Below are 72,089 nucleotides of genomic sequence, written 5' to 3'. Positions count from 1 at the left end.
ATACTGTACTTGGGGTGGTCACAGCACAGTTTTTTTATTTAGCTCTTTTGAGTTTTACTGTTTGAGCACTGGTGTCTTAAAGTCTCTATAGGCTAAGTGTTTTTCATCTGCAAAAATTTCCTTTTAGTGATTTGGGAATCAAATCTAGAAAGGAGCCTCCTGCATTCTGATCTCTGTTCTCAGGACTGTTTTTGAACACTATCCAGCAAAATGTAAATGTACATTTCATAGAATTACAGAATAGTTTGACTTAGAAGGGACCCTAAAGACAATCTACTTACAACCCTCCTGCCATGGGAAGGCATGCCACCCACTAGATCAGGTTGCCCATGATCCCGTCCTACTTGTCCTTAAACAATTCCAGGGATGGAGCATCCACAACTTCTCTGGGCAACCTGTACCAGTGCCTCATCACCCTCTTAGTAAAGATTTTCTTCTTTTTACCTAATCTAAATCACACCTCTTTTAGTTTAAAGTTGTTCCCACTTGTCCTATTACTATCAGCCTGTGTAAGAAGTTATACTCCATCTATGTTGTAAGCCCCCCTTAAATACTGGCCACAGTATTTAAGGCCACAATGAGGTCTCCCCAGAGCCTTCTCTTCTCTAGGCTGAACATCCCCAGTCCTCTCAGCATGTTTTATAGGAGAGGTGCTCCAGCTCTCTGATCATCCTCATGGCCTTCCTCTGGACCTGCTCTAACAGGTCCTTGTCCTTCTTGTGTTGGAGCCCCAGACCTGGGTGCAGTGCTCCAGATGGGGCTTCACAAGAGCAGACTAAAGGTGGACAGTCATCTCCCTCAACCTGGTGGCCACTCCTCTGTTGATGCAGCCCAGGATGCAGTTGACCTTCTGAGTTGCAAGCACGCACTGCTGGCTCATGTTGAGCTTTTCATACACCAGAACCCCCAAGTCCTTCTCTTCAGGGCTGCACTCATTGAGTTCTCCCAGTCTGTACTTATTTAGGGATTAGAATCTAATTAGAATTAAAATTATTGCAACGGATTTTCAATAACACACATCTGATATTCAAACATATCTAGAAGTAGCTGATCAGGTTATTCGATTTTGTCAGCCCTTCACCTCTTTCTTACATCTTAGTCTAATTTTTGCACTTTGTTTCTACCCTAACAGTCATAACCACCACCTGTGATTAAAAGAAGCAGCAGATTAATAAAAAAATGCATGATCAATACTTTGCAATTTTTTCTTTTGAGACAAATATTCAGCAAACATGCAGACTGTACTGTTTGGTTTATATTACTGAAATTAGTTATTTATGTAGTCCATTACCAAGTTACATATTTATTCAACTTTACGGCAGTGTGCTGCATAAGCACATAGGTTTATAGCTGGCATAAATGTCTTGAACAAAAATTTGAAAGAATCAGAAAATGCACTAAAAAGAGAACAAAAATATTTTACTTGTGATACTAAAATATTATTTTATAATTATTTTAAATGAAATTCACCCATTAACAGACAGTTTTCACAAGGTGTCTGTTTAATATCCTGGTCATACTTTCTTTAAAGGAGTGCAAAGGAATGTGCAAAGATCTGTGGTTCACCAGTCCTGGTTGCTTAGCACCTGGGTGAAGTTCTCTAACGGCACCAACTGGTGACCTCAACAGCTTTTTTGGAAGCCAATCAGCACAATTTTACTGAAACATCATGTTTCGGTAATGTAGTTGCTGTTGACGGCAGCAGTTTGTTTCTAACATATCTCTAGCAACTCTTACAGTTGTAATATATTGATTCTGTGAGGTTTATTTTTATATTATTTTGTGCTAATATTTACTGTCATGTTCATAGCACAGCAAAATAGAAGCAAGATGTCACAAAGATATCAAATTTTTGAAGGCTCATGTTTCTTAAATAAATTACAAATTCTCGTATTACTAGCATGCATCTGTCTGTTGAAAAAATTGGTTTTCTTAACCTCTTTCTAAAAGTCTGGCTGTTATTTCATAGATTTACTACAAATTGGAACTGAATTGCATAAAATGAATAAGTTTAGTCAAATTAAATAAAATTATGTGTTAGGTAGTTTTCATACATTCTAAATATGGCAAACCTATTCCATATATACTAATTGTATTTATATAGAACCTGTTGTTACTTCATAAGTGAAAAGGTAGCATTAAGAGTAAGAAATTGATACACCTTGCAGCAGCATATTAATAAAAATATTCTCAGAGATCCAGAGGTTGCCTAACTTAAGAAAGACTTGCCAGTATAGCTTGTGCTCTACCTTTTCTGTAAGTAAAGTTGGCCACAGACTCGTGCAGTGTGGCTCTACACAAGTCTCATAGGGCTGACACAATGAGCCTGACACTACTTCCACAAACAGCTCAAGTGGTAAGTTCTGCCATGGCTCAGGAAACAGAGACTGCCCAAAACAAGAGAGAAGTGGTTGCAGAGAAATCTTCTGCCTGCCAAAGAAGTAATAAAAGATATTGGAGCTGTCATAGGCACACAGGTACATCATGGCTACTCCTTTTTGCCTCTGTTCATCCTATTGGAAAACCTATCCAACAGCAGAATTGATTTTGAAGTCAGGAAGTCCTGTTAAATCATGTAATATGACCTCTTCTAGCAATGCAGACAAAGATGTACATCCATCTATATTGAAGCCAACAATGTGGATGTAGCTGAAAGGTAATTTTCCATTCTGATTTTGTAAAGATATAGAATTAATCATTTCTCTTGATAGTTTAGTTAGTTAAAAAGTTTTATCACCTTTCCCACGGGTTATTTGTGCCTGCTTCTAAATTGGGTGTAGGATCCAGGCAATATTCTTTTTATGTCTTTCTTTGCTGAACCATTTTTTAATGTTATTTCACCAACCTAGAAATTTTCAAGAAGCAAATGTGTGCTCTTAGCCGATCAATTTCCAAGTCACTTCACTTTTTTGGCAGGTTGTAGTCAGTTTAAAAAAATGTTCTCCTGTTTTCCTTTACATCACTTTAGGTTATGTTTACTTTGAACTTTGTTCAGTTTGTTCCATGAAAGACATACTAGGAAAGTCATTTTAAAATAGACAAAAATCATTCCATAATTCAATAGAAAATTATGAGAAATAACACCTCTTCTATTTTAACATAAATCTAAGACTTGCCCCTGGCAAAAGGAAAGCCTAGCCTGCATACAGATTAATGGAAGACAGCAAAATTCTCAGGGTTTGCCCAAGCTGCAGATATAATCCTCAGAATTTCAAAATTTCAGATATAATCCTCAAAAATTCAGAACTTAATAATTAGTAAAGAAAAACTTCACTGGGCTGCTAATACCTTTCCTCAGTTTGCAAAAAGCTGTGCTCCACTGCCATGCTCTGTTGTAGGATGCACGGCCTTTGGGGACAGAAGAGCAGATAGCAATGTTTTCCAAATACAGCCAGCCAGTGATTTCAGGATAGTGAAACTACAGTCTGTACTTCTACTCAAGATATGGCATTCATATCCATGGCTAAGTTATAATACAATTTTCTCCTTAGAGAATATCTATCAATACTATGCTACATGAATAAATACTGCAAAAATATGCTTATATGCATTCATTTGAATAAAAACTATGAATCCATTTTGACACTGTTACAAAACTTTTCCATTTTTTAAAATATCTAAATAGATTCTTCTTTTTATTTTGTCAGAAAAAAAAAAAAAAAAAGAGAGAGAGAGAAAGAGAGACATTGGTCTGTGCCTAGTTCACAGTTCTCAATGTGGCTAGTGGGAAACCTCATTTAACCTGTTATAAACAGAAGTAGAAGAAATAATAATATATTCACTGCAATCATGATACAAAGACACAGAACTTCAAAATAAAAATCAAAACAAATAGTTCATGAATAATCCATAGGCTGATATGTTTGCCTATAAATCTTCAGCAAATAAATTCCAAAACAAACATATTTATACAATCAGAATATTTTTAGTGAATAATGTATGAAGAGAAACATGGTAAAATTTGCAAATGTTGTTCACTGCAAATAGCCCATCTCCCACATAGCATAGGAAACAGAACAAGGTAAGATGAGACAGAGAATAAGAAACAACTATTAGCTGCGAACTAGTAAAATGGCACCCAGTCATGGTTAGCCCTCACTTCAAAGTTTGTGGGCACAGGCAAGCACTGAAAAGATGCCCCCGTGAAGTTTTGGACACTATCTCACTCAGCAAAACATCTAGAAAAAGTATCTGTAGGGAGAAGAAATTTAGATACTTATGACTTCTGCAAAGATAAGCACGTGAAAATGTCATCAGCTTTGACTGTCTTTTCACCAAAAACTGGTGGGCTGTATACTTCAACTAAGCCCCCTACCTTTTCAGCTCCTTTGCTTCGGCTACTTCATATTCATTCCTTTGCTTATTTCCCTGTGGTGGTTTTACCTTGCTGGGCAGCTGAACTCCACCAGAACTGCTACCTCAGTGGGTAGCCAAGGAAAAAGAAAGTATGCTGGGAAAAAAAAACAAAAACAAAAAAAAAAAAAAAAACATGCAGAAGCACACAGTAAGAAAAATAAAACAAAAATAAATAAATAAAAATTACTTCCCGTCAATGAGTCATGGTTGGTCATGTCCCAGGAAGCAGGGCCTCAATATGCATAGCAGTTGTTTGGGAGAACAGACGTCTTCATAAAAAGAGACCCCCCCCTCTCCCCCTTTCCCACCTTTTATTGCTGAGTGTGACACCATGTGGTATGGAATATCCTTCTGGTTGGTTTGGGTCAGCTGCCCCTGGTGATATCCCCTCCCCACGTCTTGCCCACCCTCAGACTATTTGGTCTAGAGGTGTCTGGAGGGTGTCTTGATGCATACTCCTCAGCAATAGACACTGCTCAACAATAGACAAAACACTGGTGTGATACAAATGCTGTTCTAGCTATCCATGCAGAGCATAGCGCTATATGGGCCGCTGCAGGGAAGGTTCACTCCGTCCCAGCCAGACCCATTACAACCTCCCCAGTTTCTCCTCTCTCCTTCACTTCTGTATTCTCTCTCTGCACTATTTACCAAATGTCCTCCTGATCATTTCATAACACAGGAAAAAAAAATAAAAATCTGCCTTTCATAGGTATTACGTACTATGTAATATTTTCTATATACATTGTTTGGATTTTTTTGTTATATTTTTCACATAGTGATAGGAAAATGGTACTAATCTTTTTTGATTTGTACCTATTGTTATAAATAAATGAAGTGTACTCATGAGTAAAACTAATTTCTAGCTACAGTCTCTGAATTTTTTACTGTATTGTACTGGAATTACATTTGAAGTAATGAATTCTAAAGAGTCACCTTTTAGAGATGTGACATTTTTTTAAAAAAAATGCAAAAATTTGATCTCTGAAACCCTTAAGTTTCAGAGATCAAATCTTAAGTGGGCATTCGGCTTGATCCTGCTCATTTTCTGTGGCTCCCAGACCCTGTGGATTCCACAATACCAAGAAACACAAATACATAAATTCAAATCATAGCTTAAATGATAACTAATGATAGTAACTGCTAACATCAAATATGTGGTAATGGATGACAAAGTTTTGTTTCATCATCTGGACATACACCTTAGCAGCAACTTAGTGGGAAATCAGGAATTCCAGGTTCTTTGGGTGTTGATAAGCACTCTCCTTTTGCTCTGGCTAGGTACTTTTCTCAGATTAAAGAATTTAACTTTGGAGTCTATGTTTAGCTCTTGGCACATGTAATCAATATTACAGCACCAACTTAACAAGGAAGCATAATCATGAATATATCCTGCTATTCTATAAACCTAGTTTCATTGCATCTCTCTACTGTGTAGAACACAATCTCAATCCTTCCCAGAACAGAGGGGAAAAAATGAAAAAAAAAATAAAATAAAAATAGAGATGACCAATTTTTTTACTAATCTAGGAATTGGGATTATGTCTAATGTGTTTGTGAACACTTACAGCAATAAAATAAAATATTGTCAGAATTACATTTGCACAGGTTTGATTATTTTGGAGTTTTGCAATATTGTGAAGACTAGAATGATTTAGATTCTAAGCAATCATTCAAAAAATAAGTTAGATAGCTGGTCAACTTTAACTTTTTTTGTTCCAAATTATGTTGTATATATACTAGGATAATTAATAATTATTTATTGAACCATATCAATTACAGTTCAGTCACTGCATTTAGAAACAATATTGTTAATTATATACTGAAGAGAAATGAAGTGGAAAGGACACCGGAAGCTATGCCCAACTACAGAATATTAAAAACCATTGAAATTTATTATTATTAAACAAAAGGAACAGGAAGTTTCTTTATACATGATGAATTTCATCCTTGTGGAAAACATTTTATCCTAATTGTGTCTCAGTTTTTTGAAATAGTAAGATAGGGATTATAGCACTTACCTCAGTGAGCAACTTAATTTGGGGGGTGAGAAAGTTCTACGTAAATTGAAACACTGCAAGGATTTTTCAAGTAAATTACATCATTTATGAAGAACTTTTTAACTTGCAGTAAACTCAGTACAGTGATTCTTTATAAATATATAATATCTTCTCTAAAAGTCTCAATACATGGTTATGGTTTTTCAATATTACAGCCAGTAATAATGAGAAATTAGCCCAGTCTTCACAGATGTTACAGCATATCACAGTCCTTTGGAAAGACAGGATGCTTTGTCTATGACACTGCTTGTGTGGTTCACAGTTCCGGTCTAGGTGACAAGCTTTGATGTCACAGAGAGTATTTGCTGACACCAACAGTCGATCTGTGTCTTATGAAGAAGATGCTGCTGCACAATTTTCTTGAGAATATCTTTTCAATTTGTCATTTGCATACCTCTCAGCCACTTGCTAAATGTAACTGATTATATAAAAATAGCCCCTGGCAGTTTTAACAGGTGCTTTCAATAATCTGACCAAGCTAACTTTGTGAGGTAATGCTACTCCAAGTGTTGCAAGCATTTGGTGGCTGAGGACACTCAACCTTCTATTACTCTTGATCAGATAATCAACTGCACCACAATCAGGCAAATAACTGACACTGAGCTACGAAAAGGCATTCAAAAAGACAATATCAAGGATATGATAACATTTGATTCATTGTAATCCCATCATTTTGCTCTAGTTATCCTTTTGAAATATTTGGCCTGGTAATGTGTAGTTAGCTCTGTCTTGTGTTTTATTAAAACTAGTTTTCCTGACATCACTGTGACTCTCCTGGATGAATTTGCCACTAACTGGAATGGCTTAATTGTTGAAATCATGGTAGAACAAGTTTTTGACCTTATAGGCACACATCAGCGAGTACCTTTGTTTTTTGAAATACAGCACCTGTATTTCATTTTAGAGCTTGTACAATAAATTGCATAAATTGCATTGAAGTGAGATCTGTGAAGTACTACTACAGGAGTATCATAATGACAAGGCTCATAATCAAGAGTTAGTGTTTTTAAGATCTTGTGTCTCTGTCAAGACATGTTACATCTTGAAAAGCTTGAGTTCTTACTGATGCTGAGTAGGTCTTTTGGTCAGCCACAGAACACTGATGGGATGTAAAATAAAAGTCTTTAAGTGTCCTTTATCCTACCTTCCCAGGGGTTGATGAACAACACTAACTTTGGTAGAGCTGCCCTACCATTCTGAAAGATCTACTTTTGACCCAGAAGGAACAGCAGGCAACCAGAAGTTACAGTAATTGAAAATGATAAGCTTGCACTCAAAGAAATGCATGATTTATGGGGAGAAATTGTCTTTTGGCAGGGATTATAGCAGAGAGTTGAAAATGATGCTAGATTTAGATAACCATCTGACTGTGGGTGATAAACATGTTTGGGCTTGCTGTCAAAGCTTTCCTTCTCCTTATCTAACTTTTTTTAAAAACAAAAAATACAGCCAAGTAGCCCATTGTAACTGGTTAGTTGACTTGAGGAGCTACATACAAACTTTCTCTAATCCCAGGATCTTTAGAGCAAGAACATTTTTGCTTCAGTTTTAAAGAAGAGAAAGGAAATACATTTATGACAAATGACTTGCCCAAGGTCAGCTGTGCAGAGACAGACCACACAGATCAGGTCCCCTGCTGCCTAGTTTGATGCCTATCCTCTGTAAACAGCCTAAGTTCATATTGGTCTTTTGGCTGCTGTTCAACAATGCAAACTCATCACATTTGTTTTCTGGTAGCACTGCCAGGTTTTCATCATCTGTTTTTTTTCTTCCTTCTTTTGAATACATTTTTTCCACAGGCATGCTATCTTGTGGTTTGCATGTGCGTGTGTATTTATTTTTCTTCCCCTCAAAAGTGAATCTGACTCTGATGTTTTCTAAGTGTTTTCTTATAGTAACAATGCAAACCTCTAATGATGCAAATGTTTGCTAATAGTTGGCAATTCAAATATTAAAACACTTAAAATTATTGATACTATGTTTCCTGCCATTATAACCTGCCTAAGAAAACAAATTTTTTCTCCTCTTAAATTGTTGTAGTCTATACCTGCTTTTGATTAAGTAATTGCTTTTCACTGCATACAGTTTGTTCAGATGCTATTTCAGAGAAATGCAGGAATCCACAGGGATGAAAGGTCATTAATAGTTATCTTTGCACTTATGTTTCTTAGGATGAACATATTTACATTCAGATTTGCCCCAGGCCTAGATAATCATCTCAAAAGCACTCCTTAGTCTTTCTATTTTAAAATGAGGACAAGTTGATATGTATTTTACCTACCCTTCTTTCTTTTTTGTCAACATTAATATTCCTGTTACCTTGGCTTTTTGTACAACACCTTTCCTAAGTGATAATCAGGTAATCTAAGTCATCATTTTATCAAGACACAAAGATACATCATCTTATTGCCATGATATTTACAGTAAGATCACTTGGCTCCCAGTGTGAGGCACAGACATTTACGAGACATCCACATAAAATGATTAAATGCCTGAAGGTTTGTATTTACTATGGAAGCACTTTTATGGAGAACGCTTTTCAGAAAAGCACAACAGAAAACTCTTGTTCACCGATGCTTATTTATGTGTTTGGCATCTGTTCTTTATTGTTTAAGTGACCTGGGTGCTTTCTCAAGGTACTTTCCCAGTATCTTAGTAGAGAAAAATTACATACCATATGTAAAACAGTTTTCAAACATGACTGATAACACTCAGTTTCGATTTCGGTAGTAAACAGTCATAAATCTTGCATTCTGAACTGCAGCTCCAACAGCTTCAGAAATTTCCAAAAAGCACCATCCACCCAGAAGTACGCTCGTGTGGTCACATGACAATAATATTTAAGCCATGGGGTTGGGTTTTCTCCGTCAAAGTTCTGCTGCACTTCACCCCATCTCAAGGATCCAGAAACAGCTGCACAACTTAAACTCCACCACAGAGTTACTGCATGGTCATTAAGAAATGCTGTTTAGCCCCAAATGGCAAACAAAAAAATTGGAAGACTTCCCCATCTGATTACCAGTTACTGTATTAAAATAGTCCATAATCTATAAGGGAGAATTTATATAGTACAAAGTGAATGAATGTTTTATAAATGGTAATGATGGGCAATAAGGAAAATAAGACATGATATATATCTTCAAAATTGATTTGCAGATGTCAGATGATTGAAATGAGGTAGAAAGCAGAAAAAAAAATATGACAACCAACTCAGTTATGAATTTCTATGACAAAGCAGACCGTGATCTTTGTGGGTTCCTCCAACTCAGGATATTCTATGATTCTATGATATATATTGCTAAAAAGCCCAGGGCTTTTGTTAAAAGCACATGGCTATGAAGATGATTAGAGGACTGGAGTACCTGCCATACGAGGACAGGCTGAGAGAACTAGGCCTGTTTAGCCTGGAAAAGAGAAGACTGAGGGAAGACCTCATCAATGTATATAAATATCTGAGGGGAAGGTGTCGAGAGGATGGAGCTAATCTCTTTTTGGTTGTGTCATCTTCTTGACACCCTCCCCTCAGTCTTCTGAGGGAAAAAATCTTGTCCAGTAATACTATGTCCCTCTTGTACTGGGGAGCCCAGAACTGGACACAGTACTCCAGATGTGGCCTCAACAGGGCTGAGCAGAGGGGAAGGATTGCCTCCCTTGCTGGCAACACTCTTCTGAATGCACCCCAGGATACCTACCTACCTAGATATATTGCTTTCTTGGCCACAAGGGCACATTGCTAACTCATGGTCACCAGGATTCCCAGGTCCCTCCCAGATCACCCCCTCCCAGCCTGTACTGGTGCTTGGGGTTATTTCTCCATGCATGCAGGACCCTGCACTTGGACCTTATAGCGTATGAAGGACATATAAAAAAATGCTGATGCTTGAAAAAGAAAATACATTTCTTGTCAACAATGACTACCCCCCTAATTGCATTATAACAAGTGCTGTGTAACATCGTTTAATATCCTTCTTTCTTGAATTTGCCTGGAGGCTTTTGTCTCTAGTGTTGAAAAGAAAAGCACCACTACCAAATGTGATGCATTTTCAGAAAGGATAAGTGTTGAAACACCTGCTTGTAATCAAGTCCTAGGAACTTAAAATACCTGTTCATACAAACTGTTTTTCCTTTCTCACCCCAACTTGGCAGTAAAGGTGAGATGAGAAATGGAAATACATAGATGATCTTTAAATGAGAGATAGAATACAGCAGTAATGGGCTTGCACCACAAATCTTCCCTTCCAGTGGATGTTGATTTGGGAATTTTTCTGCAACAAAACAGTAAAATTCAGCAAATGGGTCTTCTTTTGTAACTTCTTCCCTGGGGTAATTTAGGCCAGCCTGAGCTGAATTTCTCTTGGTGGATTTTAATTATATCCTTCCTACTCTAATAGAGAAAATCCTACCTAGATATATTGCTTTTCAGACATAGAATAATGGAGTCTAAAATAGAATAATTTAGACCATGTGTAAATAACCATTAATATTTTATTAACATAAACCATTTTAATACTTTGCAAGTATAATTCAATGTTTTAGAATGCATCCTAGCAATAGAACAATATAAAGGCTAAAAATTGTTTCTACACAAGGTGTGAGCTTCTTTCTATTTTGCATGGGAAAAAAAAATCTATACAAACTGACTGTTCTTAATTAAGGAAAATATGGAATATTGGAAGAATTAATCTCTTACCTACAGAAAAATATCTTCAGAATAGTCACAAAATTAAGCCTTCAACTTGACAATGATACTGTAGCATATACTGCCTTTTAAATGTGGGGAAGACTAATAGTCACTTCGCCTCAAAATTTTATTATGTGCTGTGAAGTGGGGCAACCACACCATTAAGTTTCACTTATTTAAGTAGTGCTGAAACGAAAATGTGCTATTTATTTCTGTGCAAGTTTGAAAACCTCTGTGAACTACAGATTAAATCTACAAATTTTATTTTATTTTATTTTATTTTATTTTATTTTATTTTATTTTATTTTATTTTATTTTATTTTATTTTATTCTTCATAGTCCACTTAAGAGAGGAAACTTATAATAATACACTTAAATTTTATCAATCAGTTACATTATGTGGCTAATTGCATATCTTGATCCTTATAGTTATGTACAGTAGATAGAGTGCTTAATGATGATGAAGCATATTAAATAATTGTTTTAATGTCTCACTGTAATTTCTCTGTTGCCTTGCTTTAAAGTAACGGTAATATAAAGAATATTTTGTCTTAGAGTAGTAAGAAAGTTAATGTTGTTTCTATTTTCACTGTACTTCAGAAAAGCAATCTGGAATTTGGAAGAGTTATATTTCAAAACTCCTTTCAAAAGTAAATTGACGAACATGTTTTTTATGTTTGTTTTTTTTTCTTCTTTTATTCTTTTTTTTTTTCCTGATTTCCAAAAGATCTTTGAAAATTATCACCACTGCTGGTATTTTATGGGATTTATAGATCAGTTAGGTATTTTATGTTGGACTAGGCTTTTATGTAAATCCAGAGTCATTGCACTTTAAAAAACAACAACAACTAATCAACCAACCAACCAAAAAAATAGAATGATTGACGGACCTACTTGGAATCAGAAGACATAATCCAAAATTATGTTTATGGTTACATCAACAGTAAAACAGAGGCATTAATGTTTGGCCTAGGTTGTAAAGTATTTTCAGATTTACAAATGATAGGGATCATGATTAGCCCTGATTTTCAGAGGTCCCCAAACTACAGTAACTGTAACTGTATAAGCAGGTGGACTATAGTCCTTTCTATAGGAGCAGACCCTTGCAGAGTTTGGTAAACATTAATGCATTTCTGAATTCAACTGTTTTCAAATAGTACTCTGTGGGACATGATGGCATGATCTGGTTATTTCTGAGCAATAGAAATAAGGTATTAACACATCATAAAGCATTTTTGTCTGCTGCTTGCTGAAAAAGCTAATTTCACTTCCTATATGCTTCAAAGGAACAATTCGTCCAATTTCAACAAGGCATTCACCTAGCTTTTAGCCAGAAAAACCAAGCTTCTGAACAAGCTGTCATAAATCTAAGCCATACATCTTGATTAAATGGTAAATCACTGTTTGTGCACTCCTTCATCCTGACTCTATGTGAAGGTAGATTTTAATATGTTTATATCCTAAGCTTCAAATTATATTTTCAAGCTTTGAGGAAATATTTGTGTTCAACTGATTATATTTCCTAAAAGGCTAGAAAAATTCAAGGAGCAAAGAGTAATAGTATCATCTCTTGTGGCCTCAAAGTACCAGAAAGAGCCTTGAACTCCTTTTCTATTCTCCTGTTTTCCTTGCAATAACTGTTACTGCTTAATAAGCAATCTCCCACTTTTTATCTTCTTTTATGCTTTCAATCTCCATGGCATCTAAACAATTCTCAGCCATGAATAAATGTCTCCTCTCTGCAGGGGGAAATATTATCATTCCATTACACACAGATGAGGCAACCAAAGCACAGACGTGAAATAAATTACAGAAGGTATACGGCAGAATATAGAATAAACTTACATTTATGTTCTAGATATATCAAAAGTTACAGGCATATTTCAGATATTTGTATTTCTTCAAATATTTTATATTTGAAGTTACAAATATTTCATATTTGAAGAAATACAACTGTGCTATGTAAAACATTGTATGAGATCTCCAGCAAAATCCTTTCCTTAAAACCTATGAACTTTTGATTCTGTTATCTTAACAAGAAATTTATTTTTCCTAGAGAAACCAAAACCAAACACACACACACATACACACACACACACATATATATATATATAAACTAGAAAGTTTAATGAAAATCCCTCTGCACATTGAAAAGTTATGTGTTTGAAAAATATCATCAAATATACCAATCTAAGATTGCCAGGTAATTTTGAGAGCAGAGGAAGGAAATTTTTCTTTAAAATCTCTGCTTCCCAATGCTAACTTATTTATTGATAGTGTCCATTCAAGACTCATTTAGCCAAGGCCCAGTTCTTTGCTGAAATTCTTTTACTAGCTTTTGGAGTTTCCAGCCAGGATTTGCCCCCAGTAAACCCATGCCCTAAGATAAAGAGATCATGCTGCAGCCATAACCAATAGCTTTACCATCACCTAGCAACTATGGTACAGATACATGTATTTTATACCCACAGCAGCACAGAGCTCCTCAGAGGCTGAATGAATACTTCCTTATGCTTAACACTTGCTCATTACAATACTATTGACAGCTTACATTTTGTTAATATTGTTTTTCTGTGGCTGGAAAAAGAAATTCTAAAGAATATTTAAGAGGACCCAGCATGAGTGGATTTAATCAGTTATTACCATGCAGAATCATAATCAGTTCCAACAAAGAGTCTGGATGAGGACTGCTTAACTCTGTGACCATAAACTGTAACCTGCCATCCTGTTTATTACTTTCATTAAAGAAATGCAATGACATTTTGGTCTTTTTCATGGCTTGCTATGTCAGCCTGTAGTTATTTCTAAGATGTCCTTACTGGGAAGAAGAAGATATGCATGGATTGAGGGACTCTATTTTTAACCAAATTGATTTTGTAACCAAAATATTGTAAAAATGCATACTTTGAATAAAAGTGAAATACTTGTCATATTTTACTGAAAACAGACTTCTCTTTTCAATAGATTAGATCTGTAAATTAGTGTTATCAAAATGTCTCAATTACAAGTTCTGCATAAAAATATAACCAAGAGAAATTTGTCTAGTAATGATCAAGAAAGAAAATCAGTCTTTTGGAAGATGTCGGCCTTTAGAGGAAAACAGATATATGAGGTAGTAAGCACAATATACTTTGGAAAAGCTTGCTTAATACTGCTGCTTCCCAAACACACATTTTCATCAGGCTGTGCTCTTACACAGACTCTAAACAAAGGCAGAGCATCTGTTCGCTAAAAGTGAGAAAAAGTATCTGGATTAAATACATTTATTTCAACTGACAATAACTGTTCCTTAGAGAGAAGGATACAAGCATTGATTTGCTGAAGTCCTTTGAATACAGATGGTGAAATGTACTCTGGCTTGTCATATGTAGTGACATCTCGTTATTGTATAAAGTTGCTATACAGACATCTGTAAAACTTGTAAAATGTAATGGAAGATAATTTCCCTACTTCTGCATTTGAATGAGTACTGAACCCATTTAAAAGATAGAGAAAATGTAAAAAACAAGTCATATCTTCAGCAGAGTGACGCCATATTTTAAACTGAAGAAAATGCCACTACATTTGCAGATGCATTGTGATCACTGGCATATATAAAAATTAAGATAGACTGGGAAAATATGATAAAATCATATTTTGTTTTCAAATAGAAGTGTGCAACTGCAATGGAAATTGAAAATAAAAGTATAGGGATGTGTGGGCATAAATTTAGCTCTGTAGTGCTAACAAAATATATAGATCAAAGTTACAGATTTGCGGTATATGAATATGTAGTAAATATACCATTGTAGTCTCCAGTTTCACTGAAGCAAGCTTAAATGCCATTCCTCTTGCTTCATTCCCAAAGGCATCAGGAGACAAAAAGGAGATGCAAGAGTAAAAATGTCAGGAGGAAAACTGAAAATCTAAATGCATTTAATTTCAGGGAGCCACCTTTCTCTCTTATGGCCAAATTATCACTATAAGGTCATAGACTTGGATGCCATAAATTTGTGTAAGTCTCTGAACTTAGAAGGGAGAATTAATTTACACCACTGAGAGTCTGGCTTTCAGTCATTAAAATGCCCAAAGCCAGAGTTAAGTGGTGAAGCTTAAAGCTCTTTATAGATAGATGGAGTTATTTTATAATCCAGGAACTTATATTGTTTCAGTTTGTCTCTTGTTAGGAAATAAGACATCCGAGAGCTGATTTACAGAAATCATACCAGTGGTGATTTTAAGCAAACAAATTTACTAAAAACACTGCTCATCTGGAGAAAAGGAAACTTAAAACCACAGAAGGAAAACATACATCTCTAGGCCATATCTTTCATGCTTGAAAATTTCCTTCACATGCAAATATAAATAAATGGATCTGAGAGCACTCTAAGATGAATAATATTATATATGATATGGTCTTGCCAGATTCCAATTTACTTTTGTAAACTTAAAAATAAACTCCTCCCAAGGTTAAAGCACATTTTTTCCTTTATGGTGCCAAATCTAATATTTTGCCCACTTGATGATACTATTGCAAATTCCTAACTATATTCTTATTATTTTTGCACAACACACCATTTTTTGTTTTGATTATGGAAATAATGATACTCTTTACCACACTAAGCACAGAATTCTCCTTTGTTATTGCTCTGAAGGCTTTTCAAATCGCAAGAAAAACAACAACAAAAAACTATTTCAAATGCTAGCAGTATTTTTTTTGCATTATGCAAATAACCTTCAACATTCCTGAGGGAGTTAAATAATAAAATAAAACAAACACTTATAAAAATCCTGCATTTACATGGTAACTGTCACACTATAGTGGAGCAAAATTCATTCCCTATATAGGTTGCTTTAAAGAATTCAGTCCAAATGCTGGCCCAGAAGATCCAGCTGTAAATTTCCTATTGTGGTTATGACACGGATATGTTTCATCCCTGTAAAAATGGTCTTAATTTCCCAAATGACAGAAAGGGACTGTGAGCATGTTTAGTCCTATAACCCAGTGATTTATAGCTATAACCCACCAAAGTCTGTTTAGAAATGTACTTATTAGATACATAGGAAAAGTATTCTGTATTCCCAGGCCACTTGGTTTACATCACAGTAAATATCTAGAAAAGAGCAGATAGATAGATAGGCAGACAGATAGGTTAGATAGATGATAGATAGATAGATTCTACCCTAACTTCTTTTCTTGTTTAAAGAAAACCTTATAGCTGGAAGTTCCTATTTCCATGAAGGGGGACTCAGTTCTAATAACTGTCAGAATTTTCTCATGATGCAGAGCACACTGAGGATGTCACATTTTTTGCTTCATATCAGAGTCCCAGAAGAAATACAGACAAGAAAATAGCATGATAACATTTAAATCATGCAAACTAAAGATAGGTTAAATCACAAGACCATGGCAGATTAGCTAGATAGCTAGGATTTAAACTCTTACCACAGCAGAGAACACAGTTAACTGTTTTAATAGTCACAAGTTGATATTTAATGAAAACACAAACAGTGTCTATGAGAAATCTTTGCTGATGAGTTATGAGCAGGGAAGTTTATGCCTGCATATAAGCACCAGAAATGATTAGAGTAATTTTAAAAATAAGTTTTCATTTAAAATTTAGAGGAAAGCAAAAGGATAAAGAAGAAACACTTTCCTTTGGAAAGGTTTGAACATTTGTTTTTTTTTCTTTCTCTGTGAGAAAGTATTGTTTTGGACACCTAGCATCTAGGGCATGATATTCAGTTTCTGATAAACCTTCTCTAGAAGAGTTTATACTGTCATACAGCTCTCAGATGAGCATACAATCGATGCTTACCATAAATAGATTTTAGTCTTAGGGTTCTTTGCTGTATGGTGTTGTTTGTTTGTTTGTTCATTGGTTGGTTTTGTTTGTTTGCTTGTTTTGATGAGTCCACTGGTCTTCAAGTGGGATAAGATGTTTCATATGTTCAGAGAAAGTTTGAGCGCCTTCATTGGAAAATGAAGAATTTATTTGTAAAGAATATAGGTCTTGTTTCACTGATCACACCCACTTAAAAAAAGGCAGGAAATCTGCTGCAACTGTAAAACGGCACCTGAATTTAAAGCAATTATAAAGCAATAAGGAATTATCTCATCAAAGGCATCAAGAATTAAAGAAAATGGTCTGCTGACTTGGGTCCACTTCCCAACAAAAATTCCTGTTGATAAAGATTCCCTTAGGTATGCAATTTTGTTAACTAAAATTGCTCTTCTTAATAGACAAATAGACAGTTCCTCCATCACCATCATGTGATTTGAAACAAACAAACAAACAAACAAACAAACAAACAAAAAAACCCTGCTATTATTGTTCATGTCATCCAGAGTATCAGAGGTACGTAACCAGAAGTATCTTCTGGTTACAAGGAAGATTTGCTTGGAATAATATTATATGATCCCATTCATATTATTATATGAATTTTCCTGGCTGAGTAAATTAAACAAGACCATCTTGTTTGATAGTGCCACAGATGTGCAAGGAAAAAGAAATGCCTCCAATAAAATACTTCATGGAGCTACTGTATGTTCCTGCCCTCCAGTCATGTTTCATATTAAGTCTTGCATTGAAAGAGAGGTCTTGTTATGCACAGTGTATAGTCTGCTCAGTCACAGAGACAGCAGTGACTTCTTTCTGAATCTTGTCTAGAAGTCAGAAACATCAGAGTCTGACTGAAGATGCTCGGATATCCATACCCTCCCCAAATCCAGTGTAAAACATATGAAATGATAGCAATTTAGAAAAAGAAAGTGAAGTTAAGCTAGAAAGTAGCAATTAGAGATGACTGAAAGAATCACATTTTTGAGAAATTCTTTACAAGGTGTCCCTTTAAATGTTTGCTATACATCCTAGCAAAATAATAATAATAAATTATTATAATAATGAAATGTAGACATAAAGATGTAAAATAAAATATTTATTTTCACACTGCTTGGTCATTTATGTGGTCTATATCTCTACATATGCAAGTGCACATGAAGGAAAATCAGTGTCTCAATGACAGTTTGACCTAAAATTGTGTAAAAATACCATTCTGCCCACTGAGAGTCAGCTGTCATATTACCAAAGACATTGCAGTAGCTTTGTGAAGAGATATTACATGTGAGAACACAAATTTGTTCCATTGCAAAGTCAAACAGAAAATAAAAATTTGGTCAAAAAATATACTTTATTTTTCAGTAAAAATATAGTCAAAATTGATGTTTCATTTTTCACTGAAGAAAAATTGCTACTCCCAAACTGGTTTATTTTACATTTATTGTTATAACCAATTTCAATTCCTTTCTTTTTCTCTCCTCACCAGTTCAAGCTTGAGACTTATGATTCTTCCTGGAGATCTGATATTTCCCAAGCACTCCCTCATTTCCTCCCTCCCATAACCTCAGCAGAAAATCCTACTGCATCCTGACAACAGCTTTTTACCTGTAGCAGTTGCCATAACAGATCTCCATAACAGTACCTTTTCAAAGACAGAGGCTAAACTAAGTCAACCTCTGACTTGGATTACCTTTTCCCTGGGGAAAAGTTTAAAATTAAGGTAAAAAAAAAAAAGATAACAGAAAATAATCTATTTTAAGAGATAACGTCAGTTATATAGCACCTCTTGCCAGACTTAACTATCAAAATGATAATGTATGTACAGCTATACCTGTAATATCAGTAAACAATTTAAAATTAATTAAGACACAACAGTGCTGTTAAACCTCAAGTGAGTGGATTGTATTAGCTGTGTGTGTTTTGCTCATGGAAGTTGTGAGATGTCTCTTTTTTATAATTAATAATAATAATAATAATAATATATAGAATAATAATAATAATAATCTTTTCTTGATGTCCTTCTCTTTCAAAGAGGTATTTTGTGGTAGATAGGTATGATTTTAAATAAGGAAAAATCAAGTCAAAATCATATTTATTCATGTACATCAAGTGTCTTAACAATGAAGGCTACAGGACTTTATTTTGGTGAAGTTTGATTCTTTTGCACAGCCTACATAAGTAAGCACTAACGTGGCAACAGCCTAATATTAGACAATATATCCTGTGGCAGTTGATTCTCAAAGTGAAAGCAGAAAATGAAAATATTCCTCAAGATAGTGTGGGTACTGTAAAAGGTTTAAAGAACCATTTGGTATTGCAAAATCATCCAGATTTAGAGAACTAATAAATGTACCTTCCTTTGAGATTTTAAGTACAATTTAGTGACCACTGAAGAGCAAGTGTGTTTCTGATTTCATTCACACTGGTATAACAGTAATTCCACAGGCTGTGTGTAAGTCATGTTTTATAAATATAAAAATGGATAACTCATATAATTTTGCTAAATTCATCAGCCCTTTTTCTGGTTTCTTCTCACTTTTAAACAGTAAATCTTACCAATTGTTCCAGGTTTTGTAAGTAACTGGTGATAAAAGAAAATATTTGAACAGACTTAAATCATAACCTGACATTTTAACATCTACATCCTATTTGTGTGAGGTAAACATGGCTTTACTTTGGGCAAAGACTACTGGATGATTTAGGTTCATTGTTTTCAGGTTTGTCTTAAAGCAGAACTGTAGAAACTGTAGATGTAAATTTTTGCATATATTAGACTGATAAATGTCCAAGTTATGACATTTTCAGACATTGACAGAACTTACATTTCAGTAAGTTACAACAACGTTGCATAAATTGACAAGTTAGTGATATTTTTTTCTTCATCAAACAAACAATATTGATGATTTTCCCCTTGATTTAGGGAATAAAGAAACTTCCTATTTCTGATTGTAGCCCATGTTCTACACACAATTTTTGCTCACTACTTAATGTCTTTTTCTGAAGTTAAAATAATAAGACTTCCATGTTCACTTTCGTTTACAGCTGGGCACCAGAAAGGATCACCTTCAACAGCAAAGTTAATGTATTTTTCAGCCTGTCATTCTGATTGTGGAAAGCAGTAAATCCAATAATAGTATATAATTTCTATGTCATTATATGGTCTGAAACTGTATCCTATCAAATGACTGAAAGAGATACTGGAAGGTCATGTTTTGACCTTTCAATTAATTTGAGTGTGTCTTTGAATATATTCAAGTGTTGACAGCAGAAGTTAAAAAGTACTGTGAATGACAGATGTTGATCTTTATCCATTACATTCACAAGTGTTGCACTGATTGCTTAACGATCATTCAGGTACTGATAAATGAGAACTATGCCCAAGGGCTGTGTTTGATGTCAATGCTTTGATCAGCAGGTAGGACAAAAAATAGAACATTTCTCTAAACAGATGTGTTTTCAAATAGTCCTCAAAGTTTGAGATGTCCATAATTTTCTGCTTGGTCTTCATAGATATACTATTCACCTCATTTTTACAGGTAGGGCCATTAATAAGAGTTCTTTTTGTCCTTCAGTTTGTTTGTTTTGATTTTTTTTTTTAATGACCAATGATTTACATATTTCAGGGACAGACTATACAACATTTTAAACAATATCTCAATTATCTCACTATCTCAATTTGTTGTTATTTCTCTCTCTGATAGTTTCAAAAGAAAAAATAGATTTAGAGTACATTCTTAATAAGGATATGATGAATTTAGAACAAGTTTTTAACAAGCGTAGGAAGCATTTTATTGTTAACTACTCTAACTATCCCGTCCAGTATAGTTAACTAATCAATAAAATCATTTATTGCTCATATTGTGGTATTAAATTCATAACGGGCAAATTGATATATACAAGGACACATCTTCTCTGAATCTCCTGTTCCTATATTATTTTTTTCAGGTTAATTTTGTCCCGAAAATGGCCAGAACATCAGCATCAACATACATAGATATCAAAGCCAAGATGAACTGTTTATTTATTCAAAACCTTACTGCAATTGCTGAGTTGCTCAGGCAACACTCAAAGAAGATGTAATTTTCAAGATCCTTTGCCCATATTATGCAATAACTAGTTATCATATATACATATTTTAAAAGGAACTGGTTCTGAGTTTCTCAAAATATATTTAAAAGCATTTGTTTGTAAGCCTATTCCATAAAAATAGCTGAATTGTTGGAAGTCTGTGAAACATCTTTAATTTTACTTTAAACAATCTTTGAATTTATTTTATTTCAAAGATCAAATCTTACTTTTAGTCTTTGACATACTTCAACTATTTTTTCAGTTATTTTATTGTACATTTAGTAGGATCATATCTATAGCTGAAAACAGGTTAGGGTAGAAACAGTTATGTGTTCCTAAATACAGTGAAATAATATAGGAGGAAATGTCATGAGCATCTCATTTCTGTACAAAGCTAAAGATCCTGGCAGACTGAGCAATCATCACCTTTAACTTGGTCAGAGCAACTTCATACAAATCCAAATCTAGCCTAATGTCAGTAGGTGTAAGGTCTTACTCAGAAAATTCATTAAATTGGCTCCTGAATTTTAATGAGAAGTAATTGAAATAGTTTATCATTTACAGTATTTTATTAGCTTCTCTCGTGCATAAATTCTATTCTGCAGTTATGAAAAAACTAAAATTCATGAGCCTATACAGTAGCTTTAAAAAAGGACAGCTGTTCTGGCAGCACAAACTAAGAACTAATTCAGTTCTCTGTGATCAGAACAGAAGAGAATGTGGTGCCTCTATGAAAGCCCAGAGGAATTGTCAAGTACCCGTCAAAAAATATTTTATGCACTCAGATGCTAACATAATGATATGATATTAAAATGAGGGAAAAAAAAATCAGAAGAAAGATTTTCTCCTAACTCCTAACAAACTGGAGAAGAGTATATACACAACAATAATGTGTCTACAACATAACTATTACCAAGAACCTAAAGAGTTAGGAATATAATTTTATTCTGTAATAACCATATTTCCTAAACTACCAATCTATCCACTCACTGTATGAATGGACTTGCAAAATGCCACTTGTGTGGCTTTGTGGAACTCTCCTGGTGCCCTCTGAAAACCTGGGGCCCTCGTCATTCACTTGTGAGCAGAAAAGATGTTCAGAAAAGAGCCAGGGCAAAATAATGTTTATGCAAGAATATTTCTATTGGAGTGGCAGTACCATGTTTGTTTTCAAGATCATTTTGTTTCAACCCTGTTGGATCCAAAGGAAGAATTAAAATCAGAAAAGCAGAAGATCCTGCATTATATAGGTCAGATTATTTAATCTCAATAATACTTTCATTCTCAGCATCTATTAACCTTGGCAGCCAGAGGCTATTCCATGAGCTTCTGTGTCCTTTCTCCCACAAACGGGATCCCAACTGACCTGTAGTTGTGCTTGTGTATCAAGGCAACTCTGTGGTTGCCTTGATAACTCAAAATTGATTCTGAAGTAGTTCTAAACTCTGAGATAAGATCTTGCCCATAGATGCTGGGTTTATTGTGTATTTCTTTCTCAAGAAACTTGCATTTAACATGGCATTGAAGAATATCCTGTAGTAGCCACAAGAATAGCATTTATGTGACATACACTACATGAATATATTTAATGAGTAATCAAAAACTACTATGGTGACTTTGTGAAATAAATACCTGTCTACCACTAGAGGAAATAAATGTGTTTCTGTAATAGATACTACTTTGTTTTCTTTCCATTCTTCATTTTGTTTATCTCTGTGTTTTTATGTCTCTATGTGTCAGACCAATAATTGTTGCATGGTGGATCTTTTGAATAGATGGTGCATAAGACTAAAGCAAATAGAGGTAAAGCCTGGTTAAGAGCAGAAACTGAAAAAGGAAGTCAAAATCCAATAACTTTTGTCTTATTTGGACAAGGAGAATAAAACTGTTACAAAACTTGTCAAACATAAAAAATATATAACTACATTTTGTTTAAAGCTGAACTACATAAAATCTAAACATTTTGTCATATTTTTTATTTTCTATATAAAATGCAGAAACTTGCAAGCTATTCCAAGGCAACAGTTTTTAAAAAATAATAATGAAAAATGAAAGATGCAGCATTAAGTACCAGAAATTAGCTCAATTCAACTTTGCAGCAATAGACTAATCTGAAAGGGACATCAGTTGTTACTGTTGCTGAAGAGTTATTTTTGGTGAAAAAGAACTACTTTATCATCATCAGATTAATGTAGTTTCAAACTTCTGTATAGTGTTCATAAAGCTAAAACAAGACCTCAAGGCAAAATTTCACCAAAAGATAGAAATATGCATAAATAACTGAATTGGACATTTTTAGACTCATAGGAAATAAAGTGCCCTTTTGAATACATGAGCATTTATTTACTGCCTTCATTTAGTTTAAGCTTTCTTCTGTTGGCCCAGGTGATAGGTTACTGATCTATTTGTTTATACATTGTTATACTGATCCCCAAAAAATAATAGGAAAACTAAAAAAAAAGCTAAAAAAAAATGCAGAAACTACAAAGTAAACAAAACGGACATGTAGACCAGAGGATAAATCTTGTGATGAGAGACTGAGGGAGCTGAATTTGTATAGTTTAAAACAGTGCATGCTAAGGGGATATTATCAGTTTTCAACAGTCTACAAATGTCCTCAGAGTGACAGTTTACATGATAAAAGGGACTCATTCACAGTCTCAAGAAATGACAGGCAAAGAACAATGTCTTGAGGCTAAGAAAAGTTTAGACTGATATCAGGAAAAAGTTATTAACAGTGTAAGCAACTGAATGATGGTGTAGTCTACAATGCAAAGAGGGATTGTGGCACTTTCACTACACACAGAGAACAGCTTAAATTAGAAATTATAGAAACATTGCATGAAATAATCTTGAAAAATATAGATGACAATCTAAATGAAACTGCTTCCTTTTGGCCTTACATCTTATGTATAAGAAATGAAACATCTAAGTAATATAAAATTAAATGTAAAACATTTAATACATTAAATATTTTTTTCTTCCTCCTCCTTAATTAAAATGCAAAATCATGATTCAAGAACAGTAGATAAATAAGAAATGGCACTGACAAGAGAATCTGAGGGTTTTATTAGTTGATAAAAGAAAGAAAAAAAAAAGTGCTTTAATTAAAGACTAAAATCAACTATTAGAGAGAAAAAAATACTACCAAAGGTAAATAATTTTCTCCAAAGAAAAGATAAAAGTTGACAAGCTGATAAATCCAATCATAGAACACAATTACATTAAGATTTATCTTGTACTATTTTACTGGAAATACAAAAGTAAAACCCCATATAATGACTACACATTGAAAGGACCTAAAGACTGTATCATCAGACTTGATCCCCTGAGATGTCAATGTATCCTTCATATCAGGTCTAAAATCCTTTGGCTCATGCTGAACAAAGCTTACATTTCCATTTTCATTTCCTTTACCCTTGCCCTGTACCTAACAGCTTTCATACTCCAGAGCCATCATTTTATATCAGTGCTGAAAGTATTTCATTTTTCATAACAAGACAGAAAGATAGTCAACTATCTCAGTGACCTTAAGAATACAAAGGTTTGGTGGATGATTCATATCCCTAATACTTAGAGATCAGTAACTTAGCAGAGAAAATACATTGAATGGTTAGAACAATATTGCTAATCTTTCTTTCATTTAGTCAATCAATAACTTTTGGAGTGCTTACTATACATGAAAAGTATCGTAAACTCACCCTAATTTATAGATTTGTTTCTCATATCTAAATAAATACATAAATAAATAAAATCTCTGTCAGATAACAATTTTAAGATAAAAATCTACATATTTCCTTTTACAATGAATGACATTAGGAGGAAAATAATTCCTACTGGTGAATTTACAGATATCTACACCTAGCATTTAGGGCCAAGAAAAATGAAAGGGGGGGGGGGGGGAGCAGGCCAGGGAAAAAGAAAAAAAGAAAAAAAGTTTTCTGTCTTTCACTGTGTTACTATTTCCACAGAAAATCAATCCTAATACATGGAAATGAGATCTGCCTGGCTGGCAGAACCTAGTGGTATTTCTTTGGTAATGAAGATGGCTGTGAAGGAAGCAAGGCTAGTTAATGGATCTTGTGTCCCCTTCCTTCTGCAAACAAACATTCTGTGAGGGCTGTTAATAGCTACGTTTTTCTATATGTTAAAAAAGAAAACAACTTAATGGTCCTTCAGACATTTTGATCATTGCAAACCTAAATTTTATGACAACTATTTACTCCCACAGATCACTGTGTATGTTGTTACTGTATATTTTATAAGATTTTGTATTCTACTGCTTTTCAATTTGCAAAGGGGCTGTTCTCAGACATTTAAATGTCCTAGTTTATGTACAAATCAGGTATCCTGTAGTCAGACACATTTGTAAACTTTTACTGAAATAACGTCTCATTAAAATGAGAAGTTTTATGCAATAAATTTTGCCTACATATGCTATTCTAGACATCTATTTAAAACCATAAATCTGGTTTCATATCCTCTAGCATCCACAGTTCTTATTTCATTTCACATTATGAGTGAGTACATAAATTTTCACAATATTAATATAAGCAGTGAAAAATAAATATTCATGAAACTCTCCAGTAATGACTAAAAATAATAATATTCTGCCAAAAGCTTGACATCTACCATGAAAAAAAGAATTTTATTAACATATGAAAATGACCTCTAGCTTTAAATGGGCTTCTTCCAACTTAATATTAAAATGTGTGACCTAACCTTCTTCTGCATAATACCTAATTAAAACTGCTTTATTATTACTATGTTACAGATACAAAGCAGCAGTCTTATGTGGCCTACTTAGGAATGAGGTTCTGTAATAAGAATATTATTCTTACATTTAAAAGGTCTATACTGCTTCTAATGCCAAATAACATATTTGAATGCATTATAAAATGTCTTTTATATATCACTGAAAGGTCTACAAAAAACAATTGGTAAAAGAGTCATTATTGCATTATTGCAAAGAATACCTTTCAGCAATAAAGAAACAATGAAGTGGAAAGTAAATATATAAATTTATTGTATTTCTTCAGTTAGTCTTTACTATGTCAAATACTCACAATCTCCCTTCTTTATTTGTCAATCAAAATTTTCTACAGATCCTGGACTATTCTATTTTTTTCTTTTCTTCCTTTTTCCTCATTTAATATATCTTTCTTTTCCATCATAAATGACAGGTAACACAAATTTTCAAATAAACAGAAATGATCTGATCAACATTCCTTATAATAGATTATATTGGTGCTGCTTTTTCTCTATTATTTGTAGAATAAGGTGGAACAACCATCCATGTGCAGTTTTTGTTGATCATTTATGTTATGAAAGGAAAAGATAATAAACTGGCACATGGCAAAGAAGAAAGTTTTTTCTCTATGAAGAAACTTTTTGATCTCCTTTTATAGAGGCAACATAAGAAAAAACACAAATGTTTTTTCACATTTGTGTTTTCACAAATGTGGCTCATTTCTTAGAGGAAAAAATACTTCAAAATAAGAGTTGTTTTAATAAAAGTAGTTGTGATTACTAGAGAATGTATTTCATTATATTTTGTATAAAATACAAAATAACATTTATCATTTAACATCCTCAGTACTGTGGTAAAGAGAATGTATATAAAAATAACCATCTCATTTTAAAAGACATAAGAGGCTATGAATAGTACATTTTTAAATAGCTTTACTGGGGCAAGTGATTGAATTCAAATATGAGCAGTCTGTGATTTATGATGACACGATGCTACCTTGATTTCTTTCACTCTTCCAAAGTATATTTTTTGACATTCTTTGTCAAACTTCATTTATTTGTTCTTACATGAAAACAAGTCAATACACAACATATGTGGAAAATCGTCTTGTCTGTGCGTGTAGAGCAACCTGTTAGACTTCAGCAAAGTGTTTTGTCACTGTCAAGAAACTGTTTGTCATAACAAGAGGTCCTAAGAAGTACATCAGCGCAAAATAATGTAGGGCAAATGTGTGGTCTTAATAGCTATCACAGCTGAAAGTGATAAAGACATGAGTATATGTCTGCTACAAAAATCCAAACACATCGTTACCTTTTATGAACAGAGGAAATTACACGTACCTAGATTTTTGTATGTTTGTTTGTTACATCATATTTATAGCTGAACATGTAATGCTTTATCGTAAGGCTCATTCAATTAATCTAATCAAAGCGCTTGAAGCAAGGCAAGTCAAAAAAACAGAACTAGAAAGGCTGTCAAAAATGAAGATTCAAGACGGTGGAGGTTGAAAAAGATATAATGCATTTTAAAATAGACCAACTTCTGAATAAGTGACAAGACAGTTCCAACACACAAAGGAAGTCAGAATTGCTGTACAATCTCTCCCAGACTTCAGGAGATGGTGAGAAAGAATTTGGGAAGTTCATAAACACTTGCACAATGATTTCAGTGAGGGTTTTGTTTCTATCCAAGATCAGGATTGGAATTGTTATTTCTTTGGCTCATATGTGCAGGAGAACAAGTGTCTGTGTCTTAAACATACTCTTGTCTTTCTTGCACAACTCACTACACAGTGAGTAGTAGAACTCATGCTAAAACACCCAAACAAATTGTTTTTCCAATTATCATGTTATTTTAAGCTCTAGTGAATGATTTCAAGTGAAGAGGCAAGAAAATACCTCGTGCATTGAAACAATCATTTAGTGATCTGAAATATAAGTTTTGTTTACCTTTTCCATCATACATTACTGTAAGCATTAATAACAATCATGAGTCTATCCAGCCCTCTGGTAATGCATCCATAGCATTCTAATTCCACTGATTGTACAACTACAATAGAAAAGTTAGTAACACTACATGATTTTTCTCAATCAACACTAGAGTTTGCAAAATTGCTTCTGTATCACTGAGTATTCAAACAAATAAAGGAAGACCTGTCTCACACACTCTGGCAAACTTCCAACTGCTTCCTAGAACAAATCCAATACTGCTTCCACTTCTACAAAGCAACTGCTTATGTAATTCACTAAGAGCACATACTGCCTGTGCTTTCAACACATTTGATTTTATGTAGAAGATAAATCATCTTGCTGTTTTTATGGATATCAAAAATCTAGTAGTCAAATTCCTCAACACATAATGTGAACACTAGTCCAAAGTTACCCGGCATAACTGATAGTTCTAGAAACAGTGGTCTTTGCCATCACACAGCAGACTTTAAACATCTGATCGCAGTGCTCCTGAAGACATTATGGTCTTCAGGATATCTTAGATAGCACACACCTTTTTTAGAGTAAAGCATCTGAGAAGATGCTTGCACTGGCATATGTGATTTGCCTAATGTAGGTGATGTCAATTTAATAGTTCCACACTGTCGGTATAGCACAATTTATTATGACTGTCGGTAGTCTTGAAGATCTCTAAGCTTCTAAAAAGGATTTTCAAAATGTTCATCAAAAAGAGTTTGCAAACGTATATATTAAAGGCAACATGCTTTTTATCAGAAAGGACAGAACAGGAACTGAAGTTGCAGGCAGTGATTTCTTGGCATAAATTTTTGTTAAAAATTGGTTCTGTGGAAATCTGATTACAGAAAATTATAACGTAAGATCTAGCATATCAATTCTCTATGTGATTTGTTTGTTTGCTACATCATATTGATGTGAAAATGTTTTTAGTGGTTGTTCTAACAAAAGTCATAATGTCCTTGCCACTTTCATGGTCATAGAGGTTTCTGGGTCATAGAGGTTTCTTTTTCACTACTGAGCTATCCAGAAACTCTGGATATGGGTTTGGGTGAAATGGGTTTGATAACAGACTCAGAAAGACTGAGCCATCTAAGTAACATCACACAGGATAAAAAGTCCATCAAAATGAATTACAAACTTCATTTTATTCAGTATGCGTTAGAAAATATCAGAGATCTGCAATTGCTCACATTGAAAATAACAGGTGATAGATTACGTAAAAGCATGAATTACTCAAAGATACTAAGAGCATTAGATATGAAAGGTCTTGAGGGAATACAAAGATTTAAATAATAATGGAAGGATAGTTTTAGAGTTAACATTGATATAATGAGCAGTGTGCTGCTCTTTTTTTTCTTCACCCCCCCAAAAAAAATAAAATAAAATATAGCATTCCTTTCTTCTCTGCAGTTCTTATTCCAAAGAAATTTTTTATTGTGACAGCTGGTTCAGTTGCTGATCATTTGTGTGGAAACATTGATGGATTAAAGTTAGGAAGATACACAAACTCCAGTGTTTTTCACAGCTCACCATTCCCTAGAAGTAACATGTTGTAGAGTGATTGAATCAATAAAAATAGTTTTCAACTTTAACAACAACATAATATTTTCTGAAAATGTACCCTAGCGCATAACACAAAGCAATTTACAAATAATTTAATGAAACAAGCAGACAGCTTGTTCTGTGGCATGCCATGCTGAGACAAAGTTATAAAAGCTGTGATGTGACATTACTGTTTGTTAACATTTTCCCATGAGTCTTCTCTCTGGTGTCATTTGAGAGTAAGTCGTTTAATGATACTGAATCTATTTGCACAGATGTTTTTTCATGTTTATTTTACCACTGAGGCTATGTAAACATAAAATATGACTGAGCAAAAACCAATTCTAAATATCAGTAAGTTCTGCATATTACCGACAAGGTACATATTGCTGACTCATTCAATTGTTAACAGAAGTCACATTTGATTCTAAATAGCTAGTGTACAAAATACATTAATTATTACATATTTGTGACATAATTCAATTTTTACCTTCAGGAACAAAATCATCATCTTATATTGTTTCTTGTCTCAGAGGACAAAAGTTCCTGAAATACTAGATTGCTGCCAGGAAATATCCATTAGCAGAATAGCACATATCCCAATCGAAAGTCTACTCAGATGTCTATTAAATTTGCCTTTTCTATAAATTTCAAAGCAGAATGTTTTCTTTCCTATACTGAAGAAATAAAAAATAAATAAATAAAACCACTTAATAATGCAAAATGTAACTAAAGTGAAAACTAAATCAATGAAGTTTGCCAGAAATCACCACTATCATTTTCTTTCTCTAAAAAGTCAATGTAACTATAAATGTTCTTAAAATATTTCTACAGAGATATCTTATTTCTCACTCTCCTCCTTACTTGTGAAAGCACCATATATGTATTTGTGCCTCCAACTACATTTCCTTCCTTATAATGCCATATAATTTATAGAAGACACTGCTTTAAAACAACTGCTGTAGAGAATTTTCTTTTTTGGTAGGAGGCAGCAGGGCATTTCTGAATTAAAGAGAGTTTGTTTGGTATTTTTGAGCCATGTGTGAAGAACAATCAGTGGAATCTAGGGCAGATTAAAAGAGAGATTTCTAAGATTGTGAAGGGTATTTGGTCATTTTTACCTCATATGTAAGCCTTCATAAAATTCTTTAAAATATGAACACATACATTTAGGAAAGTGAAATTCTATCGAGTAATCTTTCTTAATAAAGAGAAAACTCTTACCAAATAAAAAAAAATATATATTCAATCAAATTGCAAGTTAAAAAGAAGAAAGAGGATTGATTATTAAGATACAGCACCTGGGGTTGTTCTCAGGATAATGACACAGTCATGATCCTGATACATCCCTAACATCTGACTCCCTGATCTGGAACATGTTGGCCAATTTGTTTCATTACTTTCTGTTTTTCTCACTTTTTCAGGCTGCACCATCTCAAATGATTGTAAGCACTTTGGTAAGAATAGGGCCCTGGGCAGAACTAGTGACCTCTCCCATGAATCTGGAAGGTGAACTGATGAAATGAAATCACTGCTTGTCTATGTAAGTTTAGAACCAAATGAGTTCCAAAAAAAGGTCTCAGAAACTGATACTGCTCATCAGTTTTCAAAGGAGAAGACAGATGAAGTAGTTACAAAGAAATCTGTGTTACAGTACCAGCAGACTATTGTTTTGTACAGGGAACAGATAAGCATTGTGGAATAAAGAGACAAACTGACCTAAAAATTAGAAAATCCCAGGCACATTTGGTGACAGATTTTCCTTTAGGAGCAACTGTAACCAGAGGAATGAAAGAAACAAAGAACATCTAAGATGACTGGAATTAAGCTACTCAAACACAATGACAAAAGAGACATGACAAAATATTTCATAGTTCCTCAAGTAATTTTATCAAGCTAAACCGTCAGACTAAAGTTGCACTGGAACCTGGAACATATATTCAAAAAAATGTAGGATGTTTTCTGCTTCAGGTAGGTGGCACTTACACTCTGTCTCATCTCCGGTGTCTTATTTTATCTTGATGATCCGGTAGTATCAAAATGCAATTCCAGAATATATCACTTGCACACTCTGATTTGTTAAAATGACTCTTTTGGACCAGCAGACACGCATTGCTATTTCATCATATTAATACCTTAGGAGCTTCTCAAAAAGTCTGCAGAAGGCTCATTATTCACTTCCAGGAAATCAGAAGTGACCTTGACCTAAATATGTTATTACACAGGATACCTAACAATTTTTGTAAATTGACCTTTGCTTTTCCTGCTTCAAAGTTGTGAGATATGCCTCAATTATTATGAAGCATTTTTTTTTTTAATTTTTTTTTTGTCCTTGACCAGCTTCAAAAGACAAATGCATCACTTTCTTTTCCTGAAATACCTCTGTGCATGACTTTAGTTTTCTGTTTTCTTACTATGCTGTGACCTGATTTGTTGAACGCTGCTATATGTTTCTTGGCATTTTGTCTTGTGTATGTACCAATTCCCTTATCGTATACTTACCATACCTGTCTTTGACAACTTTGGTGTTTACTCTGTAAAAATTATAAGACCTGCAAATGTTGGTTAGTATTTAACTACATTTCTTTACATTGTAGATACTTCCAATTTTTGAAGGACCATCTTTTACTTTCTTGTTTTTTTTTGTTGTTTTGATTTGGTTTATTTTTTGTTTTGTTTTTAATAAGATTGACTTGAATACACCTATATGAAAACTGCAATGCAACTCCAGTACAGTCTTTGGTGAATCACACTAACACACTGAAGCTCCATAATGAGACCCTCAACTTAAACTTATGTTTGCTGTTCATTCTTAAATTTGAAACCATAAAATTAGTCCTTTTCAGTGATAACACAGGCTCATTCATTGCAGCTATTTGCTACCACATGTATTTCTTCACTAGCTTGAATCAATAGTACTTTCCAAAAGTACATTACTTCAAAAAGTTGGTGTACAATCTAGAAAAAATCTTAGTCTCACCACATTAAATTTCAAGTGGCATTGATGTCTAACATAGCCTGGAGAACATTTGAAACAATTTTAATAAATGTTTTCAATAATGAACTCCAAAATGTATGTGAAGTGAAGGGACAGAAAGGCAATGAGGGGTGGAGACCACGTACAGGAACACCCTATGTGAAAGCTCAATGTTCAAAGTGCATGATGCAGTCACTTTGCATTAAATACCTAATTGCTGTTAAACCTTTTAATGCTGCCCCTGTAGAGTTCTTGAAGGCTGAGGGGATGAAGAAGGAATTTGAAGGATTTTTTTGAGAAGTGTAGAGGCTCTTGGAGGATTGTTGATTTTGTTTTTTTTCTGTAGTTCCAGGGAGCTGCTCTTTTCCCAAGACATCTAAGAAGCAGCTTGATGAAATTCCAACTATATCTTATATGCATGTATGTATATTTTGACACCATGAGCAAATGTGAGTAAAGCTACATCTTTTCAGTAGAAAAGTAGAAAACTTCACTGTTACTAAACAACCGATAATAAATGTGATTTAAATGTCTATTAACAAATTACCTTTTCTATTACATTAGCAATATTACCATGAGAGTAAACTAGTAATTTGACCACTGCCAATGAGCATATAGTATTTTGTTAAAACTGAAAAGAATTAGTGTTTATTCTTACAGTGTCTATCTCTATAATTATCACCGTGACATCAGCCATAAGCAGGGTTGTATTGTGTTAGGGATTAGTGGAAACAGCTAAGAACAGGACTGTGTTAGGGATCAATGAATATAAAGAAGCACACAGATCCAAAAAAAATCCTGTGATCTGCAGAACCAAAGGTAATGTGTGAAAAATTGTTCTCTTCTTCACAAAGAAAAGAAGTTTATATTTAAAAGAGCAAAAACAAAAATAAAATAAATAATAAAATAAAATAAAATAAAATAAAATAAAATAAAATAAAATAAAATAAAATAGGTCATTCATCTTTTAAATACTTGGGCTTTTTCCCAGCAAGATGCTGCAAAGTTCACAAACCTGCAAAACAAACCTGCAAAGTTTGCAGGTGTATTATTATTAGGCATAATAAAGACTATCTAGATTATTTCAATGCTTAAAATACGGATGTGCTTAGTTAATTTGCTGGAGTACTCAGCAGCTCATATTTTAAGGCCATGATTAATGGCTTAAGTCATTCATTCTCCATATGCCTTGAATGAAGTGAAAATGGACTAATATTCCTTTGTTATTTACTGGTGACAGAAGATTGTGGGACTGGTATCCAGATTGAATCTGTCTTCCCTTGTAATCAGCACATTCTCTTGTATTGTAGGCACACCTCATTCTCCGTTCCACCACACATCTATCACTTTAAGTAGATGGTTTATCCTCCAACAAAGCATAATTCCTCTTATTTGTTAAATTTTGTCTCTTATCTCTGAGCACACCAAGTTCTTCATTATACTGGCTAAGAGTACTTTGTTTTTTTTTCCAGTAGCACTTCTCAAGTAGACAACAATTTATTTTTTGTATTAGATTAATTAATTTTGACATCCTAACCACTTGTCTTCTTTCTTAACTCAACAGCATTAGCAGTGTATGGAGTCACAAACTTAAGTACAATTGTTTTTTCATTTCTTTAACTTTGAATGCAAAATACCTAAACTACATTACTCATCAAATAAAGACAACATATAATTCCAAGAATAGCAGGGAGAAGTGAACAAGAGGGGAAACTAATTATGTCAATGACAATGCATTATGTATGTTGATAAACAGCATACAATTACCTATTTTTTGTAGAGATAGAAGCAAAGATAAAATCATTTTCTGATAAACAGTAAACATTTCTAAATCCCCAAATAACAACTGCATGTATAATTTCACCAAAATGTAACAAATTCTCCTATCTTAAGCCATTTCAAATATGGAATAGGAAATTATTGTTCTGGTTATAGAACAAGGAGACCTACAGAAAAAGATTAACACTAGGGCTACCTGCCTAACATGAAATTTCTATTACGAAGCCCCCGTTGCTTTCCTTACTTAAGCAAATTGAATTATAAACATATAACCTTTAACAATGAAAAAGCACAGATTATTCCTGCTTTACTGGAACAGTATAGAGGGTATAATGAAATGTAATTTAGTGACAGATTAAATGCATTGGTGGCTTGATTTCCACTTCACCTATAAACACCACAGGATGACATTATAGCATCTTTTTACTTCAATGCATTTATAGGAGAAAGTAAAAGTGTTTTGTTTTTGTTTTTTGTTTGTTTGTTTGGTTTGGTTTGGTTTGGTTTTGTTCTTGTTTTTTTCTAATGTAATGTAGAAAATGCCATAGTCTGCTCAGTACTATACCAAATTACTTACTCTAATATCTGAAATCGCACCTGGAAATTTCACAGTACTAAAAAGTCTAGTATATATTTACATCTTAGGTGGTTTAGAGAATAAATATTTTAAAATAATCCTTATTTCTGCAATGTAAACATAATGTAGAATAAATGACATCACCATACACAGTATTTAAAATATACCCCACTGAGCAAGTGTACTTGGACTCACAATGTCAAGGTGTATTGAACAGTCATTAGTATACTATTACAGTTATGCATAAGACACACATGGGCAAATATGCAAATGAGAGGTAAACTGTTTCAATCCTTATTGTCTCAATAGAAAATATTGGAGAGAAAAAGAGATGCCAGAAGTAAGCAGAACAATTCACAACTGTCTTACATTGATCTTTGATATATATGACATGATATTATATCATGACAAATGGTACTCAGCATATGTTCCTCATATATACATTGTACATAGTGTATTACCTAGTATTAAAACCCAGAGAGTAATAGATCAGATTAAGGTTTATAGAGAAAGCACATCACGGTAGTGGTTGGTAGCCTAGTTCTAAAGTGAAAAGAAGAAAACATAATTAATAATAATTATTATAGTTATAATTATAAAAATCAATCAACATTGATATATCTTTCCCAATTGTGAAAAATTAAGCATGAAAGTAACAGTCTGGTTTTAGTATTCTGTTGCTTCTGAGGCTGGTGCCTCATTCTGTTAAACAGATACATGGAAATAAAGCCATTATGTTCAAGTGGGCAGATGATACAAGGATTAGAAGATAGAACAAATAAGGTTGAACAATACAAACTAACTCAGGTTTTGATGGTTTACATGAACAGCAGAGCAGATGGTAAAGGTGTTTTGTTGTGCAGAAAGATGCAAAATAATTAGGCTTGGAGCAAGAAAACAAGCTATACAATATGTGGCAAATGGCCCAATAATTATCACACTGATCAGGAAAACAATCTGAAGGTTATTATGGAAAATCATTTTAACCAGCAATACGGAACATAATAGCAGTAAAAAAGGCAAACAAAACATTGTGAATATGTAGATGGATAGACTGTAATAAAAGACAATATAATATTGTTACTAGACTATATAGGAAATATATATACTGGCTACCTGGTACAGGAAGAAAATCTGCATTTGAAGTAAAAAAAAATGTGTGGGGGGGAAGAGTTGACAAGATGACATTAACTCTCAAATACACATACATCTAGAAGAGTATGTCTTCAATATTAAGATTATGAAAGAATTTATGTGACAATAAGAAGCAAAGAGAAGTTTTCTTCTGGTCCTAAATTTCTGAGTTCAGGCTCCAAAAAAAACTCCATCTTCTGTAATAGCATCATAATCAGTGTCCTAAGAGCATTTACTATCTATAGCATTTACTATCTATAAAAAGGATAATAAGGTGTTCCAACACCACTTCCTAAACTATAAAAATCACTAACCAACCTGGTTGATTTAAATTTCTTTATCGAGAATGAAGCACTGAAAGTTAGTAATAAGTTAGAGCTAGCTGCACAGAAATGTTAACATTTGCTTTATCCACAGGTAATGACCATGAGACAAAATAAATTGTATTTAAATAAATTCAAAAGCACTTAAAGCCTTATGTTTTAAGATTCTATTCCTGTGTTAAAATAACTGTAATATGGAAGATATATACTAGTTACATTAGCAGCAGCATCAAAATAGTACCTTTGTGTCTGACGTTAATAAAAACAGAGAATAATATTAGTCAGATACCAGGCTTAAATGAAATTCAGTAAATCACTTTCAGTAGTTCAGAAAGATAAATTTAGCAATGAAATTTCATAAAAGTTCAAGTGTAAGGGCAAGAATTCTTCACAAAGATGATTTCGCTGTTCTGCTATCATCATTTCTTTCTTCACTATAAGAAGACTGACTCACACTCACTGCTTCTTTTTTTTTTTTTGTGGTCTCCTTAAGGACAAAGAATTCAGCTGTACTTAGAAAAATTTTGGTTATCCCATCTGCATTTAAAGGTAGATGAAGTACTTAGCATCAAGATTTATGAAAGTTTCTCAAAATAGGCTTTTGAAAGCTATTAAAGTAACATTAATGATTTGTTAAGTTCAATAATTAAACACCTTATATCTTTCTGCTTTGTGGAAGTATAAAAATAAGGTGATTTTTAAACAATATATATCTTGTTAAAGAAACATAATAGCACAGGCTGTATTTCCCTCACTAACTTTACAGAGAGTTCAGTTCTGCTGAAGATGTACTTTCAGCATCGGGTTTATGTGGCAAGGTTTTGGTTTTGGTAGTGGGGGGCTGCAGGGGTGGCCTTTGTGAGCACAGCCCAGCAGCTGACCCACATCAGATCAGACAGCTCCAAAAGGCCCCGCCAGAGAGTGGCACTGGGTGGACATCTGGGAGAGTAGATTGAAGAGTAATATAAAATAAAAATGGCTCCTTTTTAGTAATTTTTAGTAATTTGCTCTAGGTTTTCTGAGGAACATATTGACATAGAATCTGGGGGTACTTTGGTTTGAAAATGGCAAAAACTCACACAGCTGTCCGCATAAATTTTAATTGTTTAATCTTCTTTTGTCCCATGAAGAAATGTACATCTCAGACCCCTCTGCTTTCTTATTGGTGCCACTAGTGAATGCCAGTCCTTTGTGTATCCCAACTTCTCAGAGTTAATACATCTGTTTCTTCCAGAAGAACAGCTAAAATTCAGGTAATGATGCAGATGAATACATAATGGTTTGCATTCTCTTGCATGGTGAATAAAATCAGTATGCAAACAAAAAAAAAAAATGTAAAATATCTCAAGTTATGTCCTAGTTAGAAAAATAAAAAATAAATAAATAAAATAAAAAATCTACTAGTACAGCAAGTAGATAATAAGAAGAATGGAGAGGTGAAAAAAAGACATACATCCTATCAGAGTAATGGAGAAAAAAATCATTCTAAAAGAGGCCTGAGAGGATAATAAGGTGGAGATCAGTTTATTCACATACATGATTTTTGGTCAAAAATAACTGCATCTGTCCTCGAAAGCCTTTTGCTGAACCTTCTGTATGTCACTAGACAACATCTTTCTGCTCAAAGTGAGGAGACTATTGAAACAGGCAACAAAACAGTCACAACAGGAGAACAGAAAAGTGTTTTTGTTACTTCCAAGCCTGGTGCAATACCTAGGAAAGGGATCAGAGCTGAGCAGTGACTCTGCATAAGGAAATGGGGAGCATCACAGTTGCTGTACATTGTGAATCTCTAGTTCACTTCTGTGCTCCATGCAGTATTTCATGGTGCAGTGTGAATGCCTTTATCTGCGTTCAATACTTCTGTTTGGCCAAGTAATTAAACATGATTAAAAAAATCGGTGATTTCTTTTTCAATGAGCAAAATCCACACTCAGCAGGTAATAAAACAGGTACCCCCTTGGATTATTTAAGAACATAAAGTAGGGTAAATAGGGGTATATTTAAATGGTGCCTTAATCTGTTCAATGAATACATGAAAATAAGAAACATAGCTGTAGCACTTGCTATCAGTTTGCAAAGAAAAAAGAAAATATGTATATATATATTCATCAGATACTCCATTTCCCATAAGTAATTCAGTCTGCTGCAAGAATAACCACCTCTCCAGGACCTCTCCAGGAAATATATGGGTTTAGTGTATTCATTTGCCACCTGATTAGATTAATTGCAAAATCAATATTCTGAGCTTCAAATTACTATTTTTATATGATCAATTAAACTAAAATATACACAAATTTCCTAATAACATATGATGTTATTTGTGTTATTTGTCTAGATAGTATTTTAATAAAGAAACTGAGAAAAATGTCACTTTAAAATATTAGCCTCAATAAACAATTCTTAAATATACTTTTAACCTTATCTCTGCTTAAATGTGTAATTAGTTTATAACAAAAAGAATACTGAGGGCTTTTGTTCAATCTGACAGCCAAAAATTATTTGCTTTTTCTGTTTTCCCATGGATTTAAGTAGTCAATGCAAAAACATTACAATTATATATATTATTTGTCAGTTTTAGACAATACACAATTCTTTAAATGCTTTTTCAATAGTGAACCTTATTTAGGAAATCCAAACTTTTTCAAAATCTCCAAGGTACAATGGATAAGTTTAATTCAAAAAGAGCATAAACATTTGTATTTTTCCTCTGGAATGGCAAGCTTATAATTATATCCTACTGTCCCTCCAAGCCTCCCTTTTGATATTTATGAGTGCATACATTTATTATGAAATTGTAAATCTGTAGGAGAGAAACCAGATTATTTTTAAATATATATCTCCTTATCTCCTGTTATAAGCAAGTAAGCTACAGCACTCTGAAATATTTAAAAGGATAATAATTATATTTTCTAAATTTAGTAGTCAGTGGTAGAAAAGCAAAAATAAAAATAAAAATAAAAAAATCTTTGCATATTATATCATGCACTTTCATGGCTTTTATTCATATTTTCAAATGTAATTTATTAAGAAAGATAGCTAGCTCTACTACCTCCAGAGCCTTTTGACGTGATTAAAAAATAATAATAAGCTGTAGCTGACCAGTGCAAACTGCTCTGCATGTATCTCAAGTCATTCATAGTCCTATTACTACAGTTCTGAAAACTATATCATACATTGTGTATGGTCTCGTGTTCTTAAGCCTAGGACGAGAAATATTCAGTGTTTCTTCTGACGTAAGGACCACAGTTTTGAGAAATACTATTCATAAAATTCTTGCATCTCTAGAATATCAGGTAAACATCAGGTAAATAGTTATTCATCATTAAAAAATAAAATAATAATTAAAAAGAAAAATCCAGAAAAACTGCCAAACCCAGAAAAGCTATTATTTATCTTACAATGGAGTTCAGGTGCCTAGGACTGTGTTTTTGATAAAAGTTGCACAGTTTGAATAACAATTCCTCTCCTCAGACAAATCTTTTCCACTGATTGCAATGGAATTTTACAGACTATTTATGGAATAATTTACTTTGCTTGCTTTATTTACCTGTTTAAAGATGCTGAGTCTATAAAACTAAAAGTTGATTATATTTTCTTGTCAAGTTTGTGTTCTGCCACACTTTCTTAATTAGATTTGTTGATTTATTGCTAACAAAGATAAAATGTCTTGCTCCAGACACAGTTACTGGTTTTTGCAATCATTTGAAACTGGCACACAAGTAATTTCACATAAGCTTCAAAACTGTCTAGCTTTTATTCTCATCAGAAAAGTGAGTAGGCAAGTTGGCAAGAAAAATTTTCAGATCTACTTCTCTTTATGCAAAATTCTAATGACTAATTCCATGGAAGGATTACAATAGTAGTGGTAACAAACAAAGTAGTTTTGATTACAAATTTCCCAAATGGATTTGAGCAACTCCTTCCACTTTAGAATTCAATAAAATTAGTTCTTTACCTGTGGACATATTACTAATATTTATTTGTATTCAGGAGGAGAAGAAAACAAAAAAGAAAGAAAGATTTCATATATAAACATATATATAAATTCAACTACCATTGAAGTCACCCTAAAACATTCCAGATTAATATTAATGCAGAAGGGGACTGGGGAAAATAGACTATTTCTTGTCTAACAGTATTACAATAAGAAACAAAAGAATCATCTTGCAACATATTTTATGTAAATGCAGGTCACGATTATGATGCTTTTCTTACACCTAACAGCATTAAAAACGAGATATGGTTAATAGGCAAACTACTCAAATATTTTTCACTCAATATTTTTTGACAAACTCTTGTAGTACTTTCTGAATAAATTACCTAACAAATCTGTTTTTTTTTTTGTTTTGTTTTGTTTTGTTTTTCAGCATTTTTCCAGATCTACTTAACAGTAAGAGCCCTCAGCCAACTTCAATATATGAATAGCATTTAATTTCAACAATAATTGAGATGAAAATGAGCATTCAAGACCACAGAGTCTGACTGAAAGTCTTATAATTAGGTACTGTAAGGTGGGTCCAACAGTCTGTCTATCACTTTTCACTCTTCCTTTTGTGCTTCTGGCCACCAACAGAGACAGGATGTGCAAACAAAATGCAACTCTAATAGCAACATCTGGGAAAATCACATTTTGTCTCACAGTCACAGTGGGAAAAGCATTTCCACTTTTCACATTTCTCTCAACGAGAAGATTTGGCTATTTGAGCCAAACATTACATGCATTCAACCCAAATTTTTCTGAAATAAAACTAAAACCAAGTTGTCTAGAAGAGAAAAAACCTCATAAACTCTTAGGCTTTGCTCTTACACTAAACACTCCACAGTTAGACTTTGTCCCTTTCTAAGGACTATACCTGCACAACATTCAACTCCTTCATTTGCATTATACTATAAGTACCCATGAAGCTTTATAATGCATATGCCTGTAATATAGCATTTTCACTGAGATCCATATCTTTGATCATTTAAAGAGAAGTTGCAAGAGAAACATGTAGTGATGATCAATAACAGATAATTGGCATAGCAATCATAAAGGAATATTTATACAGCCACTCTAAACAATTTGACTAAAACAAAACAGATTTCCATTCCAAATATTGGGGGTAAAGACATGTTTTTATGAATATTATTGATAATGTATATATACTGTTGAAATATTATTTTCAATTCAAATTTAAAATATTATTGTCTATGATTAAACCAAATATTAAAAAAAAAAAAAAAGAGAGAGAGAGAGAGAGAGAGAGAAAATTTTTACTTTCCAAAAGTGAGTAAGTAGCAACATTTGAAAAGTCATTCCTAAATTAGATAAAGTTAATGATTTAAGCAATTTCAGCAAACTTTCTCTGCAGAATCACGCAATAGCAGTGTGGATTATCTGGCAAATTATCAGTTCTGCTTTAGAATAAGCATGACAGGCAGACTAAGACTCAGAGATAAAAACATTCAGTTATAAATACTACAGATATGAAAAGGAAAATGATCTGTTCATTGTTATTAGCAGAAAACATTTCAAAACTCAAAGCGATTGGACTGCAGTATGCAAGGAAGAAGAAATTAAGTCCAAAGTTCCATTATCTAGCAAAATGAAATTAAAAGATGAAATAAAAATCACACAAATTGTAATGGCTTAAGTGGATGAGTCAATCAGTACCCAATTGCTTTCTTTTCTGTACTACATTTCAACGTTATGATTTGTACTCTGGTTTTTGTTAATAGCATAGTGGCTAATATTGCTGTCGGTTATGTCAAACTTCATTGCAAATGTGTGTGTGGAAACCAAAAGTCTAATCAACTGCTCTTCACTCAGTATTGAAGAGAAGAAATTATCATTTTATGGTGTAATTGGTAGATGGCAAAATATCCTCTTTCTTTCTATTGTCCCCACCAGCAAAGCCCATAGCATGCTTTACAAAGTATTTGTAGGTGTTTCACTAGAAACTGCTTTTTGAAGACCCGTGGGAAAAAGGGCAATGAAAGAAGCTAAGGCAGAACAGCAAGAAAATTCTAGGTACAAATACAAAAATAAATAAATAAATAAATTTAGCACCATGGATCATGAGAAAAAGCTTAAAGAATGTATGGAGAAACATTGGGAAAACAAACAAACAACAACAAAGAAAAGAACTTCAACATTACCTTTTGGGCTTTTGCCACAAATGCAGCTCAGCTCTTTAGTTCAATTTTGGATTTCACTTTGTGTAAGTTTTGAAATCCATCTGCACAGATTGGACCTTTTCTGCTTAAAATTGTGTAGAATTCCTTCTGTAAAATTTGTGTTACAAAAATAATTAAACAATCTTCTATTTGGAAAAGGCTTATTACTGTATATTATTGTATTTTAAAATTTTAGAATTTCTATTAAAATGTCTATTCACTAACATTCTTATTTGTAGGAAAAATATCTTTCTCAATTGAAAATACATTCTTCATCTCGTTAAAATGTCCTGTATAAAATACTATTTTCAGGCCTTTTCTGGTGAGCTTTTTGGAATGATAATGACAGGGCAATCAGAGGCTTTGAGCATTTGAATAGGGAGTTTGGTCCACTTTGTATTGCCTTTCAGTAATGTTTATATAAGCTTAAGTAGCCTGTACTGTCTGCATTCTGCTTCCCTCTTTTTGCCAACTCCAAAGAGAATATAAGACTCTGAAAGCAATCCTTATCTGTTTATTTAGCTAAGGTTGATTTGTTAACTTGCACTTAGATTTACTAAAGACCTTGGGAATTTTGCCATATATGTCACAGGATTTTATCTGCAGCATTTTACTTTCAGATATTTTGCTCTGGCAGTCCAAATTCAGGACTCCAGGTGGATGAATTAATAAACCTATCCAAAATGTTAATATTACTGAGGAACTATTGGTTTTTAGATCAACAGAGAGAAAAGGAAATTATTTCAATAGGCTAGTCTCTGAGATATCTTTTTGCTTTTATTATTTGAGACTATTTGTTATCCAGACTCATTATCTATTGTTTTTGATACTAGCGTATCATTCCAGTTTGTCAGGTTTCTTAATGCTTAACATCCTGTTTCTTTGTTTTTAAGTCTGCTCTAGAAGACTTAAATAAATTTTTGCCTGCTATTCCTTTGTCAGGCTTCTGAGCATCATAAAATACATGATTACTGTAATGAGTCATCAGCGTTAAGCAATTTTTAATTAGGAGAAAATGCTCCATGCCAAAGTAAACTTGTCAACCCTTAGAAAAAATTGTAATGAAGTGCTGAACCATGGACATCCAGTGACTACATTTACTGTAAGTGTATTGTGATGGTTAGGACCTACAACCTCTGTCTACGTAATCAATGCAAGAAACTGTGCTTATGACTAACTGAGAAAATGGAAAGGATTAGTTGAGGACAGGCTTCTTCATCATTAAATTTAGCAAAGATTGCTCGGCCTTAGAAGCATCCTACAGGGTTTTTACTTTTAATTAAGTTTTAACTGCTGTTTATGCAAATTCTCCTCTAAATCAGTATCAAACATGTCCTAAAGCCATTCATACATATAGCTAATTCATTCTGTGCCTGACAATCCTTCTGCTGAAGCAATGTCAGCAAAATAGCTGATTATACTAGATTTGGTTGAGGTTCATTTGCAATTTCTGATTAAACTGCTTTTATTGTACTGGATTGTAATGCTAATCAGAATTAGCTAGGTGCTGAAACATGACCAAAACTGATCACAGAATGAGTTTTAAGAAGATCAGACAGAAAAGTATAAATGGGACTAACCTGCAGTGTGTTTATTAAGATTAGCAGTAGAGCAAAACAAACTACTGTTCACAGAAATTGTAATTTTGAGATTTCATTTAATATTACTCAGAGGTAGATAGAACTCACAACAGAGGTTCAAAGGCATGACTTTGTGTTTTAATTAAAATTATACAAGGCTCCAAGGTAAACATTTGTACTTTATGCTTAAACAAAAAGACTTCATTCTGTGTTTAAATATAAAGCAGGATAAGTACTCTGCACTTTTCTTTTCCCCTGTACCAAAGCAAATGCATATTAAGGTGTAAACATTAGCAAAGTTACCACTCAGTTCAAACTCTGGGTGGTAGATAATGTTAAGCAAACCAGCTGAACATGCTTAAGGCAACTTTTTGTTATGAGAAATAACACGATGCTCTTTGCCATTTTACAAATCAGGATATAAAATAGCCAACTACTATCAGGAGCAGCATCGTTTAAGTAGATCATTACCTTATTCCTTTTCCAGTACTGATGAGAAATATGGTTGCAAAGACTTGGAAACAAAGCTTAAGGTTTAGCATCAAACCTCCAGGCTGGAGGTGGGGTAATTTACATGTAAACATCTAAATGTGTAGTTGTGTTCCTGGTGCAGAACATGGGAGCTTGCACAACAATCCCGGGCCCCAGGGCTCTGACCAGGCACAGACCCACAACCAGGAGAGCTGCTTCCCCTTGCTGCTGCCTGAGAACATCGAGGCAGCAGCTCTTCTCATCTCAGGGTTCAGTTTCTCCCCATATCCCAAGGAGAAGGGGAACATTGAGCTTCTTATCAGCATTATGTCAGCCTCATAGGGTTCTCAGATCCACAGAGATGAACAACTCATCCAAAATTCTTTGAAGTTCAGGTGGAAATGTGTTATCTCACTGGTTAGGTGCCTTATCCTAGGAGCCTGAAGCAGTTCCTCCCTTCATGAGGGATAGGAGTGGGAAAGACACATTTGTAAAGGAAAAAACTTTTCTTCAGAAATCTCTCTCAGGCTGCAATGTAATACACTACTGGAACCTGAGTAACTGAGAGGCAAAAACCAGTGCATTTTCCTCCCTCTATTTGCTTATAACTTTCCAGTGTTTTTACTTGTAACCTTAGGATGATGAAAGAAAAAAGAGTCATCTTTGACTTGGCAACAATACACACACAGTAGAAAACTGTGCAAGACCAATACTAATCTTTGACAAAACCCTAATGCTAATTAGGCTATTTAATTAGACTGTCTGTAATTAGAGGTAATCTCTCTGTAAACAAGAATGAAGGTGTCAAATGTGTCAAATTAAAACAGTTCATTGATTATACATTAAAAGTTATGAAACTGTTTCACTCAATATGTTCATATAACTGTGAAATTAAACATTTTGCAAAAATATATTTTTCAAAACTATTGCTATTTTGATTTCATCTGTCACAATAATTTCATGGAGTTCCCTACAATTCTTTTCTATATATAATTCCTGTAAAACACCAAACCAAGAGATTGTGATTCATCAAAAAACAATTGTTTTCCCCTGGTATGTTCAGGAAAAGTCTCAAAGAAATAGTTTGTCTTGTTTAGTCCAAAAATATATATATATATACACACATAAAACCTGATACTAAACAAGGTGACCTGCAGAACACCCATCATTTAGAAAGACCTCTGTTGCAACTACCTTGATTATTGTCTGACAACTCTTTTTGAAGTCCTGATTCAAATATACTCCAAGAGTCAATTTTCAGCGCAAGGACAAACTTTGATAATCTTCTAGTAGTGAAGTAGCACGTTATTTATCAGTCAAATGTAGGGTTCTTTTCCATTAGCTTCTGATTAACTTGAAGTATTACAGTGAAAAATCAGTAGAGAACTTCAGAGAAATACTTCTTTTCCTCTCAGGTAAAAGAGATTAATAAAATTTACTTGAACCACCTCATTGTGGCTTTCACTTCAAACTCCACAGTAAAGTAATCACAACCTCCTAGACATTGAAAGGTACATGTATACCTCAGAAAAAAAAAACATTGTTTTTTAGTGCTATGCCAAGTAAGTAATGTGCACCCTGATTGCTGCACCATGTGGCTGTATAGATACTGCCATCACTCCTTACCGCCTTATCTCCATTTCAGAAATTTCGTTCCCCTGCAAATGTAAAATGTAAGTATACAACAAACTATCTTACTATCAAACTATCTTAATGTCAAACTATCAATATTAGACACAGACAGAAAGATTTGCCAGTAACTTGTGATCACAAAAAGTTAAGTACCCAATAGGCTCCCAAGACTGAAATCCACATTTCAAGGAGAAAACCTATACTGTGTGTTAATGCAAGCAACTGTTACTTCTGAACTATTTTTCTGCTCATATCTTCTGTCTTAACATGATGAAAATAGGATGTCTAATCTTAAAGGCTCAACATGGTTCTGAGATTTCTTTTATTTGGCAAATATTTCAAACTTCTGATTCCTAAAAAAGTGAGGATTTGCAGCATTCTGTGCATGATGACCTGGAGGCCCCTCAAACCATTGTAAGTGGCCTTGGAGCAGAAGCAATTGGTCTTACACATCAGAAGCTTTCTAGAGAAAGCTTGAATTAAATGGAATAAGAACACTATGGAAAAAATGTAATTTTCTAACATAAATAGCAAGTACATCAATAGCTATGCCTCAAGATCAGTGGATTGAAAAGAGGTATAAGCTAATGCTGTTTTTAGTAATAATATAGCCATGGCTAATATAGATTAGCAGGGGAGAAATACACCTAAAGATTATGCAAAGGTCATTTTTGAACAGATGCATTAATTTAATGGCCCGCAGCATTATTTTCAGAATAGTTATAACAAACAGTTCAACTCATAATTGAGGTAGATAATGGAAACTTTAGCAATCTTCACTTCAAACAAGACATGGGTAGATAGAGGGCTGTCTCTTGGAGGTGCTGGGTGGAGATGAGAAAAAGGGAAAAAAAAAAAAAAAAAAAAGGAAGTCAAAGAGCAAAAATGTGTACAATAAATACTGGCTAGAGAATACGTGGAAGGGAAGTTAGTGGAACTATCATTTCTACTTGTTCCTTTGGGGATTTTTTTGGTAAAATTAACATGAGAAACATATCAAAGATAGAAGCACTGATTTCTATTCCAGCCCCTAAAGAATTCAGTGTGCCCAAATCTCAGCCAGCCAGCTCATTCTATAGAAGCACAAGTTCCTGAACACGCCTTTTTCATTTTTTTCTTCCAAGACCTTTGTCGGATGGGGAAAAAAAAAAAAAAAGAAAAGGAAAAAAACTGTTTGTGTTCACATATAAACTGTTTGTTTAGGCTTTTCCTAAAACTTCCTCATACTAGCTGAAGTCAACCATTCGGTTAATTATTTCCCCCCTACCTTTTCACTTTTTTCTTTGTGTTTTTTGTTTGTTTGTTTTTTGTTTGTTTGTTTCAAAAAGTAAGAATTGTTCCTGTAGGACAGACAGTACACTTCCCTGGTGATATCTGAAAATATTGCTACGGGTAGAATAAAATTTACATTCAAAGTGTGAAGTTATGAGAAACAATATACAGTGCTGTTTTTCTTTTAAAAGCTCTCAGTCTGTTTCCACACAAGATAGTGCTTTTGCACAGAGACAAGCACGTGGGATCTGCCAGTATCAAAGCACATATTTGTACTGTCCTCACTGAAAGAACATAAGCCAATTGATAGCTTTAATGACACTATTCTTACCCTGCATCCCACCTTTTTTAGCTAGACTTTGGAGGAGACTATCATTATGTCATCATTAGGGAAAACTTAGCAGTCCCTCTGCTAAGGATTGATGTATATCAACAGTTTTTCCACTTCTCTATCTCACATACTTCTCCCTAACAATTCAAGCAATGTCTATAATGTCTGTCACTTGTTTAGCACCACGAGTACATTGCATTCTGTTCATCTGAATTTGAAACATCCTGTGACCAAACATGTAATTTGAATTATGCAGCATTTAGTCTGTATAAGATTATTGTTGCATACCAAATACCCTTTGGATGAAATGTCTTTCCATTGCCCATTTTGATGAACTGATTTACACAATCTAAAAAGGACATAGATAATCTGATACAGAAATAACATCACATGGAATAGAAGTTCAGACATTGAACAGAATTCAACTCAACTGTTTACACACTTCACTGCAGAAAAATTAGTTTTCTGAAGCATCAGGCTGCACAGAAGTGTCAGACTGTGCAGATGGCAAAAGAGGTATCCTTTAATTTACTGTAGCAGTTTTTATCTTACCTAGGATGCAAAATATCACTGTAATTCCTCCCCCATTTAAATGAAACTTCAGAATTTGTGAGTCATTTGCAATAGCAAAGCAGTAAACTAAAGAAAGGCTGATTTTTCAGGAGGGACTGAAAATGGTGACTAATTTGAACTTTAGTAGCAGGACTGTTGGTTGGTTTGTTTGTAATAGAGAAAAAAATGTACATAGAAAAAAAAATCAGCTATCAAAATCTTACACCATTTTGCATGCACCTTCAACATATTTTGTGTTTAGGAACAATATTGCTCACACAGTGCCAAACCAGCTGGTCCTAAAGGGAGACGAATCTGAAAGTATGCAAGGAAATGTGATGGTGTTCCTTGTGAAAGGTGTTTTATTTTTTTTCCATCATTGTGTAGTCTTTGTATGACATTTCTTCCTCTTCATCTTTCTGGATTCTTACTGAGCATGTTCCCATGCCCTGCCATTGTCACTTACAGGTGGGCAACAATGCAATGTGGTCTCTCAATGTATTTAGTAGTTCCAGCTTATACTAATTTCCCTGATTATTGCAACAGTGTATAGATTCCACAAATACATTCGCACACATTACACTGCCAAATCTCAAACTGACATGGTACTTACTTTAGAAGCAGATTACAGACTATGCCGGAGGCCTGTTTTCCATTCTTGGAGACTTGTGTAAATTAGCTTAGATACTTCAGTTGCTTTGAGTCCTGGAGAATAAATAAATATGGTTAAAAACCACCTTTCTCCTTTCCCATGCCAGCTCAGTTATACAGACTTCTGGTAAAACTTTTTTTTTTTCTCATTATAAGTATTTTGTGTTCTTTCTCATACAGTTTGTTTTTGCAGATCTAAGTGAATATTAGTATCTGATCATTACAATGTTTACAAAAATATCATGCTTCTAGACCAATCAAGACATAAGCATAAAATTAAGAAATACTCTAACTACAGTAAATATGCATTGGAGGATGAAGCACAAGTGCTTATTCCTTTAAAGCAATCTTTGTGGGAACAAAGTCTTGATATTATAAGCCAAGACACTCAGTGCCACATTCACAAACGCGATGTTTTGTGAGGCAGAGGCACAAAGCCAGGATTTTCCTGAGCTTCTCCAATATTTCAAGGATGTTCTTAATGTTCTAAAAGCTGCACAGGACCATCAGGATCATTAAAGAGCTTTCTTAGTTCTCCTGCACTTAAATGAGGGCATTGTTTGGCTGGGAACACTTTCAATTATATTAATATATAAGAGCTGTTATGCCAATACTATGAACATTATAGGAAAAATATTGGTGTGCTATTTTTTGGTCAGAAAGTAGCAAATGACGCTATTCTGGATTTAGATCACATAGCCAGGAGTAGAAATTAGCCGCAAAATCAAATCAAATCATCAAATGATTAATATATTCAATTCTAACATGTTGAACAAAAGCTCTAGAAACGTGTACAATAATAAAAATTAGGGAACACACAACCCATTTAAAAATAAACCTGGTACAATGCAATTTGATGCCACAGTGACATGATAATCAAGAGAATAGTGTAAAGTATTACAATGTCTGCTTTATAGGCACTTCAATAGCTCTTTAACAAGATAACATATTACAATGAATGCAGAAAAAGCTATTGTAAGGATTCCAACTTTACAAAATCTTCTTGGTAAAAGTGAAAAATAATATAGTAGGATAAAGCTAAATTTCATACAGGTCAGAACCAAATTTTGGGTAGTGCAAAAGTTACCTTATATTTAATGCATATATATGTTCTTCCAAATTACACGAAGCACACAAATATGGAGATTATATAAAGTAACTCTCTGATAGATTAATTCTATTGTTATCATTTTTTTTTCTGTTTATTTGTTGTTTTTTTTTCTTAAATCATGATATATGAAGTCCAATTCAAGACATAGGCAAAACTGGCCTGCCTTCTGGCCTGCAATAGTCTCAAGAATAATAAGTAGTTTTGGTTCTCCAGTAGGATTTCAAAAATAGTTTGTTTTTCAGGCATGTTCCAGAAATATAAAAATTTCAACAGAAAACATTGCTGGCTCTCTACTTCCCAGTAGCAAAGGAGCTTATTCCCACCAACAGTCACATAGCACTGGACGCAGTGTTATAATAGTTTTCCACTTTAATTTTTCCAGGTTCAAGGTTATGTTGCTTAAAAACAAAAGCAATTTCAGTAACTATTTCACAAAAACAACAGCAATTGCAGTAGCTATTCCACTGCAAAAGTCAAGCAGAGGAGTAATTTTTTTTTATTTTTTTTTGCCATTGCCAGCTGAATCATGAGAAATAGGAATCTGGAAATTGCCTAGAACTTGTCTGAAAATGAACTATTCACATAGCTGTAGTCACAGCTGCCAGTTCTTGTTCCCCACACTACAATCAGAATTTTTAATATCTGTGGTCTCTTCTATCAGCCTCTATTTCTGTAGCTTATAGAAGGGACTTTGTTTCCATAATTATCTTAAGACCATTTCATACCCCAAAATGTTAAAGGAATAGCAATATGCTGTGTTTCTGCCCATGATGCTTTTTTCCTTCCAGCTGGTAAATCCTCAGCTGGACTCCGCTGTGCATATTAATTCATCTTTTCTCCCCAGCAATTGATTTGTTTTTGAGATCAGCTCTGACTGCTTTCAGAGGCTCACTGCATGACTTCAGTAATCATTTTTAACTTGGTCCTGCTCCCACTGAAGTGGAAGTCAAAGCACCCACTGATTTTAATAGTTCAGTATTAGATCCTTTATATGTAAGGGATTTGTGAAGCAAGGGGAGCACTATATCTGAGGGTGCCATATGAAGGAATGGAAGGATGATTTTGCATGGCATCTTCAACAGTAACCTATATCCACCTCTTATGTTTCTCTTTCCCTGTATAGGAGTATGACAGCAGGGCCTGGTGTTTCATTTTTGTGTTTCTTAACAATCTTCCAGTTGTATCATTACATATATCATTACAGCCTTGTGCCTTTGTCCTTGGACCCTGACCACAGGTGTCATTAGAGCACAAAATTCACCTCATCTGTCCCAGCTTGGTAAAATCTGTTAGAAGACAGTATGATTTATTTTAGCTAATAATATTTACCAATGACAATGACAATAATATCATGAAAAGCTTTTGACTTAGTTTGGAAGGCTGTTATGAGAAGTTGCAGTTTTGCACAATTTTTAACCTTCATGAGTGCCTTCATTGTACCCTATTTGGTGGAATTTGTTAAACAAGTCTCAGAAAACAGGATTTCCAGGCAAGAAAAATATGTCATTTTTTGGGATTCTAAGATCAACTTTATTAAACAGTTTTCTGAATATATCTAATTTTATACTGCATTTTCCAAGTGTCTCAAAACAACTGGATGAATTATATTATTATTATTATTATTATTATTATTATTATTATTATTATTATTATTATTATTATTATTATTATTATTATTATTATAAAGATGACTCACTATATTTTTCATTTAGTTTCTGTGTAAGAATATACGAAATGTTAGGTGATTAATTTCTTAAATACAATAATAGCATTGGCCAATAATGTTGATACAGTTCATTTATATCTTTAGGTATGTTTTTCGCATAGCATTGCCACTTTAATAGGACATACTAAGAATCACAACATGATCAGAAATTGATTTGTTTTTTAATCTATTGCTCACCAACTTTATCTTTTTCTCTGTGAGATGATTTTCTATACACATTACTGTGGCAAATAACAGTTTGCTCTCATATGTCTCACCATCACTTTGCAATAAAATCAGTTTTATTCATCATCTGAGAATGAAATTTAAAATAAATTGTACATTTGTATTATAAAAACTTGATATGTTTTCATATTATTTTGTATTCAGTACATGACAGGAGTTACAGAAGTTCTCAAAATCCATTTATAAAATTCTAAAGAGTTCTTTGAGTACTTTAAAAAGTATTTTTTTAAATACATTTGTTTTTGAAAATGATTCATATTATAAAGAATAACATATTAGCTTTGATTAGTTATTAAACCAGTTCACACAGATTTACACAGATGTTGGCATAACAACTAAAATTACCAACAAATTAATAAGCTCTTCATATTCCTACTATTTATCTCATTCTGGATAAGGCATTCTATATATTCACAACCATGTTTGCAATTCATAACCTGGTGACAAATCTCAGTAGCACCATCATGTGAAACCTGTGTAGTCAGATAGTATGAACTGAACCAAAATCCAGGTAATCTATAAGCCTTAAAGGAGCTGAATTGTTGCCAACTTTCAGTATTGCATTGCTTTGTTATTCAAGTGCCCCAAGCCTATTCGCTTATGATTTCTAATATGCTTTCACATCAGGATGATTTTCCATTACTTCATTTCTGTAATAATACATGTTCATAGCTGTGGGTTAGTATTAAAGAAAGAAATTGACCTGAGGAGATTTGAGTTAAGTATTCTGCCCAGTAGCCTTATAGAAATCACGAACAAGGGATAGTTTCATGTCTTGAATAAAGTCATTTCTTTCTAATGGATTTTATACTGCATGATTTTCTCACTAGATGTAAAAGTTTATATAGCCACTATATGACCTACATCTTTATAACTGAAAGATTAAGAATAAAGCAATCATTCAGACAATAGAACCTGTTTTAGGCTGATATCAAGAAATTATTTCTTAAAATAAAAGAAATAATTTCTTAAAATAGAAGCAATAATTAATTGACAGACTGAGATTTTATTAATCTATAGCCAAATTTCACTGATACGATATTTGAATGAAGGAGAATGCTTGCTTGACATTTTCCACTTTTTTCTTTTTCTGTTTGTGTAGTTCACTGAATTTATTCCCTTTTTGAAAGAGAATATATAAAACTCTTAAGCATTATTTTAATATATATTGTGATATCTTTAAAATTCCTGAATTTTTGAAAGGGAATCGATATTTAAATCTCTGACAAGTGCTGAAAATGTATAGGGAACAAAGGAACTGAAAAAAAAATGTGTATCATTGAAATTCCTTCTGGGCAAACTTGAAGCATGTAGGGAGAAAAATATGTCACTACATGCTTTTATTTTATTGTGCACAGTTCAGGCTTATCTACTGAACATGACAGTTCCTAACATCTGAACACTCATTAATTGCACTTATTTTTCCTGTTTTTTTTGTTTGTTTGTTTGTTTGTTTATTTATTTTAAATACGAGGCTGTTAAATGTTTTTTCACCTTATTACTTTTCATTTGAATCATGTCCTTTACTTTGAAATAACTTATAGGCTTTGAAATAATTTATTTCTACTGTTCTAAGTAAAATGCACAAAAGGTTTGCAGGTACTTGACTGTATCACATCCTCTTTCAATTCAACTGTACCAAAGCCTTCTGCACCTGTATTAACTTATTTATATGATGCATTATTATTATCACTTTAACTATATAGTACCTACTAGTAAACTCTCACATTCCAGGTGGTAGTTACAGTTTAAAAATGGACAGTGAGAGTGAACATACCTCAACACTTCATCATAAACCAAACCAGATGGTTTTAGAAGTAAATAATCATGGCAAACACGCATGATATGGCAAACATGCAATAATCATGGCAAACAAGCAGCTGTCATCTGCACACATGAAATACTATTTCAACCTGGAAATACAATTTTTTTTTTCTATTGTCAAGATGCCACCAACTTACAACAATTACTATTCTTCTATTGATTTAAAATCCTTAGCAAGTCTGTATTCCTTCTGTGCCTTGAGTTCCTGGTTACCAGCTAACTGTCCCCGCCCTTGAGACGTTGTGTATTAAGAAGAGTTGTTCATATAGTCTGTGCACCACACCTAGTACCACCAAGTAAAGGTTTTGGGAGGAACTGCTGGTATGCTGCAGAGTCATCTTTGAATGTTAGTGCAGAGCTAATAACACATCTTTCATTCTAGTTAAATATAATAATACCCTTCACCTTGATAACTTTTCTCTAATGAATAAATAAAGTTGGGTCAGTATTCAGGAAGTGTTGTTTCCTCATTCTAAGGCTGAGGCAAGCAAAACTATATAAGCAGCATTATTTAGTCTATGTTTTAAGGTTAAAAAAATGTGAACAGCAAGAAGAACAGACATAAAAGGAGATAAAATATAGTGAAAAGAAATTAGAGAAGGTTGCTGGGTGTTCATTCATGAATAATAAGAAATTTTAATTGCATTTAAGATGCATTGGAATCCAAGGTAAATCTCTGTTTCTAGTAAGAGAGGAGTGCTATAGAGTTTTAGTTTTGCTTTATAAAACTTTTGAATTTTAGAGAAAATTTGTGAGTTTTCACAAATTTTACACTTTGGATTTTACACTTCAAAATATGAAAATAAAAAAATAGAAATAATTAAAACAAAGTAAAGATAAATAACAGGAAAGCATATCTAAAGAAGGAGTAGCCAGTAAGATAAAACATCTATTGCAAAATGTTTTTTTAAAATGTTATTAGGTAATAAAAAAGAATGCAATTTTTCCTTAGAGTGGATTGCATTTTCTGAGCAAAGAGGATTTAATGCATTTAATGATCCATGATACTACAGTACCAATGGTCTGAAAAATATCAGGAGGAAATACGTAAAAACAGAATCTGAAACTACTGAGTGAACAGTGAAAAGGTGAATAATAAACCAGAAGAATAATGCATTGTGAAAAAGAGCAGATGATACAAATGAAAGAACTTACTTTTTAAATGAGACTGAAATGTTCCTTGTGATAAATGCTGCTCTTGATAGCAATCTTGCTTTACAGTGATGTCATGCCAAGCTTTAGGCTGAAATGTAATGTTTTATATTGATAATAACAGTAATACAGAGAAATTCATTAAGAGCAATTATTTGTTCCTGCTGTCTGCTTCCAGTGTTTAGAAACCAATTTTATAAATTACTCAGCAGCACATACTTCTTGTAAAAGTGCGACAGAGATAAACTCAAATTGTTCAAAAAAAAAACACCTTACATAGAAATACATATATATACACATAAAGTAAATGGTAAATAGTAAAGTTAGGAACAATAATGTGTACCAAATTACACTTATGTCAAACAGTGTGAGCGGTTCTTAACTTTATGAATATTTTGTCTTCAAGGGTGTTTTTTTTTTTTTTGGTATAAAAATGTACTTATATTTGGTTTATTCCATCTTTTTTCTTAAGTTGATGAGTCTCTGGATTTTGAACAAGGAAAATATGATTGTTTTTAAATATCAAAGATTGTTTTCTTTATCACCATTAAAGTTAATTCAGATGAGACCAAAAAAATATCTAAAATATGATAAAAATGGAAAAACTCTTACAAATTCATAACAGTCTTTTTAAAAAGTGGACATTTGATCCTTGATGTTTTCTGTAGACAAGTAAGACAATCAACAATTTTCATAAAAAAAATAAAAACATTTTTTCTATAGTCTTTTGCCTTTTTGGACAGGATGTAAATAAAAGATCCGTTAAACATCTGTTGTTACACATATACTATAATATTGTTTTAGAGTGAATGTTTTCTTGGCAAAATATTAAGTCATCAATTCTTATAGAAATAAATCTCTGTGCATGGCTCTTCTGACATCTAGGACACTACTTTAGAGGTCAGTACATGAAAGTCAAGAAAGTGCAAGTGCTAGTTATTTTGCATTAGTGAATGAGCTCCTGCTTTATTTTGCACTTTCAGAAAGTAATGTACCACAGGCTACAGCCCTTTCTTGTGAAGTTCTTAGCAGTCTACAGAGAAGCAACCTCCTGGAAGGCTTGATACTAAGCCCTGCAAAAGGTAAAGACATTCCCTTAAGTCTTAGGATCAGGATTATAATTTTGTAATAATAATAGTATCTACTTGTATCCTTGTAGTAGCTTTGCACCTGTGGTTTTCTTTTAAATAGATCAAGTCTTTTTTTCTGCAGGAAGAAATTTCAGTAATTATAATAGAATGATAATCATCTCTCCCCTGCAGGGAAAAAAAAAAAAAAAAAAAAAAAAAGATTCATAGGAACAACTTCCACTTGTCTGAAATAGTAACTCAATGGACTATAATACAAATGAGTAAAATACACCTAAGAAGCCACTGAGCATGCCCAGACTACCACCGAGAAAGTCGTTGACAAGATAAATAACTGAATGGATTTTAAAAAGCACAAGAGGGAGAGGGACTTTTAGAAGCTCCAGCTGAAAGATGACAGATTACAACAGCAGAGTTTGTATTTGCAGGAATTCAGGAACAGTTCTGAATTTGACAATGAAGTTACAAAGAGAAAAAAAAAATGTTCCATTTCAGAAAATTACACTGGCATAATATATGATCTACCAGACGTCTAAAATTTGAAATTCAATTTTGCTTACAAAAAACAACAACAAAAACAAACAAACAAACAAACAAACAAGCTTATTTCTCTCCCTCTTTGTATCCACAAACTAATGTGCTTAATAAATAACATTAGTAACTTCTGCTTTGCTAACAGTACAGCTAACTGCAGGGTGGCAGGCTGTAGTACAACAACAACAAAAAAAGTATTTTACACTGTAATTTACATATTTTTATCTTAGTAAATTTTATATCTTAGTAAATTAGAATAAATGAAAAAAAAAAAAAAAAGAAAAAAAAAGGCCCTTTTGCATCCCTTTGTGAGATGCAAAGAAAACAGAAACAAATATCAGTGAACTGTTGTGTTCCTACAGAAGACATATTCCTAAAAGGAAAGAACACACTACATTAAGTCTTCTCCTAAACTCATAAAAGTCAATAAAAGTCAGTTATGAACAAATTAGTTAAACCTTAGAATAAAAAATAAATTCAGTGCCTTTCTTCTCTTCTTCTTTGCTGTCAAACGAAATTCACATTCCACCAGACTGTAGCTAGGAAAGAAAGACCATTTCAACTAAAATGAAATCCAGCTTACTGGGGCTTTTCCTTTTTTTTTTTTTTTTTTTTTTCCTTTTTCTCTTTTTTTTTTTTTTGGTTGGTTGGTTGTTTTTTGGTTTGTTTGTTTTTTTGTTTGTGATTTCTATTCCAACAAACTTCTATTACAACTAAGAAAACAGCCTTTTTTGAAAAAAGAATAAAATAAATAAGCATGAAAGGTTAAATGTCCTCAATCAATTTGCTGCAGTTTTTGTCAGCTGTTAACTTCTTTTTCCCTCTCTCCCTTTTTTCGCAGTGCCCTGAATTACATATAGGCTTCTGTATCCCCAGAGGTATTCAGTAACATCACGTTACCTAGCAGCCAGGTTTAACATGCTAATTTTTTTTTTTTCTTAAGATTTCCTTTGTAGTGTAGAGTGATCCCTGTTCTAACTTTTGCAATGGTGATTAATTTAGAGCATTTGAAAGGATCACAAACTGTGCCTGAAAAGTAATTAGAAATTGGGTGGGTCAGGGATTTTCAAATTCTGTCTCCTTTCTTTCTCCTCCACCCCAACTGTCATTTTATTTTTAGTTCTGTAGGAAACCTCATCATCACTTTGCAAAACCATTGAGATAATTAAGATTACTTTATTTCATTAAAAATATCAATCGTATGAAGCCTCTTTCATATATTTATTCCTGAAATAATGTTTGTGGAAAGTTCTAAAGAATCAAGCAAAGAAATCCCAGTGGGAAGATTTTAATCCATCAATGTTGTTCTGCAACTTGCATAGTTTTCAGGTGAATAAAGCAACTGGAAGATTACAGAAGTTGAGCTGCTAATAAGTGCTGATGACCAGACACATCAAAGAAGATTGAATCAGGCTACAGTGTTTTCCTTTGCTATCAGTTGTAAGAATTGCTTTACATCCCAGTGTTGTTTTGATTCCCTTTCCAATTCATTTTTCCAGAGCTCATCTCATTACTAGAAACAGAAAATATCATTTGTTTCATTTTCTCTTTCAAAGAATTCCAAACAGCTTTAACTGTTCGAACACATGCGGTGACGCTGGCAGAACAGAAGCAGAAAATGGAGGCAGCAGATTATAGCATGGGAGTTTGTTGCAGATAAAACTTTTATGTGTATACTGGAAGCCATCATAAAACCCAGCATACAGAATACTGATAGAAGGGATATATTTAAAAAAATAATAATAATTTTCCCAAAATTGGCATGTACCTGAGCCGGTTCTGCCACAAAATCAACAGGCTTATCACTGGTGCAATTCAATATATAGTTTGCCTTCAACGCTAGCTTGATGAGTCTCCAACTGCAGTTGTTAAAAGCCAAAGTTTGTTGAAGTTTCTTGAAATTTGAAATGTCATTAGAAAGGCCATTCTGAACTCAGTTTTGGATAATCAGTAACGCTGGCCATGTTTTAAACTGCAGCAGATATTGAAAAGGGCATTGCCAGACAGTAGATTACGTGCAGAGTAAATTCGGAAGAGAGAATGGCACTGGAAGTAAATTTTTCTTTTAGAAACTGAACACACCTGCCTTGCAGCTCTAGCTTTAAAGAATAAAGATACTTTATAGTAGTCTGCACTTAATTTACACATACTAATCAGAAGTGTAAATCCACTGCCTTATGGTGCTCTGTTCTGTCAGTTGGATGATGAGAAGGATCTGACTGAGAAGAATCTCCTACATACAGGATGAATGTGCATCAACATTTGCATAAAAAACCTTGATTACAGTACTTGTCCTGGGGTGCCTCAGGCACAGTATTGCCAGCTGGTTGAGGGCAGGGATTTTCCTGTGTTACTTTGTGTTCATGCAGCCTACCTTGAGTGCTGCATGCAGTTTGGGGCAACACAATATAAGGAGATAAAACTTTTATAGTGTCCAAAGGAGGGCTGCAAAGATGGGTCTAGAAGGCAAAGACATATGAAGAGCAGGTGAGGTCCCTTGGTTTGTTCAGCATGGAGCAGAGCAGGCTGAGGGGAGGCCTCATGGCAGCCTGCAGCTCCCTCACGAGGGGAGCGGAGGGGCAGGCGCTGAGCTCTGCTCTCTGGGGACAGCGACGGGACCCGAGGGAATGGCATGGAGCTGGGACAGGGGAGGGTCAGGCTGGGGGTTAGGGAAAGGGTCTGCACCCAGAGGGTGCTCGGGCACTGGGACAGGCTCCCCAGGGCAGTGGTCACAGCACCAAGCCTGCCAGAGTTCAAGTGTTTGGACACTGCTGTCAGACACAAGGCCTGATTTTTGGGTGGTCTTGTGGGAAGTCAGGAGCTAGATTCAATGAACCCTGCAGGTCCCTTTCAACTCAGGATATTCTGTGATTCTATGCTTTCAAAGAGAGTCCTTATGAATTCTATTCACTCACCTATTGTTGATAGGAAAATAAAGATACAAACATGGCAGAGGTGTTCTTGTTTCCCAAGAAAATACACACATTTAAGCATAGTTGCTGATATATTACACAGCCATACCACTGACAAAAGTCTATGGCGATGGGAATGTACACATATCAGGAACACATACTGGTCTACACGTCCTCATTAGGAGAGGATTTCTACAACTGTGTAGTTTAATGGACTAGAATTTCCTTACGAATATTGAATTGTCTTCAATTGAGTAATATTGGGAGAACAGGCCAACAGAAACTGTATTATTTTAACGACTATGCTACCAAGGAGTATATTATGTCCATTTAATTAGCACAAATGTTAGTCACTTGGTATATATTTAATAGGATTTGGAGATTTGTCATGTCTTTTGAAATATTAAAGATCTCAAAGATATGTATTATAAGTGGATAGAATTTCTTGGCATAAGTGATATTTGAAAGTATTTTTTCTTTGGTTTTATGAATTAGTTAATGTTGCAAACAAATCTTATTAATTTGATCACTTGTGCATAACATTTGCAACAGAAGCAGAAGGAGAGGATACATGCCTCTTCATCAGCCTTTTGCCAAAAAACAACAAGCTTTTCCAATTATTAGGAAAAAAAATGGCAAGGGCTGTTGAAAGTACCCTGGCTGCCCATTGAAGATTGATTGATGAAAAATCCTGCCAACTGGGATTGATAATGTTGAGTCGGAAGGAAAGGGACAACTAAAAACTAATAAAACTGTGGATGACTGCAATAATAAAGTTATAAGCATTTTCATATATAAGTTTAGATACTAGGATTTTTTCTGTTGTCTTTCAAATGCAATCTGTGACAATACATAGGAAGGACCGACATGATGTTTCCAACAAGGATTTTTGATGAGACAATAACACTGCAACAAGAAAGTATATCTTTCCTTATTCACAAATGTGACCATGTATTGTAATTTCCAGAATTCCAAATATATTCCAAATGTAGTTGCCTTCAACTCCATCAAAAGATGCCTTGATGTAGTTATATACATTAATGTAATCCTATAAAGCAATTAAATAATAGTGTTCACAAAGGAAAAGCAGAAGCCTATGTTTTATTCTATTTCAATTGTTGCACCTTATAATCATTTAAGTGTTTGCATAGTTTTTAAAATATTTTTTTTCCATTCTAAATTTAAATGTATCATTTTTCTCCTCTGGCTCCAATTCTGCAGCAATTTGACATACAAGATTGCTATGCATGGTTCACCTGTTGCATAAGGCTTTAACATATAAGGTGGAGCATGAACACAAGCTATGCAAATGGAATTCAAATAACAAAATATGCCCTTCAAAAGCTATTTTGTTATCCACAAAGCCTGTGATTAATTGTTAATATAAATTTTCCTTTGCCCAGAACAAAAACATTCTGTACTTCTCTGAAGCAAATAGAGCCTCAGTGAATAATGAGCAGACAAACGGGACTAAATAAAATTATCAGGCAAGCAGGAGTTTTGCAGCAGTGGGAGTTCAGTGGCAGGTAATAGGAGGCAGATGGCAACTAGATAGGCAACTATCAGGCTGAAAGAATATCAGGAGGAGAGTAAATAGGTCCACTAGGAATGAAAGACAAATGAGAAATGCTCTTCTGTCCATTCGAAAAAGGAGCAAAGAACATAGGAAACATGCAGGTTATTTTATCAAGTACAACTGATGGCTACCTCATCCAGAAAAAGGATATACATGCATGAATGAGTGGTACCGTCTCTACAGGACCCCTTGAGACAGAATTTTGGTCCAACTTGTTTTGGAAAAACTCAGGCAGACAAAGGAGGTCATAGAAACACCTTCAGCCTCAGCCTGGCCAGTGTCCAGGCAACAGAGCTGATAACACCCAACGGGCAGCATTCCCATCAGGATGGGAATGGAGAAATTAGGAGGATCAAAAAAGAGTTCAGAAACATCAGAGGCTAGCAAGTGGGAAATGAGCACAGTGTGTGGTGCACTGGCTAACATCCAGCATTAAGGACACCCTTCTGGAAGTGTAAAAAGAGTTTGTGATAGTGGAAGGCTCCTTTCTCAGGCAAACAGACTTCTGGGTTTCTGAGCCCACAGAGGACAACATACCTACCAGGAAAGACATATAAACTTCAAAAGGAATCAGCTTGGAAACACTTGGAAAGAGTTCTGTAATCCTTTTTTCCATGTATATTACTGTTTTGTTATTATTCAGTTTATCAAAAAGCAAGTGAACTTCTGGACAAGAGGAAGGGGCCTGATCTCAACTGTAAAGAACCAAGGTGTTTACAACTAAAATGAACAAGGCTGGCATTGAACTTTACACCTAGTGAGGGAAAGCTGACAGGCAGAGAAGTACACAGGGCTTGAGGTAATATTTGTAAAGATGAAGACACAAAAATTTTGTATTCTCAAGAGAAGCACAGGTCAGAGGATAGAAATAATCAAATATGGAAATAGGAAATAAGCGGATTGCCATTCTAAAAGAGTGCCAAGAAATGAAACAAATCAATACTATGCTGCCACTTTGTAAATGCTGGAAGCCTAAGAAATAAGATGGAGAAATTGGAAGGTGTGATCTACATTAAGATATTAATATACCAGACATGTCAGGATCCCATGAAAGTCAGACAATCAATGTAGCAGTATGATAGCAGAATACAAAACATACAGGAAAGACAGAGTAACCTGAACAATAGAAAGAGTAAACCTCTGTCTTAAAGTTTATTGTCAAATCAATTTAACAAATTAGCCAACTACTCAATTAGCATAAATTAGCATGGGATAAAATTCCAAGTCTAAATTTGAAAAATATGATTTGGGGTTTATCAGCCAACTTGCATATGCCATATGCGACTTGCTTAGAGAAATCAGTGAGGCAAAAACGGAGGCAAATAGATTCTTCTGGGTAACTTTCACTGTCCTTAAATCTGAACAAAAATCACATTAGGACACCATCATGCAGAGATAAAATTTGTAAATGTTACTAATGTGAGTGAATCTTGAATTAGATCTGTGTAATGTGTGGGATCTATTTAAAAAAACTCAACACAATCATATATTCAGCAAATTTTTGGAGCAAAGACCAGTTGTGCTAACCTTCAAAACCAGAAAGCATGGAATAGAGGGGAAGGGAGGGAAGAGGAGGAGAGAGGAGGAGAGGCACCCCCCTGCTGCCCATGGTGACCACTGGAAACAGATCTTGTCTCTAAAGATTTTGTTTTGAACCATTTTTTCCAGTCCTTATGTTCACTGTTCAACCTGAGTGAGGAACACTAAATCTACTGCAAGAACTGAGTGTAACATTATCCTGCCCACAAATTGTACATTTCAAGAAAAGTCCAGATAAAAAACTAACTCCTGAGGAGTGAATATTTGACATTTTCCTTATTTAGACAAAGTGAACCTATTAAATTTTCAAGTATTATCATCCTTACTCACCTAGATAATGAAGAAATTGTCTTGAAGTTTTCTCTCAATATTTTTGCCTTTGCAATACTGACATCAAGCAGAGTAATTATTTGTTTTCCTGTCTTAGAGTTCAAGGTTAAAACTGAACAGCTCTCAGAAGCTGTATGTGATACCTTGACTATTTTCCATGTGATCTAATTAGTTACCATTAAATATGATTTAAATAGCTCACTGGCTTGCAGATAACTGTTTCACAATATGACCTTTATTGTAGAAGTACTTGAGCTTGATGTTTTTACATTGTCCATTAACTATCTCTAATTTTCCAGCAAGTGGAACTCAGAAACAGTACTAAGTTGTATAGATGAATGAATACATCTATTATTTCAGAAATAATAATAATAATAATAATACTCATATTTAAGAGAAGAAATATGGGAAAGGCATTGACATTATTGAAAAGAGCAGACTGAGATAATTAAATGACTAACATGGATTTTAAAGAAAAATAGGGGAATTAGTAGATTATACATGCTCTGTTGGATGCACTATTTAAAAGTGATAAAGTATTTATGATAAATCAGATGTTGTAATTACTGAAGTCCTACTGGGGCACAACTTATTTTGGTTACACAGAAGATGGTATATGACAGAAAAGAATATATACAATTTTAAAGAGACAAGGATGAAGCCAAACAAATGCTCTAAAATCTCAGTAGGAAAGTAAAATCATCAGTGAGTTTGTTCTGGAAGTGAATGGAAACAACAGAAGATTATTTAAATACACAGAGTGGAAGGGATCAATGAGGGAAGCTAGCTGAACCATAAAGAGATGACAATAGAAATATATAAATAGGAACAAGGTATAGAAGAAAAAATAAATTAAATTAATTCTTGTACTCCACATTGACCAGGAAAATTAAAAGTGAAATACAAGAAATGTAACATGATCTTCAGAGAGCAAAAAACAAAGTAAGCAGATAATCACCACAAGAATCCATTTCCCCTTCTCTTCCTGTTAAGGTACGTAAGTTACAGAAAATTGTTCTGATGCCATCCAGTACAGTAATTCCAAAAAAGATCTAACATCTTCAGGTATTAGAGACCAAGTTTAATTGAATACAAGTCACAATCTCAGTTACTGAGTGAACAGATGAGGAATGCAAGTATAAGACTTTCTCTAAGTAAAATAATGGTTCTAACCCAAATGAGTTTAATGCCAATTAAAAGTACTATAGGTGCTACTACTGTCTGACTCTCTCCGTCTTTTTATTTCCCTCTTTTTTCTTTTTTTTTTTTCATGCAAACAGATCACAAAACAAATAAACAAACAAACAAACAAACAAACAAAAAAGTATCTTTCCATGATTCATTTAATGATCATTTTACATAGATCACCAATGACTTACAGTGAGGTTTTGGGGACTGGCAGCATGTTATAAGCATCCTTGATAATTTCAATCCTGTTAATACTTTAAAATCCTTGGCAAAAGAATTTGTACATCATTTCAAATTCCCTTAAATTAAGAGCTCCTTTAGATCTCATAGAAATAGTCTGAGTTCAAGCTAGTTATTTCAGATATAAATTCAGAAGGGAAAAAAATGCCTTAAAAGCATGAAGAAATTAAATATGCTCTTTCATAAATAACAGCAAGTACTATTTCACAAATCTGAAACAAAACAAGAAAGTCATCATCCCAGTTAGAAAAAATTATCAAGAGAATCTTGGTTCACAAAGAATATTGTCTTGCATAAGCACTAAACAGGGAACATCTCTGTTTCCACATGCAAGCTAGAATTTTATATTTGATTACTTCCACACAGATTTCTATATATGTTATAGAGGGTGTTCGAAGCACCATCTATATGAATTTGATTTATTAATAAGCACTATTAGGCTGCAGCACACTGAATATTAAATCCAAAATCATTAAGTCATGCAACTTAAGCCTACCCTTTCTTTACTAACATATTCTTAAAATACTAATCTTGGAAGCAGGACTTGAAGGTATACTAAGTAAGTTTTCATCTGATACTAAATTAAGAGGAGCAGTTGACTCCCTCAAGGGTAGAGAGGCCTTGCAGAGAGATCTTGACAAATTGGAGGGCTGGACAATCACCAACAATTTGAACAACAAGAGCAAGTTGTTCAACAAGAGCAAGTTCTGCACCTGGGAAGGGGCAACCTTGGCTATACGTACAGACTGAGGAATGAGAGGCTGGAGAGTAGCCCTGCAGAAAGGGTTATGGGGATTTTGTTCGACAGCAGTTGAACGTGAGCCAGCAGTGTGCCCTGTCAGTCAGGAGGACCGACCATAGCCTGGGGTGCATCAGGCATAGATGGCACTGCCAGCTGGTTGAGGGAAGGGATTGTCCTGCTCTGCTTTGTGCTGGTGCAGCCTCATCTCGAGTACTGTGTCAAGTTCTGGGTGCCACAGTGTAAGGACATAAAACTATTAGAAATGGAGGGCTACAAAGTTGGGTCTAGAGGGCAAGACATATGAGAAGCAAACAACGTCCCTTGGTTCAATGTTCTCAGACACGTGGTCTGATTTTTGGGTCCTGTGTGGAGCCAAGAGTTGGTCTCGATGATCCTTGTGGGCTCCTTCCAAGTTGTGAAGCTCCTTCAATTCTGTGATTCTAGTACCTCATTTGTTCTGTTTCAGATTCCCCGTGGAAACAGGTCAGCAGAAGTATGCTAACCCAGTAGAAACACTTCCAGAAAATATCTTCTCAACTGTTATTTCTACTGATAGACTTCAGACTGAAAAGTTTGGCAGTACAGAAAGAGAAAATGTCTAATTCAGTAACCTCTAAACAGTTTAAGAGCTTTACAAAATCCAGACCCGAGCTTCTGACAGAAATTCAGAGGTGGGTTCAGGGTTCAGGGTTCTCTTCTCTTCTCATTTTCCTCAAACATATATGGTTGTGTTTGCTTGTTTTATTATTATTATTTTATTTTTTCAGAAAGCATGCTGTGATGATAGATGGCTTTATCAAATGTGTGTTTTAAGTTCTTTACCCTATCATACATCTTCACTTTTTTTTTCCTTTCGCTACACAGCAATATATAGCCAGCTACTCATTACAAGCTTGTTGTAATCCTGTTTTCCTCTACTACCCCACTGGAATACTGATGTCCAGAATAAGAATGGTCCATTGTCTTTTAACACTTTTCAATTCTTCTCATTTTAGCAACTGATTACAAAATAAATAAATAAATAAATAAATAAATAAATAAAATAAATGGTCAAACAGCTCATCAAGGAAAGCAAGATTATGCATAATCATACTACATCTTAGTGAAGACAATAAATGAAACATAATTACAAAATCACTCAACAGATTTGATGTGATTACATCTCTTGAAACACTAAGTCTAAGGAGCAGCAATTACCCAGTTATGATTCTCATAAGAACACAGTAGAAAGTATAAAAGATAAAATACATTCACCTTAAGGTAAGCACGACCTTCTCACTAGCATACAGAACAGAAAATGCAGGATCTGAAAAAAGGCAGACTGGTATAGCCCAGAGCAGTGCATCTAGGCCAGCTCTGCAGCAAATGATTTAATAGAAACCTGCTGTGTTAAAAAAGGAGTAGGAGTAGGCATTGCAATCATCATGCCAATCTAGTTTGAATAGTGCACTTAAGTAAATTTTAGAAGATATTGACAGTTTGTTTTTCAAATAAAAACTAGATATGCAATAACTGTGTCATCTACATTTGTAGGCAGATCATAAATAGTAGATGCATTCACCTACATAATGAACACTCGTTATTCTTTTATTTACAAAAACAAACAAACAAACAAACAAACAAAAGCATTGATGGTCATTACATCACCAAAGTGAGGAAGGCTTTGATGTATGATGCCAATCTGATGGCAGTGTGTCACTAAGTTACAGCAGTGTGTCACTAAGGATACAGCAGTTGGACAATGCATTACATTAAATACATCATCAAAGAAAAATCTTTCTCGTGATGGACTGCCAGCTGGAAGACAGAGTGATTCAGTTCAGGCTTCCTTTTAGAGAGTTTAGGAGTGCTTGCATCCTCAAGAAAGTGAAAAAAGTTAACAGAGGCTAACCAACTTCATTCTTTTGAAGGAGCTGCTATCTGTGAAGTGGTATCTGCTGGGAAAACATCAAAGGAAGAATGTGAAAGGAAGAAAGTGAAAAATGTTTCACACCTGATTCTGGAGTCAGAAGACTACCTGATTACCCAGCATAATTCATGCACAATTTATGCATAATAGAAGTTACTTCAGAAGAAGTAACAACCTAGCAGCTACTCTATAGTTGTTGATTGGAGGACAACAGTAGTCCATTTCTTGTTACTGTACACAGCTAACCTTCCAGGGTCTGTGCCATAACTTTACATGTGAATCTGATAAGATCTGCACACAACTCACATACTGGGGAATTTCCATGTTAATTTTTCAGTATGTACAACCTATCCTTGGTCTCTAGACCCTTAAGGTATGTGTATCCTGCACTTTTCTTAAGGTATTGAGGTGTTTGTTTTTTTTTTAATATTTGTTTAAATTATGAAGTAAAGTTTACCTAGGAAAGTTAAATTAATATCATTTAAAAAATACCAGCAATGATTTAAAAAATTAAAATTACAATTAAAATTAGTAGTTAGCAAATCAGTAGCACCAGATTACTTAAACCTTTCACAAGGCATATCCAAATTAATAAAAATAAATAAATAAATCATGATAAAAAGCGTAATTACAACCTTTATCTCCTCCAGGATCACACTTCTAAGATGGTGAGCTTCGATCACACAGAATATTTAGAGGGTTCACAAATCACACCTCTAACAGATTATGGAAAAGAGTCACAAACTGTTTCAAAGGAGACTGATCTTTCAGAAACACACTCTGGTTCACAAAGAGGAAATTTTGGTTTGAGCATCTCTTGAGGTCATAGCTACAACAGTAATGAATGTTCTGGAGGCAATAGTAGAACATAATTCAGCATACCAAAACATACCAATTGCGTTCATTCAATTCATAAACAGTTTACATCGCTCAAAAGCATGCTGGCTTTTGAATGTCAGAGTCAATAGGAATATCTTATTACGGTCTCACAAAAGTTAGCTGGCAACCAAAATAAAATTTAGAAATACTTCTGTCATTTTTGAACTAAGAAAATATTACCCCTCTGCTAATATTGACAGAAAGATTAACCACATTATTGGGATTAACTAGAGAAATGCATATATGGACTAGTACCCTTGCATACATCTGCCACCTCTCCAGTCTTGTCCTCCAAGTGCAGAGAAATTATCAAGAGAAGGTGTAGACCAATCAGAGTAGCAAAAAATCAGTCACAAATTAGATTTACATATTAACAAGATCAAGGTTTACAATATCAAAGAAGCAATGTATTAACTGTGCATAGTATTTCTATACCTCAAACTACACTTGTTTGTATTGACATTCAAAATATTTTTCAGCCATAGAAGCTGATTGACCAGAATAACAATAGAGAAAAAAAAAAGTTTCATAGATTCGTAATTAACTTCCTAAATAATATTTGTATATAATGCTTAAACTCAATCCCTGAAAATTATTCTATCAAATCAGAAATAGCATTTGTTATCCAGACCTGACAATTCACTTCTGATTTTTCATATGGAATGAAATGAAGAAAACCTGGGTTTGGACAGTGTAAGAGCAACTGGTATTCTTAGAAAATATTAATCCCCTTAGCCCGCTTTGTATATAAAGTATACATACAACCATTTGAGCTATTCTATTAACTTCAACACTATTACTGTTATTATTGTTATTGTTATTATTATTATTAAAGTCCCAGATATCAGGCAGAAGAGTAAAACTTGAAGTGAGATTTCATAAACAATATTAAGATGGTGTCCAGGGGTTGCTAGTTTATGAGATAAAAACTTTAAAAGCAGCATGAGCAAGTTCTGAATTTGGTCAAAAGGAGAATAAAACTTGGCATCTTTAAAGGTAGCCAAAAGATGACAAAAACTTGAAGGAAAGATGTTATTTTCTCACACAGTTCAGCTAAAGCTTGGCTGTCAAAAATCATCACAAGTGTAACAGGTAACATGTAAAAGTCACTGTTATTTCATCTATCCAGCACTAGTATCCACAGCATTAGTAAAAGGAAGGAAAACATTGGTGAAAATAGACAGGTTACTATTGCTGCAAGGTAGGAAAATCTACTTGGAGTGCTCCCTTCACCTTAATGAGTGAATCAGGAGTTGGCCAATGCATCAAGAAGTATACTCAAAGACTTAATAAATAAATAAATAAATCTTTTTTATTTGATGCTGTAAACCATTTAATTGTAAGATTATATCACTATAAAGCCTCAGAACATCCAATGCACTTCAGAATACAAGCTCAGCAACCTGTACATATACAATTTTTGTTCTGTTTGTCACAGTTCAGCACCTTGTTTAAATTTATTTGTAAAAAGGCTGTGAACTAAAGACTTTTTACTGTTCAACTTGAAAATTCAATTTGAATAATAGCAGCATGCAAGTGCATATTTTCTTCTGCATCACTAGATGTTAAACAACATCATTCAGCTTCTATAATTAACAAAAGAGATCTTTGCAACCATAATGGCAGTGAGAGGAATAAATTAGAATGGAAATTTATAGATATCCAGTAACACATGGTTTAGGATGCACTGTAATGATAATCATCTGCTACAATTTCAAACACTGGCAACACAAAATAAAAAACTCCAACAATGCATGACAGAAAGGGACCAAGATAAATTGCATCCTCAATCCTTATTTATTGCTGATGTGTTCTGCAGCAAGTAAAAGCTTTGGTTCGTGACAGAGCAGAGTTTCAGTCCCTCTGTTAGAGATAGTTTTTCCTGAGCCTTTTAGTATATTATATTTCTGTAGCAATACAGCATTTGGCTCTGCAATTCATTGATTTCACTGACATTATTCATGAGAATAAAAGCTCCTCAGATAAGTGAAAATTGAAAGTAGGTCCCTCACTTTGTCAAACTGCAGGAGGACATTGAACTGTTCTCTGAAACCCTAATTGATGAGTTTGTTTTCAATTGTTTGTTTCTTAAACTCATATGAAGGACAAATGATGCATTGTTGGTTAGACAATTTGTGCAGAACTGTAGAATTGAAGGAGTGGGGGTAAGGTGAAGAGAACTATTTGTTTTCCTTTTATTTTATGCTGTGTTAACTTTTGATTTCTTCCAAACTGAAAATTTTAAATGCCTCAGGCAATATTGCCTTAGTAGTTATAAATAACAGTCCTTATAAAAATACTGTTAAATCCAGTGTGAAAGCACTAAGTGCAAGGTCTTGTTTATCTTGATTACTTCTCATGTCATTTCATAGATTTCCATGCTGATCTAAAGCAAATGGAAATAACACAAGTCCATGTCCTTTTGTAGTGCCCTACTAGGGCTTTTGTAGTGCCCTACAGGCAATATTTGGTCATTTGCCTGAGTAGAACAGCATTTTTATTAGCATCTATGACATCAATTGATACCAAATATAGCCGCTGTAAAAAGTAAGCTTATGGCTCCATATGTACAACTGTAAAACACTTGTGTTAAAATTAGGTGTATTAATTAATCTTGAAATGCTAGTATTAGCAAGGTGAGAAGAAATTGATACATCATGTACTTCCATTGTATATATAAACTGCAGGACAATCCACCTACCTAAGGTGTGTCACAGAACTCTTTTCAGTTGTTTATCTATAACTGCTTTAAAACACTACATTAAAACAGTTGTGCTATGGGGAGAAAAAAATAATAAAAGAAAAATAAAATAAAAAAGAAAAGGAGAGAGAGAGATGTCAGTAAATCTGTTTAAATCATTTTTAAGATGCTCCTGATACTGAACAAAATATGCGGATTTAATAAATAACACATATGAAGATATACTGAAAATACTGAACCAAGTATTTCTTCATCCTTCACAGATATGATAACTATGAAAGACAAAAAACATCAACACCTGAAATTTTTTTACATGGTTATCTCAGCTACTAAAATCAGTAATTTAGCTAAAGCATATCTTGTTTTCAGCTGACTGGCATTCTATAAATAAATAAATGATGGAAATGATCACTTTTGATTTGAATACATCAAAAGCAAGGGCCAATATTTCCCTTGATAGTTAGCTCTGCTGTTTAATCATTCTTCCATAAAGAATAACTAAAATAAATTTCTGTGGTTTACCCTTCCATAGCAATAGGACATCATAGTTCTAATGATGTCCTTCCATGCTGCCCTAAACTTTAAAGTTCAATAGTCACTTCATACCCAAGGAAAGGCATAGCCATAGTAACACCTTTCTTGCAGTGTAAACCATGTTCTTGGGAATTTTGAATCATTCAAGAATAATTTTCTATATTTTTTCTGCATATTTGGCTAGAAAAGGGGAAAAAGTCCACCGTCCTTTCATGATAAAAATATTACTACCAGGAAAGGTAAACAGAATACTTGTTAGAGTACTATTATTTTTATGACTACTTTTACATTTAACCACTTACTTCTCATAAGTACCATATACAGCTACTGATAAGGCTTTATCTGTTTTGGTTTTTGGTTTGGTTGCTTTGTGTTGGTTGGGGGTTTTGTATACTTCATATGCTAAACGCACCTCTTTTCCTTTCTTTTACTTTTTTTTTTTTATCTTTTTTATAACCCCATCAACTTCAGTTATCCCTATTAATTTCTTATACCAAGTTTTATTTAAGCGAATTTCCAACTACTACCACTTTTTGCAATTTTTCTGTAGACTTTTCCATTTAATTTTTATTTTCATTATTGTAAATTGGAACATCCAATGGACTAGGATGGCCTCAGCAAAATTTTTATTTGGTGAGTACACAATCCCGGCTTTTCAACAGCCAAATACCTCTTCTTAAAGGTTTCAGAGTTATATCATGTCCAGAGTTTTCATTTCCACTTCATGTATCTCTGATTGATGTGTCATAAAAATATTTCATATTGATTAATAGATAAAATTTCCCTTAAATTCCATATAAATGGCCATTTGCAACTACTTTAATACATTAGTATTTTTTGAAAAGTTCACAGTAATATTATGGAAACTGTTGCAGAAATAGTAGTGAATTGGAGATACACAATTACACTCACCAGTTAATGGCTAATAATACATCTCTAGTTTCCAGGATAATTCAAAACCAGCAACTGAATTCATGTTCTTAGTCAGAATGGATATCACAGGGGAAAATTTCTTGACAATGCATTCAATTTATTCTACACAATACGCAGAATTTTTGAATGAGAAAAATATTTAGCACAGAACTTCTACCAACTATTACCTTCAAACCAACAGGGAAATACCTTTACTGAGTTATGAAAGACTGTTGGCAAACTTTTGAACTAGAAGAAGTGCCCTAACATCATTTACCAGAGGTTT

General features: G+C 33.9%; 1 long non-coding RNA gene across 1 annotated transcript; it reads right to left on the bottom strand.

The window, feature by feature from the left end:
- Positions 1–48,640: 48,640 nt before the first annotated feature.
- On the bottom strand, positions 48,641–66,224 carry LOC137855589 (uncharacterized). The gene is made up of 3 exons (XR_011095815.1): positions 66,123–66,224; positions 54,723–54,810; positions 48,641–48,735 (listed from the first exon to the last, which is right to left on the bottom strand). It is a non-coding gene; the product is annotated as an uncharacterized lncRNA (long non-coding RNA).
- Between the last annotated feature and the right edge of the window lie 5,865 nt (positions 66,225–72,089).

Source organism: Anas acuta, chromosome 4 (assembly GCF_963932015.1).
Source record: "Anas acuta chromosome 4, bAnaAcu1.1, whole genome shotgun sequence".
NCBI lineage: Eukaryota > Metazoa > Chordata > Aves > Anseriformes > Anatidae > Anas > Anas acuta.
Note: the sequence above shows the minus strand (reverse complement) of the source record. Positions and strands in the feature narration are given on the sequence as shown.